Here is a 72089-nt window from a genome sequence, read left to right as displayed (position 1 = left end):
CAAGATATTGTGGAAGAACACAGTCGCTGCATAAGATTCCTTTGGATCCTAATATTAGGAATGTGATACTTCGATTATTTTTAATGAAGTTCCAGCTCACGTGGTGAAGAACGTTTGTGTGTTTGCTTCATTTAAAGGGTTAGGTACCCAAAAATGAAATTTATGTCATTAATGACTCACCCTAATGTTGTTCCACACCCGTAAAACCTCCGTTCATCTTCGGAGTTTAAGATATTTTATATTTTAGTCCAATAGCACATTATACTGTCCATGTCCAGAAAAGGAATAAACCTCCCTTTTATTCCCGAAAAAAAAAATTGAGGTTGTTTTCAAACCTCAAATAAAGATTCAAACGGTCATGAATCAGCTTATTGATACAGCTTAATTTCATTTTTGGGTGAACTAACCCTTTAAATGCAGAATCGTTGTTCGTTGTTTCAGTCTATGGGAATTGTACTTTTTTATATGTAATAATAGTCCCGGGGATATGTGTTTTCCAGATGGGCTATAGTGAAATAATATTCCTTTCTTGATCTGGGCGCAGTGTGCGTGTGTGTGTGTGTGTGTGTGTGTGTGTGGGGGGGGGGGGGGGGGGGGGTCAGTGTGTGTGTAACGTAATCACTATTCACTAATGACCTGCATTTAATACATTAGAGAGCTATTTCTGCTTGATTTAACTCTTTAAACTCAGTTATTGCTGTGAAAACTCTAAATCTTTGCAGTGTGTTTGTGATGATAAGAAATGTCACAGCAAACACACAGGCGTCGTGATTTACTATCTAACAGGGGACCTGAGTCAGTGTGTGTGTAACGTAATCACTATTCAATAATGACCTGCAATTAATACATTAGAGAGCTATTTCTGCTTGATTTAACTCTTTAAACTCAGGTATTGCTGTAAAAACTCTAAATCTTTGCAGTGTGTTTGTGATGATAAGAAATGTCACAGCAAACACACAGGCGTCGTGATTTACTATCTAACAGGGGACCTGAGTCAGTGTGTGTGTAACGTAATCACTATTCAATAATGACCTGCAATTAATACATTAGAGAGCTATTTCTGCTTGATTTAACTCTTTAAACTCAGGTATTGCTGTAAAAACTCTAAATCTTTGCAGTGTGTTTGTGATGATAAGAAATGTCACAGCAAACACACAGGCGTCGTGATTTACTATCTAACAGGGGACCTGAGTGAGTGTGTGTGTAACATAATCACTATTCAATAATGACCTGCAATTAATACATTAGAGAGGTATTTCTGCTTGATTTAACCCTTTAAACTCAGGTATTGCTGTAAAAACTCTAAATCTTTACAGTGTGTTTATGATGATAAGAAATGTCACAGCAAACACACAGGCGTCGTGATTTACTATCTAACAGGGGACCTGAGTCAGTGTGTGTGTAACGTAATCACTATTCAATAATGACCTGCAATTAATACATTAGAGAGCTATTTCTGCTTGATTTAACTCTTTAAACTCAGGTATTGCTGTAAAAACTCTAAATCTTTGCAGTGTGTTTGTGATGATAAGAAATGTCACAGCAAACACACAGGCGTCGTGATTTACTATCTAACAGGGGACCTGAGTCAGTGTGTGTGTAACGTAATCACTATTCAATAATGACCTGCATTTAATACATTAGAGAGCTATTTCTGCTTGATTTAACCCTTTAAACTCAGGTATTGCTGTAAAAACTCTAAATCTTTGCAGTGTGTTTATGATGATAAGAAATGTCACAGCAAACACACAGGCGTCGTGATTTACTATCTAACAGGGGACCTGAGTCAGTGTGTGTGTAACGTAATCACTATTCAATAATGACCTGCAATTAATACATTAGAGAGCTATTTCTGCTTGATTTAACTCTTTAAACTCAGGTATTGCTGTAAAAACTCTAAATCTTTACAGTGTGTTTGTGATGATAAGAAATGTCACAGCAAACACACAGGCGTCGTGATTTACTATCTAACAGGGGACCTGAGTCAGTGTGTGTGTAACGTAATCACTATTCAATAATGACCTGCATTTAATACATTAGAGAGCTATTTCTGCTTGATTTAACTCTTTAAACTCAGGTATTGCTGTAAAAACTCTAAATCTTTGCAGTGTGTTTGTGATGATAAGAAATGTCACAGCAAACACACAGGCGTCGTGATTTACTATCTAACAGGAGACCTTATAACCCTAAAGAACAATTTCTGCTAGTCCAGTCCTTCATTTATTTTATTTTTGTAAATGGTGCAAGAAATCAAATCTCACTCTTAAAATCTCAAGAACAAAGTATTTCGGGGGGATTTTAGAGAGTAGAAACTATATTTGAATAGGCAGCTAATACAATCGGGCACAAATGTAAATGCAATTGTGTACTTGACAATAATCTTAAATAAGAGATGTGGACTGATCATATACTGTAATTATGAAGACACAACAGAGAATGAATTTCTTAAAGAAATGACTTTCCTGTAATGTATTAGGTGTTATGTCTAAGGTATATTGTGTGTGTGTGTGTGCCTATTGTGATACCAGATGCCTGTGTAAACAAGTTAACTTATTTGAATGTGTTGACTAACATACTAAAGCACAAGAAGACTTGTGGACTAACTAAGTGTAGTGTGTTACTTGATGTTACATCTTGTAACTTTATTGCGACTGTGTAATAAATATATTTAAAAATAAGCTTAAAAAAATGGCATTAAAGTATATTTTAGGTTACAAATAAATACTTCTCAGTACATTCAAAAGAACACAGTTATTATAAAAATACATATTATTACTTGACACATTATATAGTCTGTACGAAGCTTAACTGCATTTATTATCATTTAAAAAACAATGTTATTTATTTGTAAAGACATGTAATGGTGGAGATGGCATATATATATATATATATATATATATATATATATATATATATATATATATATATATATATATATATATATATATATATATATATCCAATATAATGAAGACAGACTTGACTGCCAGCTCACTTCACATTCACACACACACACACACAGCTCCACTGCAGACTAATGGAGGTCCCCTGTTGGATATGTAGACATCGGTCACACACACACACACACACACAGCTCCATTAGAGTCTATGGAGGTCCCCTGTTGGATATGTAGACATCGGTCACACACACACACACACACACACACAGCTCCATTAGAGTCTATGGAGGTCCCCTGTTGGATAGGTAGACATCGCTCAGGTCCCCTCTTGGCATGTGTTTTAAAAAATAAAAAAATGCTTATTTGAAGTTATATTATGAATAAGGACCTTAAAAGAAAATTTTGTATGTAATTTTTGTTTCTTCAAAATGACTAGAAACACAGGTCCCCTCTTGGATAGTGTAGAGTGATAGTCCCCTCTTGGATATATAGACGTGTGTGTGTGTGTGTGTGTGTGTGTGTGTGTGTGTGTGTGTGTGTGTGTGTGTGTGTGTGTGTGTGTGTGTGTGTGTGTGTGTGTGTGTGTGTGTGTGTGTGTGTGTGTGTGTGTGTGTGTGTGTGCGCTTAATATCCAGAAATAATATTCCAATCAATCGTGGATGAATGACAAATAAATCATTGTGTTTGTTAGATAAAGACGTTTAAAGAATCATCCCGGTTGCCGCTTTCAAAACAATCCCTCATGTGAACTGAACTGAGTAGGGGAGCTGAAGCTCATTAAATATGCAAATGTTATCCAATCCTAGCCGTGGGCGTTTACTTCCAAGTTTCCAGTGCGGCACGCCCATCAAAACCAATCAGTGTATGGGTATTATTACCAGGCCATGATGGACAGAGGTCAATTGGCAAAATAGGCCAGAGTGTCGGGGTTACACCCCTACACTTTTTTTCCAAAGGACATCTTGGGATTTTTTATGTCCACAGAGAGTCAGGACCTCTCAACCGAAGGACGGTGCTTGTTGCAGTACATGTGTCCCCATACTGGGGTGTTAGGACCCACACAGACCACAGGGTGAGCGCCCCCTGCTGGCCTCACTAACACCTCTACCAGCAGCAACAGATGGGAGACCTCCTGGTTTTCCCAGGAGGTCTCCCATCATGCAGACCAGGCTCAGCCTGCATAGCTTCAGTGGAAAACCAGTCTTGGGTTACATGGTGATATAGCTGCGGACAATTATTGTGCGTCTTTGACAGAAAGGGAGTTTCAATCTAGGTCAAGGTCTGTAAAAGAGTCTACTTTCTAAATGCAGACATAATTCAGAAATTATGAGACTAATCAAAGCAGTTTTATTATATTGACAGCCCTATCTTTTACTAGAAATATATCTTTCTGCAATTCTAAAATGTTAAATCTTTGGTAACACAATTTCGATGGTCCAATTTAGACATTATATAAGTACCTTTGTAACTACATGTCAAGTAGCAGTTATAATAGTCTGCTTAATACCTGTTAACAATTTATATTTATGCTCCACCAACAGACTATAGGTAACTATGCAGCTACATGTAAATTCATTCTACTAACCGGACCCCAACCTAACAGTCTATATGGTCTACTAATACTCTAAGAAGAGTTAGTTGACATGTTTAGTCGAATTGATCTTTGTATTGACCTTTCAAGAACCAGTAAACCTCTCTGTTTAGAGTAACCTTCCTTAGTGTCCACAACCATAAAAAAGTGAAAGTACCATATCATAAAAACCCATATGAAATGTAACATGAGATAATTTAAATATATATTACTAAAGTGGATAAATAAACATACGTTTTTAAAAAAAGCGAAAAAAGTCTTGTTCTTTAATGGGTCTTTCTCAAACTTCTCCAAGGACCTTAACATCTCTCTTCAAGAAAGAACTTGATTTACACATGACAGAGTATGAATCATTCATTAAATGGTATTTTCATGAAGGATGGGTAGATAGAATTAAAATGCCTTTTTTGTGTCTTTTCTCCTTCTGTTAGTGTTATTAATTGTGGTTGTGACAATGATTTCTGGAAGGAACAAGGCACTTAAACCCAGTAACAATAGTTAACAGCCAATTCTATTCAAGTCTGTTAATTTTAGTGTCAATCACTACATATCAGGGGCCAATTGTAATCTTTGTCCTTAATTAAATTATAATAAAAGTATTGTTATTACTCTAAGTGTTCATGAGTGACTACAACCTGAAAAGAAACTCTACACTAAAAATGCTGGGTTATAAACAACCCAAGTTGGGTTGAATATGGACAAACCCAGAAATTGGGTTGTTTGAATGGGTCCATTCACTGTGGGTTCAAACAACCCAATTTCTGGGTTTGTCCACATTCAACCCAAACTTGGGTTGTTTATAACCCAGCATTTTTTAGTGTGTGTGAACTCTCTAAGCCAAAGGTAGTGACATTGTTACTGCATACATTATAACCTTAACTCGCTACTCACTCTGCTAAATTTTTAAAGAAAAAATAATGATACAATGTTGGTAAACTGTACAGCATTTATATAATCAAGTGTTATAATCAGATATATTTAGCAATTTCTAAAAAAAAAATCTAAAAATGTAATTAGAAGTATGATGCACTGAGTGCAAGCGTCTTTTATGTTTTTTGATCATGTTTTGGTCTAGTAAAAACTTTGTTGTTACAATGTTATCCTTTAGCTTAGTGTACAGCTTCTTTTTAACATTTAATCAGCTCAGAGACTGCAGATGAAAATGATTTATTTTATCACTTTATTTACCATAAAGTGGCAAATTTGTTTTAACACCAGTGTTAATGAATGTGTTGCCCTTGATATATAAATGAAAACACAATTTATATCTTATCTTTTTATTATGCATATTTATATATTAAATATTTAAAACTTTACAAAAATGTATGAGCATGCTACATAAATAGTGATTTTGCTTTAAGCTGCTTGGTTCCATGTGCTGGTCCCTGACTTTGATTGCCAAGCGCTGTATTTTTTGTGGAGGTGACTGGTCCACATCTGCATTGTCCTGTTGAAGGAACAGACATATAATCATGTAACACTGACCAGAAAATAAGAAGTGAGAAAATCTAAAGAAATATTGCTTCAACAATTTCAATAAGAGGGTTCTATAAACTGATAAGAATGAGACTATAGATTGAATTATTAAAGTATTTACAATTTTTTAATTTATTTCAATTTGAAAGAAAGGAGGAAACTAACCAATGCTCTCTTCTGGTTCCGCCTAGACCTAGGCTGAAGCCTGCTCTGGTCCAGGTGTGAAGGGCTTATCTGGTTCGTTTTCCTCAGTTTAAGATCCAGCTGCACCTTGGCAATTTTCACACATATTTTATTTTGGGGAGGTGGCTGACAGACACCTTCCTGTTGAAGAAACAAACATAATCATGTTGGGTTGGTACAATGACTGCATCTTAAAATAATAAAAAGGCATATATTTCTATTGTTTTGTAATATAATATAAAAGGATTACTAATAGAGGACCTAGAAAAAATTTGTAGCATATTTGAGGACAATTTTTTTGAATAAATCTAAATATGTAAAACCGAGAGATGGCAGGGACTTACAGATGCTTTTGTGCTCCATGGGCAAGGCCTCTTACTCTGTCTGGGCATGGGTGGTCCTGGAAGGGACTGTGCAAAGAGACTGGGCTTCTGCTGCCTCAGATGGTGAGGGATCCAGCATTTCCCTTGCTTTATGGTACTGCCGGGCACTGCTGCTCCCTGTGGGGTCCCCTGTAATAATGGGGACAAGTTCATGGGCACAGGTGCATCTTGTGGAGCCATGGCGGCCATCCTCCTGTTCTCCTGTGCTTCCTGTTCACAGTCGGATGCTCCCTGTGGGGAACAAGGTGGAACAAGTGCTCTGTGAGGTCTTAGGAGGCACTAAAAAAATAAATCTGTAAAATAACAGAAAAAGTACTGGCCCCACCCAGACATTATCCAGTCATTTTATGGACATTTCCATTAACCATAAAACACAACGCAATGAAGTGCAAATTCAAAGTACAAAGTATTTTGTTTTGTTAACTGTACCTTTGGGATATTTGGCTGCCTGTGCTGCTCCCTCTGCTTCGGCTGCTTAGGGTCCCTGATGATTTCTCCCTGTTTTGGGGAAACAAGTGCTCCCTGTGAGGTCCCAGAATGCACAAGCAAACCTTTGAGGATCCTTGAGGGCATGTCTGCTTCCTTTGGAGACCCAGCGGGTACTGCCATTGCCTGTGGGGTAATGGCATGCACAGGCACTCCCACTATGGTCCTGTCAGGTAAAGCTGTATCCCGTGGTGACTTGGCTTGGGGCTTCTGCTGCAGCAGATCCTTCCCCAGCAGCTCAGGGATCTTTAGATTTCTCTTCTCTTGATTCTTGTCAGAGACAGTTGCTCCCTGTTCACAACACGCAGGCTTCTGCTACAGCATCTCCTGCTTCATTGTCTCCAAGATCTTTACTTCTTGGCTCTTTGAGATGTTGTCAGGCAGTGCTCCATGAAGAGAAGCTTGAGAGGCTTCTCCTGAAGCAGCTCACTTCTCAGAGGCTCAGGGATTTTTAGCCTTTGCCTCTTAGAGATGTTGTCAGGCAGTGTTACCTGAAGAGAAGATTGAGGCTTCTCCTGAAGTTGCTCTTTTCTCAGTGTCCCGGGGATCTTTAATTGTTCCCTCTTTGAGGACTTGTCAGGCACAGGTGCACCCTGAAGTGGATAATCTTGAGGCTTCTGCTGAAGCAGCTCACTTCTCAGAGGCTCAGGGATTTTTAGCCGTTGCCTCTTAGAGATGTTGTCAGGCAGTGTTACCTGAAGAGAAGACTGAGGCTTCTGCTGCAGTTTCTCTTTTCTCAGTGTCCCGGGGATCTTTAATTGTTCCCTCTTTGAGGACTTGTCAGGCACAGGTGCACCCTGAAGCGGATAATTTTGAGGCTTCTGCTGAAGCAGCTCACTTCTCAGAGGCTCAGGGATTTTTAGCCGTTGCCTCTTTGAGATGTTGTCAGGCAGTGTTACCTGAAGAGAAGATTGAGGCTTCTGCTGAAGTTGCTCTTGTCTCAGTGGCTCTTTGGTCTTAATTTCTTTCTTCTTTGAGGTCTTGTCAGGCACAGGTGCTTCCTGAACAGAATAAGCTTGAGGCTTCTGTGGCAGCAGCTCACTTCTCAAAGGCTCTGGGATATTTAGATTTTGCCTATCTGGGACCTTATCTGGCATGGGTGCGCCATGTGGGGTCTGTAGAGACTTTGGCACAGGGGCTCCCCTTGGAGACACAACAGCCTCAGCTGCTTCCCGTGGAGACACAACAGCCACAGGTGCTTCCTGTGGGGACTCGGCATCCACTGATGCTTTATTGAAGACCAGTGAGGAGGTGAGGCTCACCTTTTTCGAACTGGGATGCACAGGCACTCCCTGCGTGGACCTGGCATGCATGGGTGCTTCCGGTGTCTTCTTCTCTCTCCACTGCTTTGTGGTTTTTGCTTTTGCATCTGAGAAGCTTGAGTGTGGGTACTGAGCCTTCTCACGTGCATAATTAAAAACCTGGGATTTGGGGCATGAAGTTTCTCTTGCCTTCACTGCTCCCCACCACAGCCCTGAGGTGAGCTCCCAATACTCGGGCTCCTCAGAGATGGGACGTGAAACCTCCATTATCGCCCACCAACGTCCCGCAGCAAGGGCCATGGTGAGCTCCTCTGAGAGTTCAGGAGATAAGGACTGCTCTGCATTCTCAGGAAAACCGGTGGGCATGGTTGACTTATTCATATTGATTTTGAAAGATGATATATATAGAACTGAACAATACTGACTTTGTATTATCTATATCTGTAAAACACTGTGAAAGAAAGAGAAAGGGAAGAGATTAGTTTAGTAAAAACATATATGAACCTGAAAGCTAATTGTCTTAGTTAATTGTCTTTTTTTCGTTATGTCCATTAGAAGAGGCAAGGAAGGGAGGCTTAAAGTCTGTATTCAAAATGAACAATGACGCTGAAAAAAATAAGTTTTGTTTTGATCAATTTACTTACCAATGTGGATAACTAAGATAATGTAAAATTTTATTTTATTGACTGCATGAATAGAAGAGGATGACAGCGATAAATGCTCCAATCCTACTAAACTAACCAATGAGAATAAATATTTAAATTAACATTCTACTGTCCAAAATTAAGGCCACACTCTAAAAAAATGCTGGGTTGTTTTAACCCAATGTTGAGTCAAATATGGACTAACCCGTTTTAACCGTGCGGTTGGGTTAAATATTTGCTTAAAACAACCCAATCACTGGGTTAAGACAACCCAATTGCTGGGTTAGTCCATATTTGACCCAACATTGGGTTGTTTTTTACCCAGAATTTTGAGTGTAGAGGCTAGAGGCTAAATTAAAATGACCCCCTTCGGCATATGGAACCAGTCAGAGATAACTATTAAGGCATATCAACTTTCAGTATCAGTTCAATGTGTCATCAGATCTACTATAAACCTATGTTGTGTTTGAGAGAGAATATCAAAAATGTAATTAAATATCAATAATGTAAGAGGATATGTATGGGAACATAACTATCAACAAATATATAAATAAATAAATAAATAAATAAAATCAAAACCAATTTTCATTGGTTTGATCATTACTGATTTACATATGAAGAGTTCAGATGCAAAAGCCGTCTGATGGTTTTTTTTTTTTTTTAAGCCGTTTTGTCAGGCTTCCGTGTATAGGTTTCAACCTAAGTCCTGTAATACGGAAGCTTATTGCATTCACTTGAGAAAACAAAAATCTACTCTGTTTTTCTGAATTAATGACTTAATTATCTCAGAATTATGAGATAATTTTTCATAAATAAATTTTTTTGTTCTGTTTTTCTGAATTAATGACTTAATTTTTTCTTGAAAAAAAAAATTGTTCTGTTTTTCTGAATTAATGACTTAATTTTTTCTTGAAAAAAAAAAGTTCTGTTTTTCTGAATTAATGACTTACTTATCTCAGAATTATGAGATAATTTTTCATGAATACATTTTTTGCTCTGTTTTTCTGAATTAATGATTATTTTTTTCTTGAAAAAAAAATTGTTCTGTTTTTCTGAATTAATGAGATCCCTCAAAATCCAGCCAAGAGCTCTATTTTAGCTGGACTGCATGGAAGTAAATATGTCCCGCTTTTCAAATTTAATCCGGATTTATTTTAAAATTGGCTGGATTTTGAGGGATCTCATTAATTCAGAAAAACAGAACAATTTTTTTTTTCAAGAAAAAATAAAGTCATTAATTCAGAAAAATAGAGCAAAAAAAATTATTCATGAAAAATTATCTCATAATTCCAAGATAAGTAAGTAATTTAGAAAAACAGAGCAAAAAAAATGTATTCATGAAAAATTATCTCATAATTCTGAGATAATTAAGTCATTAATTCAGAAATGAATGCAATAAGCTTCCGTACAGGTATACTTCTGAGTGACCTGAGGCTATAAAGTATAAGAAGTAAAAGTATTGTATGAATGCATACTATGCAGAGAGCAGTGGTGGAATGTAACGAAGTACTCCGTTACTTTACTTAAGTACATTTTTTACGTATCTGTACTTTACTTAAGCAGAATCAATAGTGCATATACTTTTTACTTTGACTTCGTTACATTCGTTATATTTTACTTTCTACTCCACTACATTTCTACAACGTTTCGTTACATTTTCGTTACATTTTCTGATCAGTTTCAGGACTCGAGATTAAGGTTTGTTCGGATAATTAATGGATAATAATAGTCTGATGTATGAACTGACGGTTGCGCTGTTGACAATCGCGCAGCCTCTCGAGGAGAAATGGAAACAAACCAACACTGCTCATACAGAGAAACTCAGTAACACTGCAGTAAATATTCAAAATGTGAGGGTTTTTATATTTTATAACATATAATACAGTTAAGAAACATCACATGACATGACCAAAAGTGTTGTTTTCCTGAATACCATCACGGCTGAAAATGTTACACTGATTTCATGACAGTTCCATAAACAATTAATTAAAATTAGTCACTTACATTTTAGATGCAATATAAACAGCTTTTGTTCTATTACAGCAGCGAAAATATTTCCAAGATCAGATCATATTTCCACATCATAACCACAACGAATCTCACAGCAATAGTGTGTTAATGAATGATTCAGTATTTGAATGAATCGGTTAAATCAAAGATTCAATGACCTGTTCGTAAGCGACTTCCTCATTCATGAACCAATCAGCTGTTTGAACGAACCGACTCAATGACTCAGTCATTAAGACCTGCCGCCACCTACTGGTAGTTTAGGTTACATGTTTAAACATTCTTTCCAACGTTTCTTATTGTATTAAAAATATATAGTTAAAACAATCTCATAACATTATTTAATGCAGTTGTAATTTGTCAGTGTAAATTATTTAATTTAACAAAGCGTTATTCTAATTTAATTTATTGATCAAATTTAAGAATATAAAAGGAAAGCTGAAGCATATCCTATATTTAAGATTAATCCTCATAAATATGAAGATTTAAATACATCAAAGCTGATGAAAATGTTACTTCTGAATATTGATATTTAACTCTGCAGATCGCCCTGATATTGTGAGTCAGAATGAAAACTGGGCAACAGATGATACGTACAATTAGCCTACATTACCCCAAAACTAACTTAATTAAAGCACCACAGCCCATTATGTTTTCTTCTTTTTAATTATTAGAATATAAGAAAATAAGTTGTTATACAAGTACTTTTACTTTTAATACTAAAAGTACATTTAAAATCAAATACTTTTTTACTTTTACTTAAGTAGGATTGTCGTTGTAGTAGGCCTACTTCTACTTTTACTTAAGTAGGATTGTCCTTGTAGTACTTCTACTTTTACTTAAGTAAATATGGCTCTGGTTATTTGTACTTTTACTTAACTACTGAGATTCAGTACTTCCTCCACCACAGGCAGAGAGCATTCACTCAGTATCGTAATCACATTTTTGACCGAAGTGGCTTTTTGTGGCTTTTGCATCTGAACTCTTCATATCAGCCTTCCCGAAAACTTTCCACATAAATCAACACTGTGTAGCTATATCATGCATACTTAATTATCGTAATGTGCGTCGAGCCAACAACATTTATATTGTTTAAGCAGATTCTTCTTTTAATTATGGAAATATTTATTCAAATCCCCAAACCCCAAACCCTGTATAAAAAGCGTACTTACGATCACTCGCCGACTCGCTACAAAATGGTTACAAGTTTTGCACTCATATACTCATCGTTCTATACGAATGTGGGGATTATGACATCACAATGCAGCACGGCGCTCAATAAACTCAATGTTTGTTAGTAACAGAAGATCTGCTTAGTTATATTAAAACTGGACTTGCAATACAAATAGTCTATAAGTGTGACTAATCATTGTGTAATCTGTTTACCCTTGTACTGAAGTTTATGTCTGAAGCTTGAAGACTAATTTGCTAATTATTAGAAGACTAAGTATTATTGATAGGCTTGGCATTTTTTATCTCTTCTTTTTCTATCTTTTCTTTTTACATTTTTTTTTTTTTTTTTTTTTTTACAAATGTTAACCTGGAAAAGTGCTAGTAATAATAATAGCTATTGTTTTCCCTTACGAAACAAAAATATATTGCAGTATATTAGAAAATATCATGTAATACATTAGGCAATATATTCACATATTTAATTTAATATTTATATTCTCCAATATATTGCAGTATATGAAAGCGGCAATCATTTGTATATTTTGCAATATATTACAGGAATATATTGCATACCATCAATATATTATTCCATGTATTTACAATATATTATAATATATTTCAAGTAATATATTGGTAAATATATTTTCCTTTCGTGAGGGTTCTTATTATTAGGGATGTGCAAATCCTAATTTTTATTAAATGTTCATTAATTGGGGTAACCTAGGCCTACGCGTAGCCAGATTTCGTCAAGAGTCATTTTGTAGTAGTCTACAAATTGCACTGCTCAATCTACTGACAAGCAATTAATGTGAACAAAATATACTTTAATGTCAGCTAAAAATACACAAGTGTGAATTAAATGTAATGTTTTCGCCACTTAAGAGCATTTTATTTGTAGGCTAATTAATTTAATTGCAAAGCAATTGCTTTTCAAAAGTGCGGGGGATGGAGGTGGTTTGTTAGTTTACAATAAAAACGTTGAAGACAGTTTTTTTCTTTGTTTTAGCAACAACACTTTACACATTTATAAATTTACACATTTTTTTTCATACAAACAACATTACAGTCTCACAGGAGAATCCAGCTCACTTCAAGACATCCAGAGAGCCTATCATCAGGGGGAACATGGGGGGTGGGGGCTACTGTAAAGAAGTTTTTATTTTATTTTAAATTATGGAGCTTCTCTAATAAAACCACCACTACTAGCCCATCAACTCAAAAGTCCGGGAATTCTGAAGAGGGTGGGGACTAAACCCGTTCTCATCAATATGCGTACAGATGACACTTTGACTTTACACTTTCCATATGCGTGTAATACACACGCCAAAATCCAATTTTGCGTGCATATGATGCACCAATCCTTCCCATTAACTTCAGTGGACAGAAGATGCGTACAAATACTACGCATCCTCTTTAACAGCAATGACGTCACCAGGCTCAGTTCGCCCAGTTCACCTGATGCGCGAACATCTTCAAACAGGTAAGTAAGGGCAACAGTCTTTTTTGTAATGAGGTCATAGTGTTACCGGTATTATTTTAATTATTTCAGTGTTTCTACATCAAGTTACAGGGGGTTATGTGTCAAAATGCTAGCGTATGCGTTCAAATAAGTTGTTAGTGGAATAGTGGGCTGCTCAGTTAGCCCAGGGTAGCCCACCACATAGACAGTAAAAGAAATGGACTAAGCGATCCCATTGACGTCAACGGCGAAATAATGAAGTCAACCTAGGGGCACTCACTTCCTGATGGCTGAGTGAACTGCGCAGGCTCAGACTGAGCTTGAGGACGTAGATGTGACGTGAGCCTCCTGTCTGACAGCTGTAGGTCTTCTAGTAGCTGTGTAAAGTGAAAGCTGAATCACGTTGTTTAAATATTTTCTCCCGTTGCTTTTGGCTCACTATGGGCTTCTCCCCATTCTTCCCCCTTGACTTTATCAGACTTTATGTCTCCACGTCCCCCCGACTGTCTCATAGACAGTAAAAGATTGCCTGCGAGTGTCTCCTCAGGTCTATACGGTAATTTCTCAACTCTGCGACAGAGTCGCGTTGGTTATGACGCAATCGTTAGCCTATTTTTACAAAAACAGCTTCTGCGGGGCGATAGTGTAAGATACAAGGTAATGGAGCCTTTTATGCATTGTCGTGTTTCTTTAGAAATAAACAATGGACAAATTGAGTCTTTAAACGCCTCTGATGTAAAGTTATTCACTGTCAAAGTGACTCAAAAATGAATGGGAGTCAATGGGATGCTAACAGCAGGTGATGGCTTGGTTAGCAATGGCAGCCCCTAGGGGTGGAACGCTTTCCGAGCGCTAGATTACCCCCTTGGCCCACCACCATTGACATTAGCTTAAGCTAACCTGTCTAACCTGTACCTGTTGCAGTTTTTCTAAATAAATACATCAATAGTGACATGTGTCACTGACACTCGCGAAACACTGACACTGGCAGTGACACCGATCGCGGGATATGTCGCTTTTGTCACACTCACTGGCAGATGAGCTGAGCAGCTATGTAACTGTGCCACAAAAGCCAAACTAAATATCCTATTTTCGTGATATTTTTCTCCTAAATAAATGTTAATCTAACTTGTTAAAGTTAGTATATGTGTCATTTTGTGACAATCAGTATCTGAGTTGAATGTGACACTGAATGCTTTATGTAATGCCAATGTTGTTGATCATGCAAACTGCACGTCCTAGAAAACACGAACAAACCATTCATCATAATAAGTCTCTACAAATATCGCATTAACAGTCGCATCCGTTACTGTAAACCTTTAATTTCGCATCATGCTGCACGCTCTCCTCTAGGTGTCAGTATAAACATAGCCAGTGAAAATATACACCATAACGTACTACAGTTGAGGAACATCAATGAGTGGTGTATTTGACATTTGTTTGCAAGTTAGACAGTAGCAAAAACAGTTTTTGATAGTATCAGAGTCAGATATATTAAGGGTAATTTGTAAATACTTATCTGATATATATAAAAAATGTATATTTAATAAATGATTTTCTGATATTAATAATTAGTCTCCAATAATTTGTTTAAATTTTTTGCATACTTAGGCCTACTCAGTTATGGATTTAATATTTCACAACTAATTTTTTGGAATTATGTAATAAGAAATAAACACATTTTTACAAATGTGAACGCATTCCTTCTGGAGTTGCCAAAACGTTTCACCATGGCAGACAGCAGCATGTGTAGGCAACTGGACATGACACAACCCTATGGACACAATACAAAGCGACATGTTCCGTGACAGTGTCACTGATACATGCCACTATCCACTATCCACTGACAAGTTTAAGTGACACATGCCACTATCCACTGACACAAGTTTAAGTGACACAAAACATTGACAAATTGTTGTCAGCCGAGAACATCGTTCAGAGGACATGTGATCACTGTCACGTGAGAGAAGCCATCATCCGTTGTGGGGAATGTTTGCTTTCAGAGTAGTTTTGTGCAGAGTGTGATCAATTGGTACATAAACACCACACTCTGCACAGTAGGCAAACCAGTATAGATGGCTTTTATAAATTCATTCCTCCAACATAGGAATGAATTTATAAGAATCAGACACTACTCTAGCCATCGTGATGACTGCAGATAAAGGTATCGGTCCACATTGGGGTTATTTTTATTTACCAGGAACCATGAACCATTTACCATGTGTTTTTCCTTTGGTAGATGGAGGCAATTTGTGCTGTGTCTGCCATGTCCATTTTAATGACAAGAAGAAGAATGCAAGAAAGAAGTGGCGTTCATGGTCACAGTGTACAGTGTGCCAATCATGGTCACACACTGCATGTGGTTTTAAAAAGAAAATGTGCCTTCACTGCCAGTGTAATTCCACCATGCAAACACCCTGAATCTATTAACTTGCCGTTCTCCTTGGCTCATGTTGACAAACATTAGGGGTATTTCATGACGACAAGAGGCTCCAAACACTCCTGTAACATCACGTTTCTTTGCTTGTTTTTGTGACCTTAGCACATTGCCAGCCTTGAAGTTACTGCAGTCCTAAACATTTAAGGAAAACAGATTTATGGGAGGAATAATGATCTTTAGTTAAATTAATATTTCATGGACTCAGTCCATGAAATTCTGCAACTATGACTAGCCTCGTGAGGCTTTGAGCTGTCAAGATGTGATAGCAGGTATTCCTCTGCATCCTCTTCATCAACAAATGGGTTTGGCTCAACCGCACTCAACCGCAACAAATGGCTCAACCGCACTTGTCAGGCCAAAGTTGGCATCCAATGTCACAATCTTATCTCCATCAGCCTAGAAAACAAACACTTACATTAATCCTGGTTTGTATCTGCACCAGGTTTATACATTTATACTATTACTATTTTATTTTAATACTTTATACAAAAATGAACTAAGTTTGCAGCAATCAGGTTAATCAAACAAGAAACCACACTAGAACTAGAACCAACCTTCGGACATGCTGGGCATATGGTCCCATCATCTAATTGTGGGCAAATATCTACCATATCTGTCGGAAGTGGTGATGCCTAAACTGAGATATGGATTCTCCCACCAGGGCTCTGTAGAGTGTGTTAACCTAGGGCATAAGCAGCAGTCAGAGAAAACATTACTGTTTCGTATACTTACACCTGGTGATGGTGGTTCACTCAGAAGTTATTTTATAGAAAATATCAAAAATACTTTTGCATGCAAATGTACAATCCTAGAGGATTACTTTTAGTTGTGATGATCAATGATGCAGTACAATTAAAGGTGTAATTTTCACATCCAGTCTTACATGAAAGTAACAGAAATGTTCACTTCACAGACAACACTTCAAACTGACTTCTGCAAACTGACTTACCTCTGCAAGTGTGAGGTTATTTTTCCAGCGCAGGGTGTTGCAAAAACCCTCAACAGAAACCTGACACTCCAGTGACAGACAAACAAAAAGCTCTAGCAGAGGAATGGAGAAGGCTGTCTGGGGCTTGTCGGCTGTTGCTGGCCAGAGCCCATACCTTAGCAGAGTGCAGGATTCTGGTTCACACACACACATATTGACTGTGACAGTGCAGTTCCGCCCTGACAAATAAAAAGAGGGAAATAAAATAAAACCATAACCAAGTACTACTATAGAGACTACCATATCAGCATAGACTGAATCACTTGAGTGTGTCACCTATAACTTAATGTTTGTTATTATTGGAATCAGAAGAAAACTTGTTTTTAAATTTATACCACAAATTTGATTAATTCCTTATAGGAAATCATTACTTCACATGTAATATGAGGATTGCATTTCTTAACCTGTCAAGAAAATTAAATACATTACAATACATTAAAGTTTTTCTCTAGCCTGATGTCATCATGCTCAGATTCTAGTCAGAATATGAGTCTGAATGCCTCTGCACTCAATTGGATAGACCTACAACCGATCAGAGCAACGGAGTTAGAGACGAGCAACGCGTAGTTGTCAAAAGAACTAAACGATCTTTGCCAGTGTTGTAAAAATTATTTAAAGGGTCATGAAACCCTACAGCTAAATTTTTGAGATTTTAACAGAGGTATGTGTGTTGCACATCATTGAACATAATGTTAGCATCTGTTAGATTTAATTAAAAGGGGAATCTGGTCAATTTTTATGTTTTTCACCCTATTTTCGTCTTCCGGGTTTAAAAACTACATTGCGTCCACGTCACAGCTTGTGACGTACCATCGCTCTAATAGTGCTACGTGACGCATCGGTGTCTCATTATTATTAATGAGACTGAGTTTTCTTATCCTATGAGAAGACACCGTCTCTTAATTATTCATGACAGCACGTGGTTCTTTCAAATGGCAGAAGTGACAGTCTGCGTGTTCACGGAGTAGATGAGAGGAGTTTATGATGGGTCGTAAGTGTTTGTTTCCCTGGTGTAAAGATTCGGGTGTGTTGCATGGCTTTCCCCGCGATGCTGCCAGGGCTAGTCTCTGGCTGCGGGCGGTTGGTTGGCCATCAACTAGCGACACCTCAAAGCTTTATGTGTGTAACAAACATTTTTCGAATGAAAGTTACGAGAACTGGAGACAGGTGGACTTCGGTTTTGCTCAGCAACGCAGTTTGCGTCTTGCCGGCAATGCTGTACCAAGTCCGGTTTGATTGGGCTGAGGAACTGCACCGCTATCTGAACCATCTTCCCCTGGGGTTTCAGGAGGAGAAAAGTCCTCCACCTCAGCAGAGCCCTCTGTACTGCTTTTACTGTAGTCTTCACTGTCGCTGTCTATCTTTATTATGGGTGTTCTGGGACGCGCGTAAGTTAGATCTCGGCTATATGTACATAACGGTTGTTGTTTTTTTCGATCATTTTTTCTTTTTCTTTAAAAAAATATGCATTTGTGTATACAAACATAATTCTATATTTATAAATGACAATAATAATTGTGTATGCATTTCTATATTTTAAACAATTCCGATTCATCTAATATATGTAGCAAGGCATTCGGTTACTTTAAATGGTCAAACAGACGGTTGTCAGTGTATTTTATTGGACTTTAATTTTGCCAGCTTTAAAAATCCTGCATTTCGTTACGTTTAACCCCATATTTTTGTTGAGATTTGGCATGGGCCACTGCTCTGCACTGATAGATGACAGTTGCTCGCCCCCCTCTTTCTTCCCCTGCCTCGCTCTGCCACACCCACCCCCTCCCCTCTTTTCACGGGCATGCACGCCCATTTAAGTAGCATTTTTCAAAAAGATTACGAGGTGGATTTGACCTGAAAGAGGGGGTTTCATGACCCTTTAAGGATACACGGTGTACTTACCAACATGATAATCATTTTTGAGAGAAATAGTGAATGAATATGAGAACAAGCTCTCAGTTTAGGATGAGAACGAATTCAACCCAAGCGCTCTGCTATGCAGTGCTGTCTTTTTCTTTCTGTATCGAAATGACAAGGTCAGTCAACAAATTACAGTGCAAACAGTAAACGTGTAAATGTGAATCTTGTCCAGTCTCTTGTAATCAAACTCCCACATACACTAATATGTATCCTACAATTTTCAGGAATTTTCATCAAAACTTTAGCCATAGTTTCCATCAGAACATCCCTCCAGAGTATATGGTTACATTGACAACATGACTAAGCAATTTTACTGTCTTATCTATACACAATGACACAAGGACTTGTCATTCTGATCATGATCATTGACAGAGATATTTACTTTTATGAGATATGAACTAAGGATTTCGAGCAAGAGACTGGCTTTTGCAGGTAATTCATGGCATTTTGCTATTTGTATGAATAGTTTTGAGAAATACACTTTTTGCAATGTCGAGGATGATTCAAGAGATGTAACAAAGCGACTGAGAAAAACTGTAAGATTTTGTATCCAGTAAAATTACAAACCTGTGCTGACAATGACCTTCATGTCCTTTGTGTACACAGCATGGGTGTCATGGCCTTCAGGTAAACAAAGGAATAACCCCAGGGAGGATGGTTCATAGTAGTCATTCTGTAAGAAATGTATTGATAGCTCTAACAATTTTTTTAAAACAACAAACTTGTGACACTAACAGTTGATACTACATAGTGCTAAACCAATTTGAATTATTTAATGAATCTGTTGAAATTGCTGTTTGTATGTATGACTGTAAAAAGTGGACTTACATTCCACTTTTCAGAAAGATGGAGTGAATTTTATGGAGCCAGAATGGTGACTTTAAAATTTGGCATCACAAATTAAAATTGTCATTGAAAACAAAAGCAGAACTGAAAAAGGAAACATTGGCATTGAAACATTTGCATTGAAAACAGTTGTATTGGCATTGAAACAAGTATTGGCACTGAAAAAATAAAATTATTAAAATATTACAATCGTATTCTTTTATTGAATTGGGATTTATTTGTATTTTTCAATGACAATCTTCAGATTTTTTCTTCATGTCACTCTTTTTCAGTGACAGTTTTTTTTTACAATGTCAGTTTTTTTTCAATGTCACTGATTTTCAGTTTCAACTTTCTGTCACTGTTTTGGCGTGGAGAGGGGCGGGGTCTGAGGGGAGGGGTAAGTAGAGCGTATTTGCATATCATTTGCATATAGGTATACTGAAGCCGTCACCAGCTCTGAAGCTGCATGACTAATGTCCAGTTTACCGGGAACTTCCAAGCCGCAAGTTTAAGTCTTTTTTTATATTTTTTATCTGCCATTTATATGTTTTCTCGTGCAACCTGGCCGGCTTGGTTAACTTTTAACGGCCGTTATGCTGTTTTGTTTTTTCCGACGTCGACTGGAACATGTAAATTAGCCTACTAACATTAGCCGAGTTGGTTAACTTAACTGTGGTTAATGCGGCTGTGTAAGTTACACTACTGACATCCCCAACCACACACACACACACCGGAGACAGACGTTACTTCTAGGGCCGCGAGTGTGCTTTTATCTGTATTTAATTTAGTTGTGCTGCTGCACAAAACCTCATAAACGTGCTAACGCAAAACGTTCAGCAGTATCACACCAGCACAGCAGAATCCAGTGCCGTCACATGAGCACCTTTAAATACAGATAGAAGCACATTCGCGGCCCTAGGAGTTACTGTGTAACGCTGCGTTTAAGCCGACCTAGCGACTCTCCTGTGTGTGTGTGTGTGTGTGTGTGTGTGTGTGTGTGGTTGGGGATGTCAGTAGTGTTACACAGCCGGCGCCCTGCTGATTATCATGTGTTAACGTCACAGGCTATGTTACTGTTAGCCACTGTTGTGATATACTCGACAGACACCTAACGTTAATTATTTTTTGCCAAACTGGACTTTTAGCCTTATTCTGTGCATATGGTGACCGGTGTTTATATTTGACCCTGCATTAACCACAGTTAAGTTAGCCAACACGGCGTTACGGAACAGCATAACGGCCGTTAAAAGTTAAGCAAACCGGCCAGGTTGCACGTGAATAAACATGTAAATGGCAGATAAAAAAAACAGACTTGCGGCTTGGAAGTTCCCGGTAAACTGGACATTAGTCATGCAGCTTCAGAGCTGGTGACGGCTTCAGTATACCTATATGCAAATGATATGCAAACTACGCTCTACTTACCCCTCCCCTCAGACCCCGCCCCTCTCCACGCCAAAACAGTGACAGAAAGTTGAAACTGAAAATCAGTGACATTGAAAAAAAACTGACATTGTAAAAAAAAAACTGTCACTGAAAAAGAGTGACATGAAGAAAAAATCTGAAGATTGTCATTGAAAAATACAAATAAATCCCAATTCAATAAAAGAATACAATTGTAATATTTTAATAATTTTATTTTTTCAGTGCCAATACTTGTTTCAATGCCAATACAACTGTTTTCAATGCAAATGTTTCAATGCCAATGTTTCCTTTTTCAGTTCTGCTTTTGTTTTCAATGACAATTTTAATTTGTGATGCCAAATTTTAAAGTCACCATTCTGGCTCCATAGAATTTCTATGAGTACTCTTCCGACAAGCCTCACAAAACACTGCAGTGGTGCTGCACTCAATGCACCTATAATCAGCATGACTTAGGCAGACAACACACTGGGTAGTTATGGGTGCTGCTGCTGAACATTCAAACGACACCTTAAGCATGTCGTCCTTGACTGCATCCCAAGCATGAAGCTCTCTCTTCTTAGCCTTACTGTAGGCAGTCTCAGAACTACAGCTCGGTGCCACATCATCTGGTTCAGCCTGGTTAGATGTAGTTGACATGTAAGGGTCGGAAGGGTGGGTCTGTTTGGAGTTGGGCTGGGGAAGACCTTGACTAAGGTAAGAAACCTTTGCAGGCCCAGCGATACGTCTCCTCACCACCTTAATCTTAACGCTTCTAAAACGTGTGGTTTCAACTGCTTTTCCCATATCTGAAATCAAAATATTTGGCAATTATTACAAAGCAAAGTGCAACCCGTACTTCTTATCACAGCCTAAAAGACAGAAACACATCAGTGAACATGGGATGCAGATGAGGGATATGTATTTGGTGTCATAGATAGATAGACAGACAGACAGACAAATAGATATATAGTCAGATGGATTAGATTTATAGGAGATATACCCTTTATTTTACATTCAATGGTGATGATGAATACACACACAGACAGACAGATCGCTAGATACACAGACATAGTCGATAGATAAACAGACAGACAGACACAGACAGATATACAGACAGACAAGATAGATAGATAGACAGACACACACACAGACAGATATACAGACAGACAAGATAGATAGATAGATAGATAGATAGATAGATAGATAGATAGATAGATAGATAGATAGATAGATAGATAGATAGACAGACAGATAGATAGATAGACAGATAAATAGACAGACAGACACAGAAAAATAGACAGACAGACACACAGACAGATATACAGACAGACAAGATAGATAGATAGATAGATAGATAGATAGATAGATAGATAGATAGATAGATAGATAGATAGATAGATAGATAGATAGATAGATAGATAGATAGATAGAATACGCAATAAGCCTCGTACTTCACAGTGTGGGGAAAGTCATTTTTGCAGGCTAACTTTGCGTTTAACTAGTAAACTATATTTTCCCATTCGTTTCAGACGTAAAACATGCTTAATAGCAACGTTAACTTAATCATTGCATAAAGCATGTAATGTAACGATAGGCTAATAACGCATGGTTTCCAAACACAATTGCAAAACGGTTCTCTCATGTCAACACTCCTGTCACGCAACATTAAAACACATTTTATGTATTGTTTCCCCTTATTGACTAATAAATAACAGTTTAATGCTCGGTTTTATCATTCGAATGGTCTTACCTGAAAATATAACGCGGGAAATATCGCAACGTTGCTGCGTCATCCATAGCTTTGCAATTACCGGCGAGCTGGATTCCTCAGAGATTGGATCTGGAGTCTTCGCTTGTATTCGTATCGGTGATTAACCATGTGGATGGATGATAACAGCCTTCTGAGCCTACCAGTAGGCGCAGCAGGACCCTTCTGGCCCATACCCATACCTGGGCTGATAACCACTAATAACGCCCATTCAATCGAGTGATAACATTCGAAGCGGGTGATGACTGGCAAAAATCTGTAAAATAACTGTTTTTCACAAAACTTTTTTTTAATGGTTTTATTTTCATTTATAATGCATGAACACATATAAATACATATAACATTATAACCTTCATTTTACAAACAAATTAACTAACAAACAACAACAACAAAAAAACATTTAAAAAAACAACAACAGCTGACATTGCATTTAGTTTACAGTAAGATAAGGTAAATGTTTCAAAAAGGGGCCCCATATTTTTTTCAAATGTTCTCGGAGATTTCCTAACATTAAAAAGAATTTTCTCAGGGGTGCAGTATGAAATTAGTTTATTGATCCATTGTCGTCTGGGGAGTGGATCGACTTCCAGTTCACAATATACATTTTTTTCCCAGCAGTTCCAGCTAACAGTAGAAAATAAAAACTACTTTTAATGTAAAAAACTTTTAATGTAAATTTCTGTAAAAAATATTGTTTTTGCACTTTATTTGAATTAAGATATTTTACTTTAATTTTATGTTTTTTGTTTAGCAGCCATAGCTTTTTTTTTTTTTTTTTTTTTTTTTTTTTACCATTTTGTTACGTTTTTTTTTTTTGTTGTAATTTTGTTTTTACAGTGTGGTGTCCGCAAAATAACCTAGGGTTCACAGACAATTGGAAAAGCTTTTGGGGCAGATCTGACCTGTTGAAAAAAAGATGGCATCCAAGATGGTCCCACTCTTCTCTTTAGTAATTTGGCACATAGTCTTAGAGCTTGACCAGTGGGGCCCAGGAAGCAGATTGACTGGTTTAAACGACAGTATACAAGATTAAAGTCAGATAGATTCCAACGCACAGATTCTCACACCTAGATATTATCACATAGAGACTGTGTCTGTTCCCCGAAATAGTAAATACAAAGACATCAAAACCATTCAATTGTATAATTTTTATTGATATCCAACAAATAAACAACAGATATAATACAGATTAACAAATGATAAAACTCGGGTTGCTGAATAGTTGACCCCTTTCCCCAAAATCGGTTATTGTTAATGATATGATTACAGATTATAATTTAGATGTGCTGTGTTTGACAGAGACCTGGTTAAAACCTGACGACTACATTACTTTAAATGAGTGCACCCCCCAAGATTATTGTTATAAACACGAGCCGCGTATGAAAGGTAAAGGGGAGGTGTTGCTGTAATTTATAATAATATATTCAGTATTACTCAGAGGTCTAGTTTCAAATATAATTCCTTTAAAGTCTTGGTGCTTTATGTAACGTTTTAATTGATAAATCCCATTTGACATTTGTATTGGCTACTGTATGAAGGCCACCAGGGCACAATACAGACTTTATCAAAGAATTTGCTGATTTTCTATCAGAGTTAATACTGGCTGCAGATAAAGTACTAATTGTCTTCCTAGCATTGTTCGGGAAGCAGACACACTCTGTCAGTTTAAATCTAGATTAAAAACACATCTCTTTATCTCTATGGCATACACATAAAACATGATCAACTTATATTATTCAAATCAGTTCGCTAATTTCAATAAGAATGCAATTACAGAGATAACTCATTTTGTATTTTATTAGCTTACCAAACGCAAAACTTTGATGAAGAAAACCCATTCCTAGCAAGCTTATAGTGCTGACTCGTTACCTGGATGTACCTGTGTTATTGTTTCTTACCGGTTGTTATCGTACTGCTGGATGGTGCAACTGACCGAACAGAATCAAGTATTTTACAGAGGTGTGTAATAAGCATAGTTATTACTACATGTAACATAAATAACAAGACTAGTAGAGTAAAGTGTTAACAAAAAACAAACAAAAAACATTGATACAAATTACATTTGATCATTTTATTAAGATAAAATGTGTTTTTTCTTTTCTTGCTAATTTGTAGCAGAAACAAGGGCAGCAGGGCCCTGACCAAGACTCTGTCCAGCAACACTGCTTTCGAGTGGCTTAAAGCCGAGTTCTTCCACAGGAATCCCAAATGCCCGCAGCTTTGCTTCAGAAGTCTTCAGCAAGTCATTATAGGCCTGTGGATAGAAATAGACAACTACACTTAAAACTAGTTCTTTTTAAACTAGGTAGTTTGTCAATGTCACATAATCAACATCTAATCAGATTACAGTGAAGATTAAACTTTCATTTTAACATCCATTCTTGTAGACAAATGGCACCATTTAGGGTCTTCATATGAAAAAAAAACATAACTATAACGATAACTATAATGATAACAATAACTTATCTGCATCCACACCAATACAGAATATTGATTGAATGGGCCGCAGTTTTCTTGTCTGCCAATTGGCTGTCAATGTTTTTATCATTCTTCAGATGGAAGTAATTATTCTCACAATGTTTTTTGCCTGTACTGTTATTGTCATTGTTGTGGTGTAAACTATGCTATTCATTTATATTTAGTGATTTTTAGAACAATAGCCCTATAGTAATCATCCGTGAAATCCTTAAGTGTACATATCATACATAAATAAAATGCGTACACATTTGTGAAAAAAAAAAAAAAAAAAAAAAAAAAATTCACACTAACATACTACTGAATATTTAAACAATACACCTGAAATGCTTATACATACAGATGAAAACATCTGGTTACTGACAAACCTTGGTTCCCCGAGATGAAGGAACGAGACATTGTGTGAGAGGTGATGCTGCTATGGGGAAACACCTTTCTCCTAAAAATACTGAAGCCTGAACAGAAAAACTGATGGATGTCTAAACTTTATCTAAACCCATGTCATTGATCCCAAAGAGCTATACACTCACCTAAAGGATTATTAGGAACACTATACTAATACTGTGTTTGTCCCCCTTTCGCCTTCAGAACTGCCTTAATTCTACGTGGCATTGATTCAACAAGGTGCTGAAAGCATTCTTTAGAAATGTTGGCCCATATTGATAGGATAGCATCTTGCAGTTGATGGAGATTTGTGGGATTCACATCCAGGGCACGGAGCTCCCATTCCACCACATCCCAAAGATGCTCTATTGCAGGGGTGCTCAAGTTCAAAGGCCAAGGGGGCCACATTTAAATCATACAAAATGTGAAGGGCCACAAATTTGCATCGTAAGACTTTATTTAAAACAATATTTACATTTTTTACTTTAGACATGCAGTTAATCTTGCTATGTAAGTCTTGCTAGTATTTGTCCTATTTAAATTAATACTGAACATGAAAATGTAAATTTAAATCTGGAATAAAAAGTGGATTAACAATTTTTTTGCAATATTAATGCAAAAAAAGAGCTCATACTCAAACAGAGTATTAAAAATATTAAAATAATATATAAAAATTGTAAACACAAGAAAAACATTGTGCAAATATGGGTTACTTCTAGCCCTGCTGAAAAGAAGTCCTTCCTAGTGGGAAATCTGAGTCTGCATCTTTTTCACCAGTGATTTCAGGTCTGGCTGTTGCTCACTGGTAGCTGCTCTAAGACAGTCTTTCAAATGTCTGTCAGTTAGACAAGAACATTGCTTTGACTTTATTATTCCCATTGCAGAGAAAGCACTTTCACACACATGTGTAGATCCAAAGCAGGTCAAGATTTTTTCAGCACACTGGATTAATGCAGGGTATGTGTCTTTCAGAACACACTTGGTCCAGAATGTGTCAGTGCTCTCTTCTTTGTGTCTTTCTTTAAGGATGTTGTTGTGCTGCAGCTCTATGAGTTGCTCCTCAAACACTGCCCTTTTCACACTGAAGTGTTCTGATGTGACTGCGAAAGACGTAGCCTGTATGTCACAAGCAAATGGATTCTCTGTGAATGCCAGTACAGGTGTGAGAGATTTAACATCGGCAAATCGTGAGGAAAACTCATATTTTAGCTCCCTGAGATAAGAACAGTAGGCACTGGGTGAAAATGAGCCTGTCACTTCTGACTGCAGAACAGAAAAGTGAGCGAAATTTTCTTCCTGAAGTTGCTGCGCGAACAGGTCCAGTTTTGTTTCAAATGCAGCCACATCGTTCAGCATCATCAGAAGAATCTTTTGTTTCCCTTGAAGCTTACGATTGAGCGCATTTAAATGTTGCGTCACATCAGTCAGGAAAGCTGCATTTTGCGTGAAGGTGTCTTCGAGAGGTGCCAGTAAATCATGTCGGCCTTTCTCTTTTAAAAATATGCGCACAACTGGAAGTATTTCCATGAAGCGATCAAGGACATTTCCACGACTAAGCCATCTGACCTCTGCGTGCATTGCCAAGTCAGGGTATGCGCTTTCAAACTCTTCGACCAAGGAACGGAACTGTCTGTGTTTCAGGGCATGTGCAAGAATAAAATTTACTATACGTGTCACAGCGTCCATTGTCATTTTGAGCTGTCCACGTTTAAGCTTGCTGCACAATTGCTCCTGATGCAGAATGCAGTGGTATGAGAAGAAGGCCGGTATTTCAGGATCTTTTCGAAGTAAAGCGATTAATCCTTTTTCCTTTCCAACCATTGATGGGGCGCCATCAGTAGTCACAGAAACAAGCTTTTTCAAATTAATTTTTTTGCCTGGTCCATGATAAAAAATCATCAGTGCAGAGTGAATGTCCTCTCCACGGGTTTGGCCTTTCAATGGGAGCAAGGTCAACATTTCCTCTACATATTTATCACCTTTAAGAAAACGCACCCATACTGCAAGCTGCGCGACATCTGTGCTGTCAGTAGATTCATCCAGTGCTAAACTGAAGTACTCTGAACTTTCAATGTCTTTTAGCAACTGTGAAAAGAGATTGTCTGAAATTAATTCTACTCACAGGTCACTGTTGAATCAGACAATTGTAGCTTTGAGATTTGCCTGATGATGTCATCCTTGTTCTTAAAATCCGAAAACAGCGATTCTGCACAGTCCATAAATGTATTTATGGACTGTGTCTCCCTCTGTAGCAGGTCTATTGTTAGCACTTTTAACAATGCCGCAGAACATGGATCGCTGGGCATGAAACCCAGCTAGCAACGTCTGTACCTTTTGACTCCTGAGATCGCTGCTATTTGGATATGTCACGCTGAAATCGGGATGAAGTTGCTCATGGTGGGGTTGCAGATTAGCTCGCTTTAATACAGCAATTGTTTTTTGACAAATGAGACACATTGGTTTGCCACCTATGTCTGCAAAGGATTCCATTTGCCACGCAGGGTTGAAAACTCTATTTTCATCGTCAACCTTCCTTTTCTTTGAAGCCATTGTTATTTAATGTACAGTAGGTACACACAACATACAGTATTTTTAGATGACAGTTGGGGTTTCCCGATGACTCATCGATGACGGCTCTTTTCATTTTCGCGGGTTCCGTTTGCGTCACAACCTTAAAGGTACAGTACCCATTTTTCACATGAACAGGTGTTGAGGGCCATCAAAATATATTAAATATATATTTACTTTATATTTTAATATCTACATTTTTTTTAGGCATATAATAATATTAGCCTACATAAAATGTTTAATTATGTATTATGGTTTCTTTCTATGGCACATTTTTATACTCAGGGTCGCGTTAAAAAGTCATTATTATTATTATTACTAATACTAGGCCCACCAATATTAGTACATCTAACTTTTAAATTAGTTAGAATTCGCTCAGCTTTTTTCGTCAACACTTTTTGAGGTGTGCACGCACAGCACACGAATCCTCTCATTAGCTACAACCATATAAAATATTAATAAATAAAATAAAAATTCAAGCAAATTCAAAAACATTTCGCTCTTTTAATTTTAATCAATGCTTGAATAACACACGTCACCTTCCATTAAAAATTATGGCTATTGCGGTGGCTGGGATACACCAAGAACATACGGACATATGTGGCATACTTTTTGGAATGAGTGATCACGAGGGAAAAAAAAACGTTTAGCCTATGTCGCATAACATCAGTTAATGGAAATGCTGTCATTTTGCTAGGCCTATAGTTTATTATTTTTTTATTATCGACATTTAGAAAATATCGCAAAGGTTTTTGGCAAATCTGTAATGGAGAGAGCAGTTCAAACAAAATCAAGTGGATTCAGGCCGTCTTGCAAACGCGCTTGACCCATTCATAATTATTATTATTTTCTTAAATATTCACATAAACAACAAATTGTTCACTATAGCAATAGTAGACCATCGTTAATAAACTTGGGCTTTGCGACTGGCAAGCTTGTTTTATTAAGTTAGGAGCTATATCATTAAAGTGTGATAGGCTATTTAAATGCAAGTGAAAGTGAGCTGGCTGCGTATCGTGCACACAAAAGTTGCTGACTGACAGCTTTAGTTCCGCTATTTGTTATACGCTCAGCTTTGAAAAAACTAAATGAACTGTATAGGCTACCTTTCGGAGATACTTGATATATTCCACACACACATCACAATGATGCATATGCAAACTCCGTTCAGCAAGCTTAAATGTGACGCGCGCAAACCTTAAATATTATTAACTTAAATGTTCAGTGTCGCATCCAGAAGTTAAACACACAGCTGTCTTCATAAAAAAAAAAAAAGAGAGAGAGAGAGAGAGAGAGAGAGAGAGAGAGAGAGAGAGAGAGAGAGAGAGAGAGAGAGAGAGAGAGAGAGAGAGAGAGAGCGACTAAAATGTGCTGATTCCGCTCGAGCTCGATCTTTCTCCTATTATGGTCTTTGATCGTGAAATGAGCTGAAAACTGAAAACAAGTGTCCTTTTTTTATTAGCCTACTTAACCTGCCCGACGTGGATTTTCCGCAGCGTCCGTGGTATAATCATAGCCTATAAGTAAAACTGTCTAATATTCGTGCAACATTTGAGTTGAATTTTTTATTTTATTTTTTTTAATTGCATTCATCTTCAGCATGATGTGGGCCACAAAATTAATACCGACGGGCCGGATGCGGCCCGCGGGCCGCCTGTTGAGTACCTCTGCTCTATTGGGTTGAGATCTGGTGACTGTGGGGGCCATTTTAGTACAGTGAACTCATTGTCATGTTCAAGAAACCATTTTGAAATGATTTGAGCTTTGTGACATGGTGCATTATCCTGTTGGAAGTAGCCATCAGAGGATGGGTACATGGTGGTCATAAAGGGATGGACATGGTCAGAAACAATGCTCAGGTAGGTTGTGGCATTTAAATTATGCCCAAATGGCACTAAGGGGACTAAAGTGTGCTAAGAAAACATCCCCCACACCATTACACCACCACCAGCCTGCACAGTGGTAACAAGGCCAAATTCTGACTCTACCATCTGAATGTCTCAACAGTAATCAAGACTCATAAGACCATGCAACATTTTTACAGTCTTCGACATAACCAATTTTGGTGAGCTCGTGCAAATTGTAACCTCTTCTTCCTATTTTTTAGTGGAGATGAGTGGTACCTGGTGGAGTCTTAACAATAATAATAATAATTCATTACATTTATATAGCGCTTTTCTAGGCACTCAAAACGCTTTACATAGAAGAGGGAATCTCCTCAACCATCACCAATGTGCAGCATCCACTTGGATGATGTGACGGCAGCCATATTGTGCCAGAACGCTCACCACACACCAGCTGATTGGAGACCGAATGATGAAGCCAATCAGGATATGAGGATTATTAGGAGGCCACGATGGACAGGGGCAAGTGGGCTAATTTGGGATTTTTAACGACCACAGAGAGTCGGGACCTCGGTTTAACGTCTCATCCAAAGGACGGTGCCCTTTGACAGTATAGTGTCCCCATCACTATACTGGGGTGTTAGGACCCACACAGACCACAGGGTGAACACCCCCTCCTGGCCTCACTAACACCTCTACCAGCAGCTACCTGGTTTTCCCAGTTGGTCTCCCATCCAGGTACTGACCAGACTCAGCCCTGCTTAGCTTCAGTGGGAAACCAGTCTTGGGCTGCAGGGTGATATGGCTGCTGGTGATGAGTCTTCTGCTGTTCCGCCTCAAGGTTGCCCATCCGCCTCAAGGTTGTGCGTGTTGTGGCTTAACAAATGCTTTGCTGCATACTTCGGTTGTAACGAGTGGTTATTTCAGTCAAAGTTGCTCTTTCAGCTTGAATCAGTTGGACCATTCTCCTCTGACCTCTAGCATCAACAAGGCATATTCGCCCACAGGACTGCCGCATACTGGATTTTAGGCTTTTTTCTGGATTTTCTAGGCTAACGTTGTGTATTTGCTAACAAAATTTGCATTTTAAAATGTTTACATTTTAGCCCAAACATACTTATACATAAACATAATATAAAATATAAATTTCATAGCACAAGACACGGTTTATGATCCTTTTAAAATGTTAAATGTATGTAATACATACTTTTAATCCATTAAATTCAGGAACACTGAATTGTAGCGACTCAGGCGAATCAAACACACAATCGCCAGTTACATTTAACAAATCTGTTGTGAAAGCTGTGTGCTGGATGGCAGACCTTCCCCCAACACAACAGAGGGAGATTCTTCAGTCACCCTGGAAACCATCTGATAAGATGTTTTTATGGCCGGAAAGAATGTGGCCACATGAAGTCTTATACACAAAGAGTTTAAGACACAGAGCTTTTGCCTCAAATTATAGACAAACCATCTATAAATGAACATGCACCCCAGGACATTATATGTAAACACATAACTGTCTTGTAAAATGTTTATTCTGTATGGTATTTTGCATCTTTTTGTCTTTGTCTTAACAAAGTACTAGTTCAGATAACCTCATATATGTCATGTCTCCTATCAAATTAATGCTCACTTCACGACTTACACTTCCATGTATATCACTTATTCAGAAAATGCAGTGTGTGTTTGTTGCATTAATTATAGTATGAAGAACTCAGAGACCCACTGAGTCCAACTTTTAAACAAAGAGCTATAAATTCTGCTGAGGAATTTCCCGCCGGGAAATCCCAACACTCTCATTGGTTAAGTCTAACCCTGGAGGGTGGGACTATTTCCAGACCTTAAAAAGACCAGTGAAGACAGGCTCTTCCCTCTTCCTCTTGTTCTCTTACTCCACTCTCTTCACTTCTTCTCTCTCTCCCTGTGGGAGCCAACACCCACGGGGGGGGCTGGCACTTAAGCCATGCCACCAATGCAGGCCCTCCAAGCAGGCCTCAGTCCTTCCAAAAATCTTCTCTTCTACAATCCGATCTTCAAGAACACGAAGCCTCGCTAAAGCAAACAGCCGCTTCCCTCCCAACCTCGGAAAGGACCGCCGGACACGCAGAGACACGCAGAGACACGCAGAGACACATACGCACACAAGCGAGAAGCCAAAACGAAACCAAAAAGAATGCAAGTATTCTTATTCTTACTGCTGTAAAGAGGGTGTGTTATTCTCCTGTTGGGATAAATTAACTCCGTGAAGGTCGTATTTGGTTGAACTGAAGGAAAGCTGTTTCTTACCCTCCCCCACTCTCTTTGTCTCTCTCTCTCCCTCTCTCTTTGTCTCTCTCTCTCTCTTTTATCTCTCTCTAACTTCAGTCTATTCATTATTCTCTTTTATGTATTCTTTCGTTAATATCTATACTTCTACTCTCTTGATGCATATTTAGTATGTACTTTCTGTGTGAATTGTAGTGTTATTTTTAGTCTGTGTTTATTAAACCTTCAAAAGACATTTAATGAGTTGAATCTGTTATTCTGCCACATACACAAAGTCAATGAAACTTGCGATCTAAACGTTACCTAACTGCTTATGCTACTATGTTAGTAAAGTAAACTGTATGACCATTTGAAATATTGAACTTATCCTGATCAGTAAAGTTAATGTTTCTTATGCGCTCGTAAAGCAGTAATCCCTTTATTGAGAATTGATTTGAAAAGTCTATAACTAATTTGCAGGACAAACTTAGTAGGATAATTTCAAGCAATTCCGTAAAGGGTTACTTGTATTTAATTAAACAATTTTCCCTATCGGAAAATTTTAATACGTAATGAACAACTGGCAAATCATATTCATAAATTCATGAATATTGAAAATTAAATCCCTTTTGAGTTAATTATTCCCCGAGACATTAAACTCATAAGCTCGTTGTTTAATCGAAAGACTGGGGGTCGGGGGAGCAGCATGAATTTTGATAAGAAAATTACACCTCTGGCCACTGGGTCTGTTGGGTCGTTTATCATTTGCAGATACTCTACGGACAATCCAACCCAATACGGATCAATTTTTATATATCTTGCCCTGTCAAGTGGTAGAATTGATTCTACACAGAAAATACAGGAAATCCAGGAATACCAGGAAAACTACATGCATTTCCACTATGGGGAATGGACCATTTTCCCCAAGGGGGTAATTACTAACAAAGCTTATGAAGCTTATAATTGCCCCCGGAAAGCCTACCTTCCATAGAGGCAGCCATTGCTAACCAAGCCATCATTTGCTGTTAACATTCCATTGACTCCCATTCATTTTGGCGTCACTATGACAGCGAATAACTATACATCTGAGGTGTTAAAGTCTGAGGTTTAAAGTCTCTATTTGTCCATTGTTTATTGTGTTTGTCCATTGAATTACTATCCTAAACATGGAGAAAGTTTCAAAAACGAAGTTGGACATTTGATGGAGAATTTCTGTGTCAAAAATACTCCTTCCGGTTTCTCACAAGGAGAGTTTTTTTCGCCAATAGGTCCGCTTGACGTCAACAGGGCGGAATGTCCTTGTATGGGCCGTACGGGATCTTCTCCCGGAAGGGTGCTCGAGCGACCAGAGCGAGAGAGCCAATGCACGCCGCTCAAAAAACTGCTCTCAAGGTGCAGATCCACTTGCCCGTGCAACACTTCTGTCGCGCTGCGCTCCACTTTATTCCTATGGGTACATCACTTTGACGCACGTTTGACTTTAACGCGCCCGCATAGCATTCCGGGAAGGCAGCGCTGCATTTGAACCGATTTGAACGCAGAAATGACGGAAAGTGTCACAACATCACTCTTCAGTTGTGTCGCAAAAGTGGATCTCGACGGTCACTGCTGTCACAGGACTTCACGAAATCAACAAAGTTACCAAAGACGTGTGTTTTTGACGGAGTAGTCCCAGCGATAAAGGTTCACGGTCGTGCTTTGGAAGCAGGCGGTGAGTAAAACTGCTTCAAATGTCTATGTTGTTGGCTATCGTCAGTAAACATCAGTAAACGATCGTGTGTAGTTTAATTTATCAATGAAGCATGCGATGTATGACGTGTTTAAATACATTTGTTTACCTGACTAATATGTGTCTGTTTGTTTATTGTAAAACCACCCAAACATAAACCTAGGGGATGTTCTCACAAAGCATGCTTCTTCATTCAAATGCGCCAACTTACTCCATTGTTTTTCTATACACTAGTCTGACGTAGTGTTGCACGATATACCGGTACTAGAAAAGTATTGCGATTTTTTTCTGGGATTTAGCAATCCTGTGAATCACTAAAGTAATATTTAGTTGTATGACCACAGTTTTTTAAAACTGCTTGACATCTGTGTGGCATGGAGTCAACCAACTTGTGGCACCTCTCAGCTGTTATTCCACTCCATGATTCTTTAACAACATTCCACAATTCATTCACATTTCTTGGTTTTGCTTCAGAAACAGCATTTTTGATATCACCCCACAAGTTCTCAATTGGATTAAGGTCTGGAGATTGGGCTGGCCACTCCATAACATTAATTTTGTTGGTTTGGAACCAAGACTTTGCCCGTTTACTAGTGTGTTTTGGGTCATTGTCTTGTTGAAACAACCGTTTCAAGGGCATGTCCTCTTCAGCATAGGGCAACATGACCTCTTCAAGTATTTTAACATATGCAAACTGATCCATGATCCCTGGTATGCGATAAATAGGCCCAACACCATAGTAGGAGAAACATGCCCATATCATGATGCTTGCACCTCCATGCTTCACTGTCTTCACTGTGTACTGTGGCTTGAATTCAGAGTTTGGGGGTCGTCTCACAAACTGCCTGTGGCCCTTGGACCCAAAAAGAAAAATTTTACTCTCATCAGTCCACAAAATGTTCCTCCATTTCTCTTTAGGCCAGTTGATGTGTTCTTTGGCAAATTGTAACCTCTTCTGCACATGCCTTTTTTTTAACAGAGGGACTTTGCGGGGGATTCTTGAAAATAGATTAGCTTCACACAGACGTCTTCTAACTGTCACAGTACTTACAGGTAACTCCAGACTGTCTTTGATCATCCTGGAGGTGATCATTGGCTGAGCCTTTGCCATTCTGGTTATTCTTCTATCCATTTTGATGGTTGTCTTCCGTTTTCTTCCACGTCTCTCTGGTTTTGCTCTCCATTTTAAGGCATTGGAGATCATTTTAGCTGAACAGCCTATCATTTTTTGCACCTCTTTATAGGTTTTCCCCTCTCTAATCAACTTTTTAATCAAAGTACGCTGTTCTTCTGAACAATGTCTTGAACGTCCCATTTTCCTCAGCTTTCAAATGCATGTTCAACAAGTGTTGGCTTCATCCTTAAATAGGGGCCACCTGATTCACACCCGTTTCTTCACAAAATTGATGACCTCAGTGATTGAATGCCACACTGCTATTTTTTTGAACACACCCCTTTCAACTAATTCAACTAATTGCCCAATTGCACAGCCTTAAGAGCGTGCATATCATGAATGCTGGGTCTCATTTGTTTTCTGAGAATCTACTGAACCTACTGGTAACTTGTTTGCCACGTAGCAATAAAAAAATATACGAAAAACCTTGATTATTCTGGTTAGTCACATTGTACTGCTATTATTTTGAACAAGACTGTATAAGCTCTATGTGACAGCAGTTGTCAGGACACGTGTGTGCAGAGCTCTGCTTCCACCGTTCACTAAACATTGGAAGTAGTAGAAGAGTTAAATATATACACGCAGCGCATGACAGAGAAAGCAACAGAAATATGCGCGCATTAAAGAAAAAGCGCGGCGCGGGACGCGCCGGACTCTGACCTGAAGCGTGCGCACACGCCTTTCAGACAACAAACATGCGATCGCAATTCAGTTCTTTAGCGGATTATTATTTGGGTCTGAATGGTCAAAACTATGTAAAAATGCACGGTCTGGCGAGTATTCAGGTAAACACATTCGGATATGTCTTTAGTGAACGTGTAGCCTACAGCTGACGTAATTAGATCCGTGCAGGTCTTTAAGCCAGACCTAATATTCTGTGATTAATGTTAAGCAAACAATGAAAAATAGAAAACCACCACATGCTTGGCTAAATAACTATAATATATTTATTAAGAATCAGTGTATAGTTAAATTAGAGTGAAGACTAAGTAAGGGGTTTTATATTTGATTATTTAATTTCTTTCTTGAATTAGGCTACTGTTAAATAGACCTAATGTAGCTGAAAAATAAAGCACAGTTTTTGTCATATTGTTTGTAATTCGCATTTTTGGCTTAAAAATCTATATTATAATAACAAGATTACATTTAAAAAATATTACATTACACGTATCATGAAATAAGATGTTGGTCATCCCAACCTGTTGAGAAGTGAATGATAACATGATTGATGATGTGATCTCTGTAAGGATGTACACACTGGCATGTAGTTATTATAGCAATAACAGGAGGGAATGGTCAAAAACCAGGGCAGGAACATGCTGGCCAAGTGAATTTTTAGTTTAAAAAAAATAAAACAATGAATAATAAGTTCTGTTGTCATATTATTTATATTATCTGTTTTTTTTTTGTTTTTTTTACCGTGGTATCGATTTAGTATCGGTATCGAGGTATTTTAGTCTGGTATCATATTGAAGTCATAATTTTGGTATCGTGACAACACTAGTCTGACGTGCAAAACCGTTTTGCTTGCTACTGCTAAGGTTTAGTCGCATAATAGTCCATAAACCAATGTCCTCATAAACGCACACAAATGTTGAAAAGCCACTAAATACAGTACATCTGCGCACGCTCGTGATTCTTTAGCTCCGCCCACACTATACGCATCCATCCGCCTCCATCCGCTCTGTTTTTTTTCCGGAAAGACTCGGTACAGCCTATCTTTTTTTTATAAATATAATAAAACTAAAGACTTTTCAGAGATATGAAGGATGCAATACTACTCTATAGGTACTCAGGGGAGGTTTCACCCCCCTTTAAATCATCAGGGCACAACAATAAGGACTGCCCGATGGCCCGGGGCCAGTGTAAAAGACACTCGGGCCAGTTGATGGAACTGTCACCTGCCCGCTCGGGCCAGTGCCGCATATTCACTGATAATTTTAACTTTTGTAAGCTTTGCCTATATAAATATTCAATTGCACATAGACGAGAAATGACCTGTTTTTCTCAGTTCGGTATTGGCATGTTGGCACAACACTAGCTTAGGCGCACAGCGTGTCTCACAGTGAAAGAATATTTACACAAAATTGTCAAAATGCAGAGAAACATTGTAAACATAGTTGGTTATGTCTTTTAAATGACCGTAAACATGAAATATGCAAGGCACCACCAGCGTTTTTGTCATTTTCACAGGTTTCATGGTGCACAGAATATCTTGTATGAATATCTGAACATGCAATATCGAAAGAAAGAACAGACTCTGTTTTATTTACATAAAATGTGTTATTATTTTTTTAGAATGTGGGCAAGTTTCATGCCTTATACAGAAACAGTTTCTCACCTTGCAAACTCGTGCCACTTCATACTGCAAGTCTGTGATATTATGGTTTTTGGATTCCAAAACTTCCTAAACAAAAATAAAAGTGTAAAGATAGATTAACAAACATTTCAGTAACCCTGATTTCTTTATTAAGAATTCAGTAATATATAACTGGCACAGACAATGTGTTTGACATTTTTTTTAAACAAAGATTCATCTTTTGTATTCACAAATTTCAAATGAGCTTTCTGACGTTTAGAAATGCCGTTTTCCTTGCCCTGTTTTTTTTTCTGCATTTGTTTGATCTATTTTATTATTTTATTTTATATAATAATGAGTTGTATGCTTATTTAACAATAGAACACAGCTAGTTTCATAAGCTTTGCTAGTAGTGTAGTCAAAAATATCGATACACAGATACCAGCTGCACTTTCTTGCTCTCCTCTCTGACCAACAGCGAGTTGACACACACCCGCCTCCTATCATTCACTCTGGTTAAAGGGTCATGAAACCCCAAAACACTTTTTTTGAGATGTAAACAGATATGTATAGGCTGCACATCATTGAAAACACTAAGGGTACTCATTAATGGTATTCATATGTGAAAATAGTTATTTTTGCATTTTTCAGAGCGATTTCTGTCTTCCGGTTTGAAAAGCTTAGTCGGAGCAACGTCACAAATGCTGACGTCGGCGCGGCCTTTTCGGCCCAAGTATGGGCTGCTGGGCACATGCTGACGTCGACCGCTCCAAGCGATTCTCGATATATATTCATGACATAAAGCTCATTCAGTCCAATCCCTGTGCTGTAGTATGCATACAAGATAATTTAGTTAATATGCATGAGACAGTCGCTTCTGTCAGGCTCGTCTTCCATCATTATTGTAGAGATATGGTGGGGAAGTTTTGGAAGCAGCGTGCGGAAAAGTCACGGAGGAAAGCTAGGCGTTGTGCTGATACGAAGTAACGTAAAGGGCGCCGAGCGAGCTGTAACCAGCGCCGTCTGTGGAAGCCTTTGCTACAAAGGCTCGGTAAAGTAAAATTCACCTGAGGAATCGCACGCCGAACCTGCAAGCGTTGACTATCTATGTCAGGAGTGCAAAATAACCAATCTGTAATCTGTAGGCTAATGAACAAAAGCCACGTCCTCTCCGTTTTATTTGTCGTCACAGCCATGCACTAAACCGCATGTGTTCGGGCTCTTAGTGAAACAGTGTGCATATTTGGACAGATATAGATTTAGCTGCAGAGTGATAGACAGCGCGGATCGTCACGGCAACCCAGCGCGCGTCCCTCTGCTTCAGATGCGCGGTCGAGACTGGCCTCAAACCCCTTCGCTTTTACCCCGATCTAGAATTACACATCTCTGTCGCATCGCATGTTGGGTGGTTCACGTTCTCTTATCACGTCGGCGCGTTGTTCATCTTGCCAAACAGCGTGCATATTTGGACAAATATAGTTTTATCACGTTTGCAAAATATTTCATCATGCAGAATAACATTTAATTTCATTTCTCACTGAATTATGCTGGTTTGAACTTTGAAGAGCTGAATGATTTGCGATCTCTGCTGCACGCCACTCATAGCTCTCTCATTCGCTGTACTCATCCCTCATTTAATCTCACTGTGGTAAACAATGCCAACGTGAACCAAGAACATGTCTCAGAACCGCTGTAACTGCTGCTATCACCTACTGACACTCCCCTATTTATGCAAACTTTCCCTCTTTCCACACAATACCATCCCACCTTTTCACAGTTGACCACTCCCCTTTTAACAAGCTTTTTCAAATCGAAGGTGTGAAAAAACACCGCTGCAGCAGGGGGGTTTCATGACCCTTTAAAGAGCATTTGTGTGTCGGATCTGAACTTCCGCAGGATTGTACATAATTCTAATCATTCCCGCATATTTCATGCTCACTAATTAGTGCCAAAGTTGCTTCAACAAAGTATCAAGCAAAGGCTGTGTATACTTATGTACATGTGATTTTACTTGTTTTTTATTTTTAATAAATTTGCAAAGATTTTAAACAAATGTCTTTCACATTGTAGGAAATATTGGGAATATTGTTTAGGGAAATATTGGGGAATATTGTTTGTAGAATTGAGAAAAAAAAATGAATTTAGTTCATTTTGGAATAAGGTTGTAACATAACAAAATTTAGAAAAAGTAAAGCGTTGTGAATACTTCCCGGATGCACTGTAAAGCGCTATCTCTCCTGGGTTTTCTGAAACCTAGCTGCGTGTGCTTCCTGTATGTTTACAAACAGATAATTGGTCTATAGAAAGTCATAATACCCTATTAATTGTTTTACCTTTTGTCACATTACACCTGGAAAATAAAATAAATATAATTAACTTTTTTGAGCTGTATCTACACATCCTAACCCTCATCATCGAAGTGAAAATAACATTTTAAAACATTTTGGACGATATATTAAAAACTGAAAATTTTGATTAACAGGGTTGGAAAAGTCATCGGTCCCCTGATTTAATACTTCTTAGAGCCACCTTTCCTACACCTGGATTGGGGAATATTTGCCCATTGTTACTTGTAGAATTGTTTAAGTTCAGTCAAATTCTGTGCTGAGAGGCAATAGACTACTCTCTTCTAGTCTAGTTGATTTGAGTCAGGGCTTTTATTTAAATGTTTACATTATTAATAACCCTCCAGAATGTTTTAAAATGTTATTTTCACTTTGATGATGAGGATTATGATGTGTAGATACCGCTCAAAAAAGTTAGACTTAATTGATTTTATTTTCCACGGTGTAATGTGACAAAAGGTGAAGATTTTAACAAGCGTATCGATTCATGATTCGGATCGTGTGTCAAACTGCAAAACTGCTGAAATCATGTAAAATTGAGGATTGAAATCGAGTAAAATTGTGAGTAATTTGATTCTGATTTTTTAAGTGTATTCTTTTTACAGAGAAAATACATTGAATTAAAGCAGTATGAATGTGTCTTGAAAAGAACGAACTTTGGTTTTTTTAACGTAAAATTGTTAATGTATAACGCTTTGCAGCCTTTTTTAATTTACCGCAAGAAAACCTCTACAGAATGATTGTCATAAATTTTACCAGATTATTGGTTGCTTTCTTATATTGAAATACTGTTGGTGATTACTGAGAATCATCCATAAAAGAGTAAGCTACATTTTTAATTTTCAGAGTATAAGGTGTAATAACATTGATATAATAATACTTACTATTCTTGAATACTTTTTAAAGGGCTATTTTTTATTCCTACTTTGAGAAGTATTTAGGACAGGTACTTTTACTCTACTAGAACTACATTTTTTGACAAGCAACAGTACTTCTACTCGAGTATGCTTTTTCAGTACTCTTTCCACCACTGCAGCTGTGTTAACGATTTGTCTATCACAGATTTATGACTTAAAGGGTTAGTTGACTCAAAAATTAAAATCATTTAATTAATTAATCACCCTCATGTCGTTGTCTTACGGGTGTCCAGCGACATGAGGGTGAGTAATTAATTAAATAATTTTCATTTTTGGGTGAACTAACCCATTAACTTCCCTGTGGAGTTTTTTATCTGCGACTAACCGACTAATTTAAATTTGGTCGGCTAAGCTTTTTCTCGTCAACTAACATTTAGTAGGCTATTAGGGGGCAGCCCTACTATATGAGCTCATAAACGTACCTCCAGTTTATGGGTGACCACACTGAGGGTGGTAGGGTCCAGGTTAGAAACAGACAGCACCTCACTGAGCTGGGCTTCCTTCTTCTCCAGTGTGTCATTGAGTGTGCTCAGTTTGCACTCCAGCAGCAGGTTTTTGAAGCCACTCTTCTGCTGAACCTCCAGGATGGCTTTAGTGAACTTCATGTACAACTCGTCTCGCTCCAACTGAACCTGCACAACAATCAAACAATCTTTAGCTCTCAGGCATGAAGCAGTCCTAAGGAATCACTAAGAACAGATAAAAACTTTAAGGGATAACTCTTATCCAGTATAGTAATGTTGTAGAAAATGCAATAAAAACAAAAAATACATTAATAATTATCCAGCTGGTATGTATTACAGTGTGTATAGCAAACAGATTTTTGTTATGACGTGATATTCATGTTATCAAGATGAGGAGGAGACTTTTTTCCCCCCCATAACACCATTAAGGCTGATCGTTTTGTATGTTTTAAAAGGTCTGTTCCTCCAATCACCTGTGTAAATCTCTGCTCCAACACTTCATGCTCCCACTTAAGCTCCTTCAAATCTCTGTCAGATATTTTGAGACGAGCTCTTGTTCTCTGAGTACAAAGTAAAAGATTTATATACATTAATAAAATGAATTTAAACCTTTGTTATAAATAACATTTAAAGGAACACTCGTTTTTAGAAATAGGGCTTATTCAACTTCTTTCCTACATTTCGATATGTGGGTAAATGCATTTTTGTCTCAGTGAATGCATTGTTTTAGTTTGGCAGGGTCACCGCTAGTTTAGCTTAGCATAATGAATGGAATCCTATGTACAGTATAGGATTTTACATCCCCCCCCACCTAATTGGGGGGTTGGCTAATTCGCCTTATTCACCTGACGGCCATTTTGAAAACTCTAACGCTGTTGTGGGGTACACAAACCCGGAAGCTGGACTCCGATACAGTACTAATCAGTAGCCGCATTCTGTTTCACTGCACTTCGTCACTCAGGATAAAATCCTACAGAGGACAAACCTTTCACCGTTTTCCGGAGGATAAGGGATTACATGGAGAGTGGATTAAAAAAATATCAGAAGGGATCCTGGTCGTAATTTCTGCATTTTACTACAGACGAAGTTCGAAAGACTCAAGCAATAGCAAGAATGGGACATGCAAAGTCAGCTTTATTTAGCGCTTTTACAATACCGATTGTTCCAAAGCAGCTTCACGGTGTAAACAGGACAATATTGCAACAAAATTTGATTCGGCTGCAGTCATTCTGGAGAAAACGGTGATGTTATCAACTTAATTTAATCTATCATATAGTGTCAACGTGGGCAGATCAGTATTATAGTTGATACAGTTAATTTACATGTGGGAGATATGTGTATGTATAAGCTACTGGATCTTCATATATGTAAAATAAAATGTCCATTTATCTTAAGAATAAAGTACAATTTTATGACACATGGATGATGTCTTTCATAACTTTACAACTTGTCAGAACATCAGAAAGAAATAAGTCATTCAAAAACATTGATAGGCATACTGGTCTAGGTTTGTAAATGGTAACTATGTACATTTATTGGTATGGAGGAATACAAATGGCCTGCTTGTATATTGTAAGTATGGAAAAACGTACTAGAAAAGGGCAGAACATTAGAAATTACATTAGGAGGAAAATTTAAAAACATTAACAAATGAAAACTATATACATAAACATATTATCAGTGATGCATTACATGATTTTGTTACACACAGCAGGCAGAAAGTGAGTGACACAGAATGCTGCTATTGATTAGTACTGTATCGGAGTCCAACTTCCGGGTTTGTGTACCCCACAACAGCGTTAGAGTTTTCAAAATGGCCGCCAGGTGAATAAGGCGAATTGGGCTTAAGCTCCGAATGTTTTGTTAAAAGCCCAGAATCTTTTGGTTTAAAAAATAAATAAATACTTAAAACGTTTCATTTCCTCTCCGTCCTTCAGAGCGACAAAAAAATGAAACAAAAGCTCTATTACCGTGTGTGTGGCGGTCGGCAATGCATCGCACATCACTCAGCTTGTTTGCCAATGCCAACTGCCAATAAAAACTAACAAAGAAGAATATACATCTTCTTTTTCGTCGTTGTCATCAGGGATTGGCGGGCTTTTGTATTTCACCGGCGTCGTAGTTACCTATAGTTAACATGGACAATACACATTTTTTTTAAAGGAACACTAAACCTCACCGGCCAGAGAGAGATTCTGCGTCAGACGAAAGTGTTACAGGTTTGTGAATCCGCTGTTGTAACACTTGAGTTACATGACTGTACATGACTGGCTGGCTAGCTAGCGAGTTAACATTAGGTGTTACTAATTAAGGCGAGACACGACAGGTGAAAACATAGTCAATTTTGAGATTTTGGGCCATCTGGAGAATAGTTACAAAACAGGTTGTAGGCTCTACTGGGTGATTTATTTTTATTTTTTTACTGAGTAACTTATCATTTTCCCAGAATCTCCCCGGGGGAGTATGCCCCCGGACCCCCATAGGTTTGGGCTAAGCCCCGAATGTTTACATCGTCTGGCTCCACCCCTGGCCTGCACTGAGACAAAAATGCATTTGCCCACATATCGAAATGCAGGAAAGAAGTTGAACAAGCCCTATTTCTAAAAAACGGTGGAGTGTTCCTTTCAGTGTCAGTACAATCCACTAGCAATCCTAAATAGTACTGAGACTCTGAACATACAGTTAGAGCACTCTTGTCCTTGTCATAGTTGGCAAGCTGTTTCTGAAGCTCTGCGACTTTCTCTTGGGCCCTTTGTGGAGACTCTCTAAGCTCCTTATTCTGCTCAAGCACTTCCGCCATCTCTTTATTTCTTTTCTCCTCCTTCCTTTTCATGTCTTTTAACTCTTCCTGCACACATTCCACCAGAAGAGAAAATTAGTAATAACTGAAATAATCACTTACTGTACCTCAGCTGGTAGCATGACACCAAGGAACAAACATAATTACAGTACATACATATACTATTATACTTATATATAGCTTAATTGCCACATACATAAACACAAGATTTAATAACTGTGAAGATGCAATGATGAATATGAATAAAGTTAGAAAAAACAAATCTATAAGAGACAATAAGTAATATAGTTTGTAATTAATACAGAGAAAACAAATGTGAATGCGTTCATGTGTTTTCACCTTGAGCGAAGTGATGATGTCCAGATTTTTGTAGACTATGTCATTAAAGTAGTTTCTGATGTCTCTGAAAGCTTTCTCATGGTTCTTCATCAGCATGTTGATGTGGCTGTTTTTTCGCTCCTCAATCTCATGAATCTCCGTCTTGCGTCTCAATTCTTCCTCCTGACGTAGCTTTTGCATCCTTTTCTGATATTTGGATCCAATTTCTGTGACAATATTTTCACATTAAATCATTGTGGCAAGCCTTTACTACCTATAAAACTTTTCATATCCCATTCCGTTTTATTATATGCCACATTATACTGTGTACAGCCGAGTTGCGTTTGTGTGCTTCTAGTAAACACAGAAACTGGCGAACGGCGGTCTTTCGAATCAGCTTTGACCGCGATTCTGGAAGACTTGAGTTAAGCTTTTCTCTGAGAAAAGAACAAAGAACGGCACTGAAGTCATTCTTAAAAAGGGAAGATGTGTTCGGAGTTTTGCTGACCGGATACGGCGAATGTTTAATCTATCAACAAGCTCTGTTTCACCTTTGTTGCTCTGGTTGGTGGTAGCGCTATCCTATCGCGTGCAGAGGGAGTTTGAAAGACAACTGTTTATCCCGCCATAAATATCCCGTAGTCCAGATTAAAACAATGTTTAAGTTTGAAAATAAATAGCCTATTAAGACTTTAAGTATTAAGTATTTGGTGCTGAGCCTGTGATGAACAACAATGAGATTACAAAAACGAACAGCGGTTTTAAAAACTTCTTCACTAGTGCAGTTGCTTTTGTTTGCGGGGTTTCCGGGGTAACCGCAGCATTCTGCCGTTCCATCAGCGCCCTCTGCTGTCACTGAACGGCACTTCATTCAGCCCATCTCCTTCACCCGTTCAGTCATGTGCAAACGCATGTTGGGCAGAATAGCGGTGTTGAGCATGTATACGGTTGATGGGCAAAGTATTCCTGAGTGCATTATAAAAAAATTTATAATTTTGAATAATTTATTATTTATGATATTTTCAAGTGCCCACAATAACCGTATCGTGCATATTCATTATCGTGATATATCGCATTACCGAAAATAGGCACATGCCTAATAGTGACACACAGCAGTTGGCAGAGACTAAAAGCGGGACTAGACAGCAAGCGAGTGTCACGTGCATCGGCGCTTGTCATTCACACAAAACAGCAGAACATGCATGAGTAATGTTTAAATAGTATTTGGCAGTTTAATATCCACACACTAGTATATATTCGGCTACAGTCTGGAGCCCTGGGCTTTGATTAATACTGAAGCGACTGATCCACGGGTACCTGATATACTTGGGAGTTGGTACTACAGAAAAGCTGGTATCGTGACATTTTTTTTAAATTTTAGTACCGACTGGGTACTGACATACCGGTACTAAAAGTGGTCCAAGGAAGAAACAAGTGGTGAACCGGTGACAGGGTCATTTGCAGCCAAGGCTCACTGATGCATGTGGGGAGTGAAGGCTGGCCTGTTTGGTCCGATCAAATAGATATGCTTCTGTAGCTCAAATTGCTCAAGAAGTTAAAGGGTTAGTTCACCCAAAAATTAAAATTCTCAAATGAATTACTTACCCTAATGTCGTTCGACACCCGTAAGACCTCGGTTTATCTCTGGAACACTAATTATATTTTTGTTGAAATCCGATGGCTCAGACACCAATGTAATTTCCTCTCTCAAGACCCATAAAAGGCACTAAATACATTGTTACAAAGCCCATCTCACTACAGTGATTCAACAATAATTTTATGAAGCGACGAGAATAGTTTTTGTGCATATATTGAACTATTTGAACAAAAAAACTAAACAACGACTTATATAGTGATGGGCTGATTTCAATACAAAGTTTCGAATGGTTATGAATCAGCGTATAGATTCATGATTCAGATCGCGTGTCAAACTGCCAAACTGCTGAAATCACGTGACATTGGCGATCCGAATCATGAATCGATAACGTTTGAAACTTTGCTTTGAAATCGGCCCATCAATATACAAGTTATTTAATTTTTTTTTTGTGCACAAAAACTATTCTCGTCGCTTAATAAAATTATTGTAGAATCACTGTAGTGAGATGGGCTTTGTAACGACGTCTTTAGTGCCTTTATGGGTCTTGAGAGAGGAAATGACATTGGTGTCAATGAAGGCCTTTCTGAGCCATTGGATTTCAACAAAAATATCTTAATTTGCGTTCCAAAGATAAACAGAGGTCTTACGGGTGTCGAACGACATTAGGGTAAGTAGTTAATGACAGAATTTTAATTTTTGGGTGAACTAACCATTTAATGCTGGTTTTGATAGAAAGGTTTCAGAAGACAAGCTGGTGGAAGCAGTGTGCTGTTTTGGGCAATGTTCTGCTGGGAAACCTTGGGTCCTGCCATCCATGTGGATGTTACTATGACACATACCACCTACCTAAGCATTGTTGCAGACCATATAGTCCCTGACAAAAGTCTTGTCGCTTGTGTACAAATTGACCTAAAGTGCCGCTGAAATATATTTCTAATCAAGATTTTTTTTACAAGAAATGGCTCATTTTAATCCCACCAGCTTTTGTGATAATGTTTCAGTGAAAAACTAAACTTTCAAAAAGTATTCTAATATTCACAGCTTGGTAAAGCCCATTGAGTCAATTTTTGCAAAGACATAAGTGTTGTCACCTTGTCATATGAGCTTCACCTGTGACTAATAATGGATCAATTAGGTCTCAAGTGTGTATAAAAAGAACCCCAGTACACTAGACCTTCACATCAACTGCAACTAGACCTCTGCAAACATGCCTAAGATTCACCCTGAGACTAAAGTTTTGATTATCAAGAGGCTGAAGACCAGATCCACTGCTGATGTGGCAGACACCTTTAATGTGTCTCAGCTTCAAGTACAGAGGATAAAAAAAAGATTTGAAGAGACTGGAGACGTTTTTGACAAGCCCAGGTCAGGCAGACCCCGCAAGACAACTGCTCGGGAGGACCGTTTGTTGGCTCGAAAATCCAAAGCCAGCCCATTTTCCACTGCAGTAGAGCTCCACGAGACCTGGTCACCTGAAGTCCCTGTGTCAACCAAAACAGTTTGTCGGATTCTGTCTCGAAATGGCCTCCATGGTCGAATCAGTGCCCAGAAGCCAGCACTGAACAAAAGACAATTGAAAAACCGTGTGGCATTTGCTAAGGCCCACAGCCTGCTAAAAGGATGGACGCAGGAAAAGTGGCAGAAGGTGGATTTTTCAGATGAATCTTCTGTTGAATTACACCACAGTCGCCGCAAATATTGCAGGAGACCTACTGGTGCCCGAATGGATCCGAGATTCACCCAGAAAACAGTGAAGTTTGGTGGCGGAAAAATCATGGTCTGGGGTTACATCCAGTATGGGGGTGTGCGAGAGATCTGCAGGGTGGAAGGCAACATCAATAGTCTAAAATACCAAGAAATCTTAGCTACCTCTTATTCCCAACCATAAAAGAGGGCAAATTCTGCAGCAGGACGGTGCTCCATCGCATACTTCCATCTCCACATCAAAGTTCCTCAAGGCGAAGAAAATCAAGATGCTCCAGGATTGGCCAGCCCAGTCGCCAGACATGAACATCATTGAGCATATGTGGGGTAGAATGAAACAGGACGCATGGAAGACAAAACCAAAGAATATTGATGAACTCTGGGAGGCATGCAAGACTGCTTTCTTAGCTATTCCTGATGACTTCATCAATAAATTGTATGAATCCTTGCCAAACCGCATGGATGCAGTCCTTCAAGCTCATGGAAGTCATACAAGATATTAAATTTGGATCTCACAGCACCACAACTTAATTTGCTGACATATTTTTGTATTTGCAGTAAATTTGTTCAATTTCTGTATAGGCGACAAAACTTTTGTCTTGCCAAAATTTGAACTTTCTGTCTTGATTAAATGATAAATATTTTTTCTGTGAAAATTATTTATTTCAGTGCATTAAACATCATTTGGGAGGGTTTTCATATGAGCTATTTCTAACACCAATGAATTAATTAAAAGTCAGGTTAATATCAGGTATTTCTAGAAAATAGATGAGCGACAAGACTTTTGTCAGGGACTGTATACACCCTTTCATGGTAACTGGTCCCTGGTGGCTGTGGCTTCTTTTAGCAGAATAATGCACCCTGCCACAAAACAAAAATGGTTCAGGAATGGTGTAAGGAGCACATCAATGGGTTTGACTTGGCCTCCAAATCCCCAGATCTGCAAGCGGCTCGGGGGCAAAGCACTGTCCATGCTGCAACATAACGCCGCGGGAACAGGGCTGCTTGAGAGCAGCGAGCTGATCTGTTGCTGCTGGAAGCGCCGGCCAATCAGCACTGCATGAGAGCGGCGATCTGAAGAGTGGAGAGCACTCCGGGCTGCTCGAAGCAGCAGCTGCAAAGAGCAACGAGCAGGATAGAGAGTGGCGAGCAGGGAGGCGAGCTGAACAACTGCGCAGAGGCGAGAAGATCAGCGGCGAAATCCAGCTGCTTGCAGGTAAAGGCGGCTTCAATCTCAAGAGATGTGATCTGCATTTCTGACAGAGAATTAATCGATTTGCCATGGCGAATCGGTCGCTTTTATAGCCCGAGACACCTCCCCTTTTGGCAGGCTCGAATGGGCTCGCTCACCATTGGAATTCGTTTTCTTTAACTTTACGAACCTATCGACATGCAGTTTACACCTTGCAGTTTAGAGTGTTTGTATAAATGCTTCAGAATCTAAGAAAAAGGAGTTTTCTCTATAGCATCCAATTAGGCTTAATAAGACGAACGACACAGTACTCCTGTAGTATCACAAGGGAACTTAAGTATTCATAAACTATGAAAAGTAGTTATAAATGTTTCTATGCAACAAAAAAAACTTGTAAAAATATAGCCCATTCAAATATATAAAGACATTGTATTCACCTCGTACTTGTCTGGCAAAGTCATTTCGCAGATCAGTAATTTCCTCATCGTGTTTCTGTTGAAAGACAATTTTATTTATTGCCATGTGAAATCTAAATCAGAACTGCAACTGTCATTATCACTGTAATCATTATATACAGGGTGCGAAAGTAGGGTGGTGATGTGGTGCCACCCCTGCAATGGGTCAGTCATACCATGAACATTTCCTGAGCAGTTTACTTAAAGAAGCTTATTAGGGCTGTCAAACTTATCTGCAAGTTTATCAAAGTTAACTGCATTAACACACAAAATTAATTTGTTCAGAAGCGGTGAAAGCGGTTTGGCCGTCTGAGTCAGATTTTGCAAATAAAAAACGATTCAGTGTCAGAAATTCTGGCAGTGTCAGAAGATTTGGTGCACAGTCCTGCAATGTGACTTCTATGATGACGTCAAATTGTCTTAATTTTTCAAGACAAACCATGACCAGAATGAGTGCTAGAGATTTCTTTGTAGCCACCATTTCAATCCTTCATGTAATGCAGCTCACTGTCACCAAACGCATATGTTGATTGATTTTTAACGTGCTTTGACTATCATATAGTCTGACATTAATGACAACTTATATCTTACAGTGTGACATGGCTTAAAGTGAGGATCATGTTTGTACAGTCTGACAAGTAACAATCGTAAAGGACTTATACATCTCACAGTTTGTACTCAGCTTTAGTCACATCAAATGTGCCCATGCTGTGTGCCTCAAAGGCATGGATGCAAAGCCCCGTTTTACCCAGTTGTCCAGTTAGCCCAGGCTATGGATTGGCCTCAACTTGTCCATTTCAGTGTATTTTTGGTACTGAAATATTGTTTAAATTGGCATGTTTAATGCAGCTGTTTTAATAGAAGGATACATTTCTAGTATTAACATAGTATGTTTTTCAGACATTACTCTTTAAATATGAAAAGTATCAGCTGTTTGAAAATGTCACCAACATTTGGATTTCGACCATTAAAAATGGGCCAAGTTTAACAATTTGCACATGGAGACAAACTGAGATCCCCATATCTCGAGAAGGGTCCAGCTGCGGCTTGGGTGTTCCCGTCATGAAACAAGCATGAATATTGGGCGTTACTGGTAGCGTCTCATCGACCAATTGCGATGAATTTCTCAAGGCACATGGGTATGGGTCATATGTTTGATGTCATATGTCTGATCATTCTCGGCTGCATATTTTACTACATGCCCTAATCGTGCAGGCGCCCTCGCGGCCACTTGCAGTGCTCGTGAACTGGAGCGAATCTCATCCTAATTTAACGAAACTCAGCGTACGCCTCGCAGACATGAAATATATCTTAAGAAAGCTTGAAATGTCTATTAACAATTTAAAAAAAAAAAAAAAAAAAGCTACTCTCTGATTATGTAATCCATGATGTGCATTTCTCTCTATAGGCGCGTTCACTATACGGAGATGGCGGTCGTCAAATTAATAAACTGAAAATAAAAACCCTGACGTACACTATGGTTAACCGAGTATTAACCGCTAAGGGCCTTGGTTAACGGTTAATGAAAAACTTGAAAACGTGCAGCCCTAATAAGAAGAAATTGGCAGCTAAGAATAATTGTATTCTTAAGAATGTTTCGTGATTCCGGTCCCAGCAGAATCTAAAAGGATATTTTTAATAATTCTTGAGTTCTTGAATTCAGAGTTGGTAAGTATATAAAATGTTGTCAATCACCAGTTGAAATATTGTGAACATATATTTTTAAATAGAGATAGTCAGTCAGACCTTTGCAAGTTCAATTTTTTTCTAACACAAGGTAAATCAAATTATTTTTCTTCAAAATCTTTTTTGGTATCAGCTCCAAACACGTGATCATCAACCATCTTTTAGTCCATCTCTGTTCTGGACTTGCACACAAACTGAATTGCAATTATTTCCCAAAACAATGTAATTTGTATATAATTATTACAAAGTATATAAAAAGGATATGAACACAGGTACAAGCTGAATACAGACGCAAAGAGGAGAACACAGACGTGCCAGTAGAGACCTTTTTACAAAGCTAAAGTCACACCATTCTGTTTTTACTTTAAGGGCCCTATCTTGCACCCAGCGCAATTGAATTTGTACACCGACGCATGTGTCATTCCTATTTTCCCCCCGCGCAAAGGACGCTTTTCCCTCCACAGAAGCACGTCGCTAAACTAGTGAATGAACTTGCGCTCCCTGGGCGGTTCAGCACAAAAAAGGAGGCGTGTTCTGGCGCAAACAATCCCTGGTGCTATTTTGCTGTTCCATTAAACAATTGCGCCACTGACCAGAAAAAACCTAGTCTAAAGTCAGTGGCGTGTTGCGCGTTGTTCATTATGCTATTTTAAGGGCGCATGCTTGACCATAATGTATAGCGTGGACAACGCTATACATAATGCTCATGTCATCTACACAGATGCAACAGTTATTTTTGCAAATCATAAATTGTTACAGTAAAAAAATATTAACACATGAGATGACGGAAATCATTGTGTGCCACGAAGATGTGAAAAAATAGGCATAAATCTAGCTTACAAATTATTCAGGCTAATTGTAGTAATTAAGGATCAGACCTGTTTGCCCAATAGGGGCAAGACATATATGTATTTAAGGACATCTGACAAATTGGTTTGTCCGTCAAGAACCAGGAAAAAAAAAAAATTTGACTGAAAAAACTGTTTAACCGACGCTATTTTGGGTGGGTTTCTCCCATCCCCAACAACACAACTTCTGTCTTTCACTGCTCTTGCAAGAACATCAGTCTCCTCGGCTGTGAACCGCTCCTGGTGTGCGCCTGGTAAATACGCCATAATAATAGCAGTCCATAATGGAACTTGCGCACCTGCTTTTAAAGGGAATGTTGAATGACGCTCTGATTGGTTTATTCACGTTATGCCCAAACCACACCTATGAATAATGAAGCTACTTCAGACCAACCCATTTTAGATTTGCGCCGGGCGCAAGAGCCTTTTATCCCGCCGGGAAAATAGCAACAGCGCCGAGACCCGCCCACAAAGTTACTTGCGCTCCGCGCTTTGACACTTGCGTTTCAGATCGTCAAAATAGGGCCCTAAATCTTGAAATTATACAATATAATTTAAATAAAAAACAACCGCTCTTTGTTTGGGTCATGATTAAAATGCAATGGTTGCCTCTAATTTCAAATGGCTAGAGATATTGTTTGTTCAAGGCTAGTTTGGCCTGTTATAGAGCAAATAAACAACAAATAAATTTGCTTAAAGGTGCACTATGCAACTTTCCGTCCACTTGAGGGCGCCTATTAAAAAAAATGCGTATTTTGATGACGCAAATTTGAGCGCAGCATCTTGGGACTTGTGGTTTTCACCTCACAGCTGGTGGAAATTAGGATTCGGGCAGAAATCACGTTCATGCATGCGGTTATTAACGTTACTGCAGTGTAAAGCAGAGCAGGACCGTGTGTTGTGGAGCTGAGCACAGCTGCTGGAGCGATTGTTACACAAACACACGGCTAGCGAACACCGTGACTTTTATTATGACGGGACGGGACACATTTGCCGAGCGCCTGCACTGATCCGCTCTTCCGGTTATGAGGTAATGCAGCTCTGTTTATTATATTAGATACATTTAAGTGTGTTGAAAATGATGTTATGACGTTACTCTGTGCGTTCACTTGTTCATACTGCTAAGAGTAAAGCGCTCCTGCCAAATAAAACCCGAAACCGAGGGTAGCGCAGATATGACCAATTTAACAGGCGACTTCCTCAAACGCTATGCTGAAACGTCCCGGTCCTTAGTTAAAATAGCAATTTTCTCACAATTTACAAATAGGTAATTACAAATAGGAAACATTTGGGATATTGTAGGTACTCAACTGAACAAAATATATAACACTGGCCTAGTGGTTTTCGTATATTTTACTGCAAAAATACTACAAAGTGCACCTTTAAACAAATCGGCAACCGTTATCCAGTTATTAAATACTAGTAGTAGTAGCAACAGTAGTAGTACCTGCTTGTTTTTATTTATTTTTTGTTAAATGTTATGGCTTGTAAATTATCTCAATTTACCGGCCATAGGCAGGTGTGGCAAAAAGTTAGTTTTAGGCCCTAATTACAGGCAAGCAAACTTTGGATTTTTAATTTTTTTTTAAATCCAAATCTTAAAATTGCATTTTGACCCCAATCTACAAAATACGGGATTACTCAATAAATATTCATCCATGACATTCATTAATTTCGCTTTAAGCATTATTTATGTTTGTCTTTTTTGTTACAATATTGTCTCGCAATCAGAGGAGGACAGTAGTGGACAGTAACTTTGAATGATTTTACTTGAGTTAAAGTATACAGTACTACAGTTTTAATGTAATTAAGTATTAAATTATATTCAATATGAAATGTATTGCTGTAAAAAGTACAATTTTATGTTTTGGAATGTTGCGAAGTAAACGCTTTCCAAAGAAGAACACTGATAAAAGTACATATACATGAAAAACAAAATTACTCTAAAGTAAAAATACTTGAGTATTGAAAAACAAAATTACTCTAAAGTAAAAATACTTGAGTATTGAAAAACAAAATTACTCTAAAGTAAAAATACTTGAGTATTGAAAAACAAAATTACTCTAAAGTAAAAATACTTGAGTATTGTCCGCCTCTGCTCGCAATATCAGCGTGACTGAGTTGAGTTTGTGGAAAAACCTTTCCAGTGCTTGTATTATTTTGTTCTGTCTTTTACTGCATTCATACTCGGAAAGTAGATCTAAAGTGACATTAAATCACAAGATGATTAGTATAGGGCTGTCACAATTCTTTGATTAAATTTAGGTTAAATTAAATACCGGAAGTGGCGCATTCCACAAACAAGAATCCATGAACCGCATTATTAGATGAGCGCAAAATAACTGAACAATAACTCGATTACCAATATAATCGTTAGTGACAGCCATAGATTAGTTAAATGATAAGTAAAATGCAACTGCATTGTTCTCCATTTTGTGATATTCAGTCATTTTTTTCCCAGTCATCTTTGTCATTGAATATTTCCTAAATTTACAGTTTCTTAGTTAAAAATATTGTCTCGTGAGCTGTGTATGTGGTGTGTGTGTGTGTATATATGTATATAAAGCCTAAACTCCATTGTAAGGTAGTCAGTCACCTCATCACCCCCTTTTATCCCCATGAAGGCCAGTGTAATTTCGCACCCTGACTATATCATATTATAATCATGTACATACCAGATGAATGCTCTTGAGCACATTCTCACTGGACAGCTCCTGCTCTTTTAAGTAAACTTTCAAGTTGCGCATGTCCTTCTGCAGGTGATTCTCGAGAACAGTGTGGTCCTTCTGCAGCTGTTTGGTGCTGACAACACTTTCAGCCTTCAGCTCAGACAGCATGTTCTGCTGTTCATACAGCAAGTGCTTCACCTTCTGCTTATAAACCTAAAAAAAAAAATAGATTCATGTCACACACAGTGTTCATTATGAGCCCACATGCAATTTAATATCACGACAGGACTCTTCATATCACCTTAATTTCCACTTGGTGGCGCTCCTCAGCCTCCTCCAGTTCACGCTCTCTGTTTCTCAGCTCACACTTATTTTCTTCCAGATGTCGTTTGGTGATTTCCCAAAATGTGTGGATTTTGTCCCTCTCTAGCTGGAAATAGTTGCGTTCCTCTCGTTCTCTGTCCAGCTCCTCTCGCAGACGCACAATGTGCTCCTCCAACTACAAAACATTCATGAGTTTTGTTGATTGGAGTTTCAGGCAGATTGGTACAAATTAAATTAAATAATGGCTGCCATCAACAAAGTGTGCATGATTTCATTATTGATTTTTATTGTTGTTATTATTTTAGGTGAACGAGCAGACTAGGACAATATTATTTCCATTATATATATATATATATATATATATATATATATATATATATATATATATATATATATAATTATTATTATTATCTCTTTTTTTGCACACAATATCAGCTCAACAAAAACAAAATAAAATTCAAGAAAATCACACCTGCTCTTTGGACATCTCCTCTGTGGATAAGCCATCCACTACTGTTGGAGTTTTGCCCTTTGGGGACTTGTTGGAAGATTTTTTCTTTGGCGGCTGGAATATTAACAGACAAACAGGCAAAAAATATGAGGTAAGTTATCTTGTATTGGATATTGTACATTTATATCGTGCGCGACACAAAAAATGTACACGTTCTATAAACATATTTACATACATTTAAAGTAATGTCTTGACTTCTCAAAATCAAAATATTGCAGGATATACATTTCAATTTGCCGAAATGCCATTTGTACTAAACACAATTGATCAGACTTTGGCTTCTTAGCCGATGAGCTAGCGTCTCACCCTTTACCACAAAAACAACAATACTGGGATTTATTTATTTATCTCGTTAAATGCCAATAGATAAACTATTTCAAAAATCAAATCTCATTATGAATTGAATACTTGCTTACCATTATTTGTGAACGCGTCGCGTTATCACCACCTCATATGAAAATAAAGTGACTTGTTGCTTTACATGCTGCTACTAATCAACAACTGTTTCCTAGCAACATGCTTCGCAAATGTCTTCTTCTTTTGGGACTGGTTGGGCGTTTTCCACAGCATATGCACATATCGCCACCTGCTGTTTCCTAATGAAAATGTTTTTGTACAAACAATATTTAGTATTTTTTCTTTTTTAAATCATTTTAAATATCAAACAGCCATTAAAATATATTATCATTGTTAAACACATTAACAATAAAATCAAGCAGCATATCGTAAACATAACAACAACAACAACAACAACAAAATAAATAAATAAATAAATAAATAAATAAATAAATAAATAAATAAATAAATAAATGTCATTAATTGTTTTGGATACTTCTATCATATTAGGTAACAAAAGAAAATGACAAAAATCTGGTTCTAACTTTGATGGTGTTATCTTTCAAAAACCTCTTATTATCATTGAATAAATTATACTTGTAAACAAATCCTGGTGCAGGTATTGTAAAATAACTTTAATTTGATATCCCAAATCTATGAATAGCTTTGACAACTAAAGAAAATTATCTATATGAATAATCCCAATTAAAATGTTTTCTTAAAATGATCATAACATATTACCATATATCTTTTCCATCTAGTCTTTATAAAATAAAGATTTCCTCGTATGAAAAATACACCTGTAATTCCAAATTATAGCCTTATGGAGTAAACACCTGCATAATTAAAAGGCAGTTGTTGGGTCAAATTCACATCTTAAAAGAAAATGAATTCCTCCTACCAAGGATGAAAATGAAGACTAAAAGCATAAAGATTGTTCAACTTTTACAAACGTTGTAACCATCTTTACTTACTAACTCCTTTCATTGCCCCAAAATCAATATTGTCCCACCTGCTAGTTTTACCATATCACCTTTATTAATCAAATGTTGCTTATTATTCCAAATAAAATGATAATGAACAACTTTTACAAACGTTGTAACCATCTTTACTTACTTACTCCTTTCATTGCCCCAAAATCATCGTCCAACCTGCTAGTTTTACCATATCACCTTTATTAATCAAATGTTGCTTATTATTCCAAATAAAATGATAATGAATTTGGTTTATTTACTTAATGCTACTTTCTGGTAGCACTTCCATATGTTGTTAAATTCTTAGCACTCTCTTCAACTGGAGCCTCGCTGTCAGGGAAAACAAAACGTCACGTTCAGCGCCTCTGCTTTCCAAAAGGTCTATAAATCATCTATGGCTGTTCGTGCTTTGAACGCCTTCACTGGAGCGCATTCCCCCCTTTACCACTAGAATGTGCTGCAGCTCCACTAGTGAGCGAAGAGGGGACGGCTGTCGTTGCTCAGTCAGTGAACTGGCGCAGATCCGCAGTTCATCCCTAGATTTTAACCACTAGACAGAGGATACAAACTTCAATTGGCTGTAAAACCTCCTGTGTTCAATGGGTGTGATAATTTCAGTGACCCAAGGGGAATCAGTTCAGGTTTTAGCAAGGGCGTAGGTTTGGACTCAGGTTTGGTGGGGACATCCCACCAAGTTTAGTCTATTATTTATGTTAGCCTACTGAGTATGGAAATGCACCAATCACGTCTATTAATTTATGAGGCTGTTCAGTTCAAAATATCCAGTACCAAAATAATAATAAAACATAATTGGCTACTCTTTAATTTCCAAGTTCGTAAATGATTTTCAAAGCTGATTTGGGAGAAGAAAAAAAAAAACAACACACACAAAATTACTTATTTTCAATATAAAAAGTGATTGTGGACTGGGTATTTGTTTCTTTACCTCTTATCACAGTATGGGGCATGTCAAAGATTAGTTACAACTTTAGCTTTGATGCATTGTTAGTTTTTGTACATCTGATTTTTTTCTACCTCATTTACTGTTTGTGGCTGTTTTTGCCCCATTAACTTCCATTATAATCACATTTTTTGATTGGAAAACCATGACACATTTTAATCATGCATTCTTGATTGTTTGTGGTTTTCCTTGTTGGGAAGAGGTAAAATGTGTAATTTTTTACAGTTGATAATCAGGGTCACCATGAACTTTTTAGATAGGCTTGTGCTAAAAAAAAAAAGAAAAAAGAAAAACCTTAGTTTCTGGCTTTTGTTTAGAGTATAATAATAGCATATACATGAGGGAGAATTTTTTTATTAAATCTGATGATGCACACAAACTAACAATGCATCAGAGCCAGTGTTGTTACTAATCTTTGACATGTCCAAGACTGTGATAATCGGTCACAAAATATCCAGTCCACAATCACTTTTTTTATATTGAAAATAAGTCATTTTGTGTGTGTTTTTTCCAAATCAGTTTTAAATCAGTTTTTGAAAATCATTTATGAACTTGGCAATTAAAGAGTGATATGAGTGATAACAGTGACAATTAAACAATGACAACTCAACAATAAACATGGAATCATGTAAACTTGCAACAGAACACATTTTATTTTATATGTGATTAATTTATTTATTTCTAAAGAACTCTTTAGTAGCCTATTGGTGCACTTTAAAGGGATGGTTCACCCAAAAATTAATATTCTGTCATCATTTACTCTTCCTCATGTTGTTCCAAACCTGTATGAGTTTCTTTCTTCTGCTGAACACAAAAGAAGATATTTTGAAGAAAATTTCTAACCAGGCTGCTTTGGAGGCACCATTTACTTCCATGGTAAGGAATGTGTCTTCCTGGGTGTTCCTTCAACATAACAAAGAAATGTATAGGCCTACAGGTTTGGAACAACTTGAGGGTGAGGAAATTATGAAATGTTTAATTTTTGGGTGCACTAAGCCAACATTCTAACCCAGTAACCACTTTACTGACAATTCTGAAATTCAAAAATGTTTAATTTTCTTTATTAATTATCTATTATGACTATATTATTATTTAATATTATGTAATTATTTGTCCCATTTTAATCTAAATATTTTTAAAATGTCAAACTGCTAAATTAATAACATAACTTAGGATATAATCTAATTATTAACCAGTCTAATGTCTAGAAAAATAAGTCTGCCCAGCTTTGATAATGTATGGAAAATTATATTAATATATTATGCATTAAAACAACAATAGGCCCTACCTTTAGAAGCACGAATGTGTCTGTCAGCGCTGCTGTTTTAAGTCAGAGTTTGAGACACTATCTTGAAATGCTTCTCTGCAAAGGTTGCAGTTCGCCTTAGGTCCATCGTAAGTTACTGGACAGACAATACCTTTTTCTATTCAGTCGGTATGGCAGCAAAGCCGCTAAAACGCAATCTTGTGCATCGCGTCCTGCATTGGGACTTTGATACATGACGCGTCATTTTGCTTGTAAACACAGGACGATTCAGTATTTCAAGGGCTGGCAACCGTTTAATTTGATTCGTCCTGGCCGTCGGAATCGATCCATATAGCAGCACGGAGGAGTTCGCTAAAATATTGGTAGGGACAATTTTGCCATCTTAAAATATTGATTGGGACTATACCTAGCGTCCCCCACTAAACCTACGCCCATGGGTTTTAGAGGATGAAATGTCCTCTTTAAAGCGGTACGGTAGCCTACTTCAGCCCTGGTAAGATGAATCTGTATTTAAACTGGGTCATTAATGTAGTAGAAATGTGAAATTATTTTTGAATTTGGTGCTTTCTGAGAAAAGACAGAAAATGTGTTTTTGTCTCATGAGGATGAAAGACAACAATTCCCAGAATGCTTCGCTCAGTTCGCTGCTCTACGAGGCCACTCCCAAAGCCACCCATACTGGTGACTGGATCACTTTCCCACTGCATTCATTTTCATAAAATCCGTTCAGTTAGAGAACAGACACTACAATTAAAAACTGTCTGTTCAATATAATGTGATTTAGCCACTGAGCTAGTGTCACAGCACAAATGCAGCAGGAGTCAGATTACATTCAACATAATGACTGAGCTGAATGAGCTCATGAGAGCTGAGGTAATCACAGCACGTGTTCATTCTGGCGCATTTTCAGTTAATGCTTTTTTTGGAAGCAAAACTTTTAATAGGAATTAATTTGAGAAGTTGAAACTTACTTTGCTCTGTACAGCTCCGTTTACATGAATGCCTGCAGCTGCGAGCTGAGCTGTGCGATCCCTCCCTCCATGTGCGGGTTGAAAACGTGCAGAATTAGTTCCCTATGCTGGCTGTAGTCTTCAGCCTATGGCCAAAAATTCCTCTGATTACACAAATTGACCATATGAAAGACAAATATACTCCAGGGGCATGATCCTTAGAATATACTCCAGGGTTTCTACAGATAGAAAGCCTTAAATGCTAATCGCTGAAGTAACCCTTTAATAAGAGCAGAGGTGGACAGTATCTAAGTACATTTACTTGAGTACTTTCCTTAAGTACACTTTATGAGTATCTGTACTTTACTTGAGTATTATTTTTTTCTGGAAACTTATGACTGTAACTTTACTAAATTTTAAAGACAAATAGTGTAATTTTTACTCCACTACATTTCTATCAAGGTCCTCTAAGTCTAAAGTAATTTCTGTAGCAGCTTTGAAATTCAGCAGATGATATTTTTCATCTTAAAGTTCCTTAATGGTTCCTTGGTACAGTTTGTGACCATAACCATAATTAGAAAGTATGTTTCAGTGAATTGAAAATGACTCCTGAATTCCAGTTCAATTGTTGAATTTGAATTGATTTCAAAAACTGGATGTAGAATTACAATTTGAATTTGACCAACAAACTTTTAGAACAACTCTTTTTTGCCTTTGATTCCTTGGCTCAAGCCGATTCGATTGACATAATTTTCCTAACTCCTCCTAGACAGTTGCTCCAATTTGCATAAAAATTGAACCAGATCATCTTCAGGTGGTGCAAAAAAAGTTATGAAATTCAAGGCCCCGTCCACACAGAGACACATTTGGCTCTTAGTACATATACATTTTGTACCGTATCAGCGTTTCGTCTATGTGGATCCAGCATTTTGGAAGCATCAATCCGATTTTTTTTAAAACCGGGTCCCAGAGTGGATAAATCTGAAAATGACAATCTTGCATTTCCGTGTGTACAGCCAATCTGTATATATTTTGTGAAACAGTGATGTCATCACACTACGTCCGGCACAATGAAAGACTTAAAGCGATTCAACTACGGCACTGGGTATGCACACATCAATATTGCGTCATTTAATTACTGTATTTACATTATTGTAAGGGTAGGTTTAGGGTTGGAGTAGGTGTAGGTGTTAATAAAACACATCTGTTAAGTAGCAAATATATTTATTGTTATTTTACCGTGAGATTTTGCCTCACCTCCTACCACTGCTATAGCCTACCCCTTCTAGCCACAACTCTTCTCCGTTTTTAGTGTATTTCTGTGGCAGAATTACAGCACCACACACTGGCCTGGCATGTATACTTGTTTTGAGTCAGTTTCAGTGATCTTGTGTGTACGCAGATATTTCTTGAAACGAGAAAAAAAAAAGATTGGATTGGGAAAGCTCTGGCTTCGTGTGGATGGGGCCCAAGTTGATTCATCAAATCGTTTTCGTTTAACACACAAACAAATTTAATGTAGCGGTTGCGAAAATATATGCAAGGCTATTATCTCTGTGATGCTTTATCGGATTCAAACCAAACTTGGTGGTACATGTCATCACAAGCATGACCTAAGGCAACATGCAGTGTTTCGGCACAGCGCTACCTACTGCTCCGGAGATATTAAAAAATATATTTTTGCTTATAACTTCATAAAAGTGGTCTTGTTAGATTCGGGTCATGTCAAGTCGACTGATATCCAATTTTAACCATATCGGCCATTTTGAATTATGTGATACAATTATTTATTTTATAAACACATGAACGGATTGTTATGAAACTCGGTATGGTTCATCAAGACGGTGCCCTGAAGGAGCCTGAGATGTTGTAATGGGTAAATTATAACAGTGAGCAATTACATTTCCAAAGTAACCTTTTTAACACTGAATATATGTGAGATTCAACACATTCTTTCTGTTGTGTGACTGTGTGGAATTCTTTAAAGAATTTAATTCCACTTCCTGTCATTCCAATTCCACTTCCTGTGGGATGGAGTCGATTCAATTAAATAATAATATAAACACATAAATAATTTAATTTTCACCTCACATAAATCATTTCATTTCATTTCTTCCTCACATAAATCATTTCATTTCTACCTCACATAAATAATTTAATTTAATTTCTTCCCCACATAAATAATTTAAATTCTACCTCACATAAATCATTTCATTTCTACCTTACATAAATCAATTTTTCTCTACATAAAACATTTCATTTCTACCACACACATTTTTTTTTTTGCACATGAACACATTTGGGGTATTCTTTTTGAAATTGCAACATGCAAAATGTGCCCATCTACTGCAGCTCCTGCACTGTACCTAAAAATAAGAAAGCGATAAATATAAAAGTAAATTAGTATATTTAAAACAATTTAGAATGGCACATAAAGGAAAAGTATTGTTTTTTGTTTATGTTTTGGTGTGTGAAAATTATAAGATGTTTGTATACCATTTTGATCATGCTTTTGTTGGAATTGTCTTCCAACATGCTGCAAATCACACAGTAGTCCTCTGCATAACCTATAAACACATTTTATGTGTTAGAAGTTCTGCACAAAATAGTTTTTTTATGGCAAGGCTGTGATTTGTCTTAGGCATGAGGAATTTCAAAAATGACAACAGCACTCACCTCAACATCTAAGCAGAGTGCAGGCTATTTTCCTCCTAGCTGAGCTGACTGCTTCAGATGTAGTTTGTGCATTGCTGATTGTTCCACTCAGCAGATACTCTTCAGCAAACTGAAACATTGACAGTCAATATTAATCCAACCCATTACAACATCTTCAGACTTGCGCCACTTACTCAGATATTTGAACACATACAATAAAGACCAATATCCACAACTGCATGAATCCTCTTGCAAGTGGGTTTCCAGGGTGTTTAATTGCCACTGGGCAGGATGGTCATCCCACCCTGTCAGTTTTAAGAAATTCCTAGGTGTGGTCAAGACATTTGTACTGTTTAGAAATGAACAGTCTCAAGAAAGAAACTAAAAAATTAAACAAAGATGAAAGAGTTCTAAAAAAAGGTTACCTCCAGTTCTGCATAATTCTGCGTTCATAAGAAGCTTTGTTTCCCATTGGGTCAATGAGAGGGAGAGTTTTCTCAGGCATGTTGATTATCTAGAATACACACACAAAAAAAAAATCCATTTTTTTTTTTTTTTTACAATTAAAAAAAAAAACTCCAGCATTTATAAAATAGTTACAAGAAAACTTTAAGCAGCAAGTCCAAACATATGCAAATAACTGCATAAACACTTAATCTCAAATGTACTTTGAAAAATACACACGCACCACAAGAATCCAATGTGCTCCAACATTCAGAGGGCATAGCCAAATGTCCTCAAGTGGGGAATTTCATCTTTGAAAAGTGTTTGTAAAAACACTTTTCAACACTGCCTTGTAAAAACAAAAGTTTTTGAGTGTTCCAAAACACAAATAATATCTACTTTATTGCTTTTTACAAGCTAAATTAGCTTCATTAGGCATCTGAACCGTCCAGTGAACAATGAAAATGCAACAACTGCACAAAATTGGCATACATTCTGAAGAAAATAACTAAACATTTTGTAAGGACAAGGGTTAAACAGAACAATGTGTACACCCTATTATCATTAGGTTAATATAATTTGTGAGAAATTTGCTGTATCTTCCATTTATATTTTTGTTATTTATAGTTTGTATATTGTATATATTTGTATGTAAGTGGACAAAGCATCAGAAAGAATGATAGAAAGAAACAAAAATAGAAACAAAAATAGAGGCCAACAACTGAAATGACCACAGAAAGCCAACATCTGTCAAAGAAAGTTTATCTCACCACTGCTAAATGTAAAAAATAAAAAAATAAAAAATAAAAATAACAGTCTATACATACCGTTTTTTTTTCTCAAGGACCAGGTGCAGTTATGCATCAATGATATCAAGAAAAATATACATGAATAGAAATAAACTATGTTTTTGTAGAAAATAATTTTGGTAATAAATTTGGTAATTGTGTGACTCATTGAACTCATTGTGACTCACACTCACTGGTATTTCAACAGGAACTTCTGCAGGAAACACTGCATCTCTCCCATACATTAAAAGAAATGGGGAGTGTTTTGTGGTGGTGTGAACCTTGGATCTGAGTGAAAACAAGGTGGCCTCCAGATAGAAATCCCAGTCATTTTGATGGTCGTTAACCAATTTCTTCAGGGCTTTAAAATGAAACAAAGTGAAGTTTTGTAGATGGCACAGTTTCTGTGTTTACTAGAAAGCACGCAAGTGCAACTCGTCCGTCATTATGTGAAGCCCCGCCCACCAACTCTATATACGATGTGATTGGCCCGACCGGAGTTTGGCGTTTACAGCTTAGACGTGTATTGAGAGTTGCTAGACGACACTTGCGGCAGATTAGAATTGCTGCCGCTAGGGTGCGTCTAGATTTCTAGGCTACATTAATGGGGCATTGGCTGACTATGGTAAAATGGGTTTCAATGTTCTCAGCACGAGATTTAAATGTAATATATTTCACATGTATTTCTTAAATACATACATTTGTGTATTTTTATATAAATTCATATTATACATATAAAAATACAAAATAGTTAGGGCGGCAGTGGCTCATGTAGGTTGTCTACAAACCAGAAGGTTGGTGGTTCAATCCCCGGTTCCACTTGACCAAGTGTCGAAGTGTCCATGAGCAAGACACCTAACCCCAGCTGCTCCCGACGAGCTGGATGGCGCCTTACATGGCTGACATCGCCGTCGGTGTATGAATGGGTGAATGTGAGGCAAAAATGTAAAGCGCTTTGGATAAAAGCGCTATATAAATGCAGTCCATTTACTTTAGTTATCATGTACACAAATACACTTTAAACTTGGATGTGCTTAATTGCGTTTAATCTATTTAGCAGCCCAATACACACAAACACACACATGTTTGTTTTTGTGACATATGGGGACATTCCATAGGCGCGTAATAGTACCGTACAAACCGTATTTTCTATCCCCTTACACTGCCCCTACCCCAAAACCTACCCCTCACAGGAAACATTCTGCATTTTTACTTTCTAAAAAACCTCATCCTGTATGATTTATAAGCATTTTGAAAATTGGGGGCATGGCCAATGTCCTCATATTACACCCTCTCCTTGTAATACCTATGTCATACCCATGTCATTATACACATTTGTGTCTTCATATGTCACAAAAACATGCCCCCACATACAATCTTGCTGCTCTTATTTACCTTGATACACTGTAAGGTCTGCACAGCAGTCAAAGGCTTGATGGCAGCACGTGTTTTGCCAATTCCGGTGTGCCCACCATTTAGAGAGGAATGCATTTCTTCAAAGATCACCCTGGCTTCCTCTTTGGTTCTGATGACTCTTCTGCTTTCATAAAAAAGGTCTCCATCTAGAGTGAACATATACACCGATCAGGCATAACATGACGAACTTTCCAATATTGTCCATCCTCTTTTGCAGCCAAAACAGCCCTGACCTGTTGAGGCATGGACTCCACTAGACCCCTGAAGGTGTGCTGTGGTATCTGGCAACAACATGTTAGGAGCAGATTCTTTAAGTCCTGTGAGTTTCTGTTGGGCCTCCATTGATTGGACTTGTTTGTTCAGCACATCCCACAGATGCTCGATTTGACTGAGATCTGTGAATTTGGAGGCTAAATGAACATTTTGTGTTCCTCTAACCATTCCTGAAGCATTTGTGCTGCCACAGCCACCAGGGAATACTGTTTCCATGAAAGGGTGTACATGGTCAGTGGTACGTGTCAAAGTAACATCCACATGGATTGCAGGACCTTTGCCATTTTTCTAAATAATTAATAAAAAATAAATTATTTTCTTATTTTTTTTATATTATGTAGTATGTCATATCTCTTAGAATCATGGGATCATGACACAATAATGCTACAATAAAAGAGCTTATAATGTTGTGTAGTGATGTAGTGACCATCAAGTGCACTATAGGAACAAGGCTCCGGTTAGAATTGGATTGACCCTCAAAGGCAGCCGAGCGCCTCCAACTGGGTAATGACCATTTTGTTATAGCTGTCCAATTCATAGAACCAGTGCTCATAATGTTGTATAGTGACAGTCAAGTGCACTAGGGCAATGTATCTTGAAACTGTATGTCATCATACCTTTCAGAATCATGGGATCATAACTGCATAATGTCACAGTAAAATTGCTTATAATGTTGCATGGTGACAATCAATTGGGCACACCGGACATAAGACACCAATGAAACTTTAACAACCCTAAATGGCTCAACAATGTGATGGCTCTTAACTCGATAATTGTAAAATGGTACATTAACCAACAATGCAAGAGTTTTAATTAAATGCAATTTAATTCACATTCACTTGTATATTGCTTTTGACTATACATTTATCAGAGTATCTATACAGATAATGCATGTTTCTATGTTCAAAATGCAAAAGTCTGTAACGAGATGATATCAGAAAGTAACCAGATAACATGATAATTTTGCATAATCATCCATGTTTGATGTTCTGGAATCCTTATTCAAAGGTGTTGGGTTATCTGACCCATCTTCATTCATAACAGTGGAAAATGTAATATTCCAAGATGTAGCTGGTAAAATGTCTAGTTACCTTGTGATATTGAAATTTATAAAGATTGTTTTAATTATTTTATTCAATTAATTCATTAATAAATAAAAAGGATTACGTTTAAAAAAAAGTATTAAGTATAAGTATAAAATCTATTAAGCTGAAATGTTCAATAAAATTAGACTATACTGTAATTCATGTGGCTTTATATTTTTACAGTCATATTTTTTGGTCGTATATTGTGCTATTTGCATTTCATTCGTTTATTCTGAAACTAGACACAAGCATCATGATGCTTAGAAAAAGTGTGAAAAAAAGAAAAACGCACGTTCACTAAATTGAGAGTGAATAAGAACATTACATTAAAAGGACATTTTTGTAAAAGAAAATCAAGATTCCAACGTATAATTAAACAAACATGACTGATACCTTTTAGATTGAATTTCAGTGCATATCTTCTTAGGGTTTGCTTTTTGGACTTATCATACCCATCCGGGTATGATTCCACCGATATATAGTTAGACTGTGGCAGTGCTGTTCCTTCTGCTCCCACAGGAGCTGAATTCTCTGGCTAATTTTCTCCTGCCAAAGTAGTGACGTTCTCTCCCAGAACCTCTGATCCTTTGTGACCGCCTGATTTTAAGCATCCCACTTCTTATAAGAAGTGACCCAGCCCACCTGTCCCGACACCAGACAACCTATAATGCACACCATCTGCACAGGCTACTAGCCTCTCAATACCGCCTGAAAACTTGACGTCACGTTTGTCCAGTGTTGCCACAGTTACTTTGAAAAAGTAATCTGATTACTGATTACTCCTTTAAAAAGTAACTTAGTTACTTTACAGATTACTTGATTTTAAAAGTAACTAAGTTAGATTACAAGTTACTTTATTAGTTACATTCAGGAGTTGCCGACAACACCCCTGCCGCCTCAAAATAGAAATGACAACCGTTTTTGGCAACACACTTTATTGCATTTATGCCCGAGCCTGACGGCCCCGACTTTTTTACGCCCCTTTTTTAGGCTTCTCCTTCGTTTTATATTTATTTTAATAATTAAAATGAACAATGAGATGTGCTGGTGGAAACAACATGAGACCATGATAGCTTGCGCCACTGTCGAGAAATGGCTCGCGCAGGGTTAAAGAGTCCGTTTCTTCAGTGCAGCTGCTAGAGTTATGGCCTTTTTACAACCGGTTCCTTCATTCGTTTTCTCTGAGCAGGTATCTATCGGATTGCTAAATGACCAGGAGTAACGTTAGGCCTAAATGCCTTCCGAGAGTCTTTCGAGACGTATTTAATTCTGATCACTCAAACAAACCGATTCAGAAGGTGCATGAAAGCATTTCAAACTAAACCGGACAAATGTAAATATATCTGGTTGTTTAAACCACATGTGTAAATTTTACTCCTGGCAAATAATTAAGAAATAAATGTGTGAGAGCGTGTTATGGTGTAGTCAGATAGATATGACGGTGCTACTGCTACATCGCTGCAAATGAGTAAAGCAAGCCAACGCAAATGGCCGTTAATGAAACTTTAAAATAAGTCACACAAAACACAATCATCTTCAATATAAATGAATGAGACTAATGATCTTACCAGTGCTTAGGTCGCTCTCTCTCATATTGCGATCTTTGAATTTGAAATGGGCTGCTGAATAAAATGCTAGAATCTTTTGCTTTGATGTAAACTCCGTTAAATGAGCATAGGCTATACCGCGGGAATTGAAGATCGGATTTATATTAATTTAGCTGAAGTCTAAGGTAGGCTATAAGACAACCTGCATGTCCTTTTTTTTTTTTTAGATTGTGTAGCCCGTTTCGTTGTTTTGAGCGCCGTTGCGAGCAATAGGCTAATCTATCAGCCTGCCTCAGCTCGTCAGAAATGCCTTTGTGGTGGAATAATAACTAGCCTACTTTGTTTTTAATGTCAAAGTGGTTATATTTCGTTTCATTTCTTTATTGAGTTCATTTAGAAAAATGTTTAGAGCAATTTTTGTTTGTTAAATTAAAGTTTTAATTTTTTTATGTGACGACCCAGTGAGTTAACCGCATGTTTAATAGCCTAGTCTCTCAAACCAACTCTTGAATTGTCTTGCCTATATAAACTTTAATTTAACAAACAAAAAATTGCTCTGAACATTGTTCTAAATTAGGATAAAAAAGAAACGAAACGAAAAATAACTACTTTGACATTAAAAACAAAACTGAACTATTTTAATGGCTGCAACAATGTAAAAAGTAAAATAAATAAATAAAAAACACGGGCTCCAGCCGGACTTGGGCTGAGAATTTTGATAAGCTGTCGGTTTTTACAAAGGAAAATGACTAAAATAGTAACTCACAGTGACTTGGATAAGTAACTTTAATCTGATTACTGGTTTGGAAATAGTAACGCGTTAGATTACTCGTTACTGGAAAAAAGTAGTCAGATTAGAGTAACGCGTTACTATGTAACGCGTTACTGGCATCACTGCGTTTGTCTTATAGCTTTTGTCAGTTTCTTAGATGGTCGGAACTTGCTATCACTTCAAAATTTCCACATCATAAAAGCCCATCAAACCTTCATCGATTAAAACCTTCTGGGCCGCCCACCAGTAGGGTTTTCTCTCTGTCTCGCGAGCATTTGAGAGGACGCAGTAAGAAACCTCCCAGTCAAGCACTCATGCTTTTCTTTCCTGTTTTTCAGCGTTCCAATCAGAAGTGGAAAGTTTCCACGCAACGAGAGTGGAAAGTTTCCATGCAACTATGGAGGGGTAAGTTTCAACTCGAGAGAGTGGAAAGTTTCCACGCAGCAAGAGAGTGGAAAGTTTCCACGCAACTATGGAGTGGTAAGTTTCAATGCAACAAGGGAGTGGAAAGTTTCCACAAATCCGTTAGTCAAGGTCTAATGTTTTCTTTTTCCTGTTTTCTCTTTCAGGGGGTCTCCCACACGAGGCAGCATAGTGCTCCCGTCTGGTTGTTCCAAATTACAATTGCTCCCCGTTCATGAGCCAACAGGGCCTGTCAGCTAGTGCCACTCATGCCCTCCTGGTTAAGCAACCAGGTCCCTTCTCGAAATGCCAGCCCGCCAAGCTTGGCGCTCCTTTGGGGGGTATTTAGCAGGCGGCTGTCCTATGCTCTTTAGCCTTTTGGGGGGTACTCTGGGTTCAGGCCAAATTCCAAGCTTGAATCCCTCCCATTTGAAAGCACTCCAAATACGCATTTAAATGTACTCTCTAAAATGATATGCAAGTGTGAACTTGTGAAATTATGTTTTTATTAAACAAGGTTCAGGAGGAACATGATCAGATAATTAACACAGGTGGAGAGTACTCAGCTAATCAACAAAAGAGGTGTACATATATGCAGCTGTCTTACCTCCATTTTGTTGACAATTTTTTTAGCATCCCTCCACCACCCCTTCTCCACATTTTGCTCTATTTGTTTTTTCTTTTTTGTTGTTGTTCTAAACCACTTGCGTACTCTGGGTTCAGGCCAAATTCCAAGCTCGAATCCTTCCCCCCGGACAGCATGCCAGATACACATTAAAATTTACATACATATAAAATTATATGGAAGTGTGAACTTGTGAAATATCTGAGGTTCGCTTATCAGGGCACAGCATACTAGTACATGAAAATCCTCTTTGGCCTCATTCTGGCTCCAACCCTTACAAAAAATAACCATGGATTGATTTTGCAAATGCGTGTAGGGAGCTCCGACCTTGTAGGAGTCAGAGTCATCTTATTTGGACGATCTGCTCATCTGCATGCCGTCTTTTCTCAGGACAGGGTGCCCCCTGGGCCCTATAGTATTCACGAACGTGGTAACAACAGATGCATCTCACAGGCTGGGGGGCGGTGTTCTAGGGCAGTGAGAGGAGTTTGGTCGCCTGCACTGAGAGAGGAGCACATACATTTTCTCGAGCTACTCACAGTGTCCCTGGCTCAAACATTTTGTGCATTTTCTCAAGAATAATCATCTATTGGTCAGGTTGTGATAGCCTACATAAACCGGCAGGGAGAAGTACGTTTGCAGAAGCTTTAAGTGTTAGCGAAGAACGTGATCATGTGGCGCAGCAGGACCTACCTGCCATTATGTGCGACGCATGTTCCAGGAATAATGAACAGGGAAGCAGATCTATTGTTCAGAAGGAATTCTTTGTACGGGGAGTGGATACTTCACAAAAAAAAAAACTTTTAGAATTAACCCGGTTTGTGTCTAAAGTGTTTGATCAGGAGAGTGTGCAGTTCAATTAGTTAACCTGCTTGGTTTTCATCTACTGCATACATGTACAGAAAACCCGCACACTCAATAAGAGCAACCATGTTTGTCTCATGGGCGGACTCTTACAAGGGAAAACCTGTCTCCCATCAGCTCCTTTCCCACTGGGATGTTGTTACAATAACGTTAATATAGCTACCCTGGTAGGACTTTGAGCACATTTTACTAGAGGCTTGGTTACATCTTGGGCTATATGTAAGGGAATTACTATACAGGAAATTTGCACGGCAGCCAGCTTGTCTTCTCCGCTCACATTTGTTCATTTCTATAGACTGGATGTGACAGATCCCCCTCTGGCCCACTCAGGCAGTGAATGGTCAGGTTGCATAATATAGTTTTTATTAGGAGCAAAATCCTCATAGCATTCTGTTTTTAGCAACGATTCAGAATGCTTGATTTTCCTCAGGACTAATTTAAGTCAAAAGTGTAGTACCCATAGGCAAATGGGTATTTGGTCACATTTTTTATTGGAATATTTAGCACAAGTTACATTTGGCGATATGGCTCTGTTCTAAATTCCCCATCCTTTTCATGAGCTCAACAAAAAGCCAAGACAGGGAACAGCAGCAGCTTCTGGGGAATTCTCGCTGTGCTTTGTATTAGTTCGTAAAGATGAGCTCTCAGGAGAGAGACGTGCTGCGTCCCAATTTGCCTATACTACGTTCTAAAAGAATTTACTCTTTTTGTGAAGAAAAAGTATATACTTTTGGAGTGTGTGTTGCAGAAAAGCATAAAAAAACTTGGGAGAAACCAGACTCAGTCGGGGTGCCAGTTCTCCTCTGGCCTATTAACAGTGTATGATTATTATTCTGGCAACCTTACAGATCAAAAATAATATTAGATCTTTATTGAGGATAGCGCGTCGATTACACAATATGAATATTTGAAAGATTGGAGTCGTCACGCTGGAGACAGGTTTATAAATAAATGGTTAATAAATAGAAATGTATTATAATTATTGAACTTTTACCTTTAAGCACAAATCAGGAGAATGTCAAGCAAGAATGTCCATACATATTCTACACACACAAACTCAATATCTACACACCTTAGAACATTTGTTAAATAAAGCACTCAACAGCCCTGTGGTATACAAGTATTTATGTCATTACACAAAACTCTAGCCAAAGGATTTCAGCACCTCATGAGCAGACGTCGATTCAAGTTTAACATAACACTTTCATTTTAATTGAAAATACATTTCAGCCGAACTCACATTTTCATTACTTGTTTTTCAAGATTCTTAGATTT

At 37.9% G+C, this 72089-nt stretch overlaps 1 protein-coding gene and 1 long non-coding RNA gene across 2 annotated transcripts; both read right to left on the bottom strand.

The window, feature by feature from the left end:
• Nucleotides 1–24038: 24038 nt before the first annotated feature.
• Nucleotides 24039–56044, bottom strand: gas8 (growth arrest-specific 8). Its single transcript, XM_067419809.1, has 11 exons — nt 55872–56044; nt 55417–55509; nt 54922–55119; nt 54627–54833; nt 49400–49454; nt 44491–44696; nt 44032–44199; nt 41825–41911; nt 41310–41519; nt 37668–37733; nt 24039–25159 (listed from the first exon to the last, which is right to left on the bottom strand). The coding sequence occupies exons 1-11, from the start codon at nt 55872–55874 to the stop codon at nt 25010–25012; spliced, it is 1443 nt and encodes a 480-aa protein (XP_067275910.1). The 5' UTR covers nt 55875–56044; the 3' UTR covers nt 24039–25009.
• A 5209-nt stretch (nt 56045–61253) lies between these two features.
• On the bottom strand, nt 61254–63357 carry LOC137043510 (uncharacterized). Its single transcript, XR_010898503.1, has 6 exons — nt 63287–63357; nt 63024–63112; nt 62793–62923; nt 62620–62728; nt 62440–62510; nt 61254–62309 (listed from the first exon to the last, which is right to left on the bottom strand). It is a non-coding gene; the product is annotated as an uncharacterized lncRNA (long non-coding RNA).
• Between the last annotated feature and the right edge of the window lie 8732 nt (nt 63358–72089).

The sequence above is a fragment of the Pseudorasbora parva genome, chromosome 16 (genome assembly GCF_024679245.1).
Source record: "Pseudorasbora parva isolate DD20220531a chromosome 16, ASM2467924v1, whole genome shotgun sequence".
In the NCBI taxonomy this organism is placed as follows: Eukaryota; Metazoa; Chordata; class Actinopteri; order Cypriniformes; family Gobionidae; genus Pseudorasbora; species Pseudorasbora parva.
The sequence above is the reverse complement of the archived record's forward strand: the minus strand, read 5'-3'. Positions and strand labels throughout refer to the sequence as shown.

What these genes read in the sequence shown, in the direction of transcription:
- gas8 (XM_067419809.1), bottom strand. An exon ending in AGGAGATGTCCAAAGAGCAG is followed by an intron (nt 55,120 to 55,416) that starts GTGTGATTTTCT and finishes AATGTTTTGTAG; the next exon opens with TTGGAGGAGCACATTGTGCG. An exon ending in CTTTGCCAGACAAGTACGAG is followed by an intron (nt 44,697 to 49,399) that starts GTGAATACAATG and finishes ATATTGTCACAG; the next exon opens with AAATTGGATCCAAATATCAG.